Source organism: Phodopus roborovskii, unplaced genomic scaffold, assembly GCF_943737965.1.
Source record: "Phodopus roborovskii unplaced genomic scaffold, PHOROB, whole genome shotgun sequence".
Lineage (NCBI taxonomy): Eukaryota > Metazoa > Chordata > Mammalia > Rodentia > Cricetidae > Phodopus > Phodopus roborovskii.
In genome coordinates, this window is record NW_026126588.1 from 21,567,362 (window position 1) to 21,639,302 (window position 71,941).

The following is a 71,941-nucleotide window of genomic DNA, read 5'->3' on the forward strand; positions in this document are numbered from 1 at the left end:
CACAGCCAAGTATTAGGCAGGGAACTCCTAGATACCTATGAATAATAGTTGCCTACGTGCGTGCCTTCCCTCTCCCTGCCCAGGATGGCAAAGGTTGTCTCTTTCTCATCGGGGATGGGAGGGGTGGGTAACTGAGGGATCTCAAATGTTAGAGAATAAACTGCAGAAAAGGGAAAATAGGAAGTGCGTTCACGCTATCATGTACTTATACAGAAACACAGGGTGAGTCTGGTAGCACCACCCATTCCCAGTGCTCTGTCCAGCTTTCCGTCTTTATATTCTGTATTGTGTGATGCATGCAGCCCTGCCCCTCCCCCACCCCACGGTGATCCACACACGTCATCTCCCGTGCTAACTTGTGTTTACTGCACCGGGGCTCAAATTCCAGGTTTTGTGCATGTTAGACAAGCATTCTCTTATTGAGCTACATACACCCCCCACCATCACCAAACTTTTTTGACTGAAATTCTCACTATGTAGTCCAGGCTGGGCTTCCTCCTACCTCTGCTGCTAAGATTACAGGGTGGGTGCTGTCATGACCACAGGCTTTCTTAAAACTCTTGGCGTCCCTCGAGAGCATCTTGTATAGGTGAATTTCTGCCAGGTGGCATTTGAGAAACATTGGGAAGGTCATAAAATCTAGATTTTTAGTTTGGATGCAACTGAAATTCTACTATGGGAAATTTTTGCCACTTATTTGTATACTTAGGGCTACCCAAGTCTTCCTAAAGATTGTCCAATACTTAGAAAAATAACGTTCCCCCAAGAGGCAAAGTCACTGACGTTCTGGGTCTAGGTATGGGATTAGATAAGGAGGGACCAGCTACCCCAAAGCAAAATGGAGCAAAGAAAGGGAGAAGCTATGGTTGCCTCAAAAGCGAAGGATCAGGGGGCCCACAAGGACTAGAAGAGGGTACAGGCCCTTGCCGGGAGTGTGCCGGCGGTGAAGCCAAATATTGTGGGGTCTGACACTACTACCCTGGTACCTCCTTTCCAGAACCCTACATCTGAAGGGAGAGGAAGCTGCTCTGCGGCTAAGACAGAGTGCTTAGGGTAAATGTCAGGAAGCTACCGTTTTCTCCTGTGGGGAGATTTCTAAGCGGTGTGTGTGTGTGTGTGTGTGTGTGTGTGTGTGTGTGTGTGTGTGTGTGTTGGAATTCAAACCTGCATCAAGGCAAGGAAGCTCTTTATTGAAAACATAAATGTTTTGAGCTTAGGCTCCGGAATTGATTTTACTCTGAAAATTAAACCCATTTGTAAGAGAGGCGAGTCAAGAATGGCCCGGGGCATCTCAAACGTTCGGCGGGAGTCAACAAGGTTACACAGCTCAGCTCTGAGACTCTGGGGCTTCACTCACGCGCGTCTCTCTGTTGCAGTTTGCGCCCGTGCACCCCCTGATGCGCCTGGCTGCCAAGCTCGCCGGCCGAAGGATGAAAAGATTGCCAGTACGTGCTTTCTTCCCACCCTAGTAGTATGGCTTATTGTAAACATGACGGTAAACGTGTGCTGTCATTCTGTGTGTGTTCTCTCTTTGTATCCCAGTCTTCACTTCGATGCGGAGAGCCAGCCGTGGGCAAAAACACTGGTCCCTTAAGCTTGACCTTCCAGTCCGCAACTCCATGCTGTTGGGATGGGAAGGGCCAAGGGAGGGACCCTGTGGCCCAGACCCATCTTATTCCATCCCTCTTTTCCTTTGCTTGGTTCATCCTAAGTTTTGTTTTTGTTTTGTGTTACTTTTCAATTCAGTCCTTAAGTCCCATTGTGAAATTTGCCCTGGTGATATTTCTGCTTCCTGTGGCCTTATGGGCTGGCTTTAATGTATCCCCCCCCCCCCCCCCCGCAGTTTAGTAAGGACAGGTTCAGTAATAGCTGATCCTGTTCAAACTGTTAAAACAACAACTATTAATCAAAGTTTTGTGTGTGGCAGCAAAAACCATTACTAAAGAAACATTTCTTTTGGCTATCTTGAGTTCAGGTACATGGCCAGCATGTCCTGTTTTGCCCAGAAACTTCCTAGATTTTGACCCAGAAGTCCTAAGACTTCAGGAAATGGCTCCGCTGCCACTAGGAGCACTGTCTGAAATCCTTGCTGCCTGAAAGATGGCATCTAGGCCCACGCTAACGCCATTCCTACACCAAGTTATAACCAAAAAACGAGCTGAAGAGACTAACATAGCTTGACAATGAACATTTGCTAAAATCAGGCGTATTTTCACTATCCGGTGTTCTCCCCAACTGCTTTTTCTGCACCTGTCTTCTGATGACCTTAGAATAGAACCAGGAAGGGACCCCGTCATACTAGGGCAGCCATGAGGTTATGGGTGCAGTTCCTGATGAATCAATTTATGCTTTGTTCCTTTGCAGGCTCCCAGGACTGCTACCGTGGGCTTCCCTAAGAAGGCACGTGAACCTTGTGAGAACACTGATTTCCGGAAAGCTCTAGAAAGAAGGGCAGGAAGTGCCTGGAACCCACAGCCCTCCCCCTCCCATTTGGATGGAACAGATCCCCCTAAAGCACCCTGCGTACCTTCTCTAAGCATTGAAGTTGGGGATCCTTGGCCTAGTCCCGGGGTAGAAAGTGATCATGGAAAGATAGGGCTAATGTTTCGCATGGTTAATGTTTAATTTCTGGTCTCACAGAGAAGTTACTTGGGTCATCTGTTACTAGGGACTCATCCTTTCTAGTTCGGGGACCCACGTGCCATTGTGCAAATTTAGAGAAAGGAGAAATACTTCTGCCAGTGCCAACCCTATAGACCAGTGAATCCCAGACTTGAGCATGCCTTAGAATCTGGCTAAAATTGGGATAGCTAGGCTCTACCCTGAGATTTAATAGGTCTGAGGTAGACTTTGAGAATTTTTGTTAACAGGTTCTCCAGATAGCTTTATGCTTCCTGTCTGGGACCATCCATTTTGAAACCTTCTCCAAGGATGTTTCTTTGGCTTAGAATGTGACTGCGTAACAGTTTGTGTTTCTGTGTTTCAGGATTCCACTTCTACCTTGAGGCAGCCATTTTTCCTTTTCAGGGTATAACTGATTTCTTTGTTTCTGTTTCTAATCGTATTCACTGTTGTTATCCCAACTTCCAGGACTTAGGGTGTGGCTCAGTTAAAAAGTCTTACAAACTCGAAAGGGAAACAGCAATACGGCGTAGACTGAGCATGTCTGAGCACATGTCCGTATTCTAGGAGCTTGGCGGGTAAGGGGGAGGGACTTCTGTTGATGGGCAGATACTAGGTAAACAAGAGTCCACAACTGCAAGCACTACATTCCAGGATGTGTGACTTGAAACCGCATTGGCATGAGGAATCCAGGTGCCATCTGCCTTCCCAGGTGACAGAAAGGTCCTTGCTGAGGTCATGGACTTTTCAATCTTGCACTATTCACTAATATTTGCATAAAGTGAGTGGGTCCAACTTAATCCATGACTGCCCCAAGTTGTATTCTGTGGGCCACTGGTGCTAGCATCCTGCAAAAAGTAAGACAAGATCAGAAGACGCAGCACTAGTCTTCCTGACAACCCACCGTACACGGCAGCCCACAGAGGGCTCTGGGAAATGCTAGGGAAAATATCACCATGGGAGTCCCGATCACCTGTCCCCAGTTTCTACCTTTTTCATTCTCCTGACCTACAAAGGTGGTGTTTTCTGGGAAGAACTCTGAAAAGCAGTAGATCACTGTTGGGCCTCCAGGTGGGGAAGTATGGGAAGTAGAAGATCTCACTATAAGATGAGCTAAGTCTAAGGGGGACGGTGGGATAAAAAAAAAAAAAAAATAGGTATCATGTTTCTGGGAGCAGGGAGGGCTGAGATTATTGTCCAAAAGGACGGATGCAAACTTGCCATGTGCGTCTCCAAGGATGGGAGTGAGAGCTCAGTTAGGAAAGCAAAGCCTTTGTGTTCAGTAGAAAATCCAAGCAGTTGTGTCTCAATATTTGTAAGACTTTCTCCTTTGCTTTTTTCTTCTTTCAGCCCAGGAATGGACGATACATACATTGACAACAAAATCAAATAGACAGGCCAAGGTTAGTGTCATTACGGGTTTTCTCTTACAAGCAAATATTCTATTTCTGACCTGGAGGTATTAGAGGCAGAAGGTGGGGATGCTATTGTTCAAACAAAGGACTTTGCCCCCTCCACAGAGCTGTAGACCCCACCATCCAATCAGCCCCCCCCCCATCCCAGCCATGTTACAGCCTTTTCTTTCACATATGATTTTGAGACGTTTATCATTTCCTGACAGAGTTGTGATAGATATTAAGCCTCATATGGCCTAAGGTGCCCTCCCCAGCCAGCCATTTGACCCTTCCAGTGAAGAAAGGACTACCCTGGTATGTTGAGGCGGTACTCCAAGGACAAGGAAGTCCATGCATAGGGGCAACTCTAGCCTTCTCTGTCTCTCCCGAAGATCTGGTCTCGTGAAAGTGTGAACATTATTTATTGTCCGCATCAGCTCTCTATCAGTCCAAGGTGTCCGAGGTTTATGCTAATCCAATAACCTAAGAAGATACCAAAAATAAATACCTGTACTACCTGTTTGTTTGTCCCACCAGCCAGCTCCCAAATAATGACACATAGACTGCTTATTAATTATGAAAGCTTGGCCTTAGTTTAGACTTGTTTCTAACTAGCACTAACTACTTAAATTAAGCCTTTTCTGACAATCTTCATGCTGCCACGCGACTCCTGGCTTTTACCTCTCCTCCTCCATGTCCTCCTTCCTCGCCCTCTGGCTGGTGACTCCCCTTTCTTCTCCCCAGAGCTTTCTCTGTCCAGAAGTCCAACCTATACCTCCTGCCTAGCTATTGGCCATTGAGCTTTTTATTAATCACAGTGACATATTTTTACACAGTGTAATCAAATATCTTTCAACAAATATCATAAGGACTAATTGCAAGGAAGACAGCGTAGGTATTTGTGACACGTCACATCACCGTGTAACTGTGAAATGTGCCTGTCACAACTTGCATTTGACCCTGCACTCGATCCTGAGGATGGTTGCACTTACACTGAACATAACTTTTGTTTTGCAGGATCCAACGGAACAAGACAGTTTGGATCTTTGGAGGAAATGCCAAGTTGCTTTATGTGTATATTTTTCAATGTCTCTGTCATTCCACACTATCCAAAAACGCTTAGCTTTACAAAAAGAAATAAAGCAGCACCGATGTAACGTTTATTTTTGTTGGAATGCTGTGGGAATAGGCACATTACCTGAATAATAGATTTCTAAGAAAGTACTGGCTTAGGGTGAAGCAAGCTAACTAAAGTGATAACGGAGCACATAGATTTAGGATAAGCTAAGATCCCGGCCTTAGATCCTCTGTTTGCTTTCTAGCTGGCTGACTTTGACTCCTTAGTCAGATTTCCATTCCTGTAGCAAATACCTTATGCACATTACTTAAGAGGAGTGAAGATTTGTTTAGAGTCATGGTTTCCTTCCATATGGCCTTCTTGGCCTGTTGCTTTGGCTCTGTGACTTCAAGGTAAGTCACGGTGAGAACACGTGACAGAGAAGGGCCTCACGGAAGACGGGAATCAAGAAGACAGGAGGTCTGGGGTCCCAGTAACTCCTTAGAGGGCAGGGCTTTGATAACCTAAGTCCCCCCCCCCAGGCTTCATGTTTTATGGTTCTACTTCCTTCTTGTAGCACCACAGACTAGTGATCAAGAATCTTGGGATGGGGGACGTTCCAGAGCCAAACTGTAGCACCTGGGTCACTTGCGTCCATTCCTGTGACTCAGTTTCCTGCGGTTAGAGTTCTGTAACCATGAAAGCCATCTCTCAGTCCCAGTAAAGAGAGTAACACAAGACAGATGGGAGGGTGGGGTTATACAGGGAGAGTTCCGGTAACAGTAAGTTTAGAGTGGCCGTAGGGTAGAGGGTAGGGCATTGGCTCTCTCTGTCCTCTCTCCCTCTGTCTCTCTCACACACTGCGTCATAGAAGAAAGTGACCTGCATCCAGATTCCACACAACATCTCCTGCTGTGTCGTGTTGGAAAGCACACCATTTTGTGCTTCAGCCTCCTTACCATTTCTGTGAGCCCGATGGCAGAAACTACCTGATCGGGTAGTTCTTTGAATTACATGCTTTATTGTTCACGTGTGCCTATTGTCTGCACGTGCGTGCGTGCGTGCGTGCGTGCGTGCCTGCGTGCGAGTGCCTGTGCCCACATCCTAGGTTCTGGAGACCCCACTCAGGTCCTCAAGCTTACACAGAAAGGAATCTACTCTCTTCTCACCATTCAGCGCATTGATTCTCATGAAGATGTTGAACCCTGACGATACCTCAAGTGCACTCAAGTGTTTGTTGGCCGTCTTCACTTGTTACATTCTGAGTTCAATGGGTCCACGTCCGAGGGCATGATGAGGGAGCCCCATGACTAAGCTTTGAGATATCTTCTTCTCCTACATCGAATTAGTAATCATCCTGTGGGCACACTGTAGCTTCCTCCATTGTGGACTTTTTTAATACAGTGGTTAAGAGTCAGGCTCGACTCAGTCATCGGCGATTGCCTGTGAGACTTTTACAAATTTACCTAACTCCTCAAGCCTCTTTTCTTCGTGTGTGAGCCTAGAAGATAACAGTCATATAAACGCTGCTATGATTAAACACAAGAATTCACAGAAGCTGTTGGTAAGTGTGTTGCACACACAATTACAAATACACATCCACACAGGCTGATGTCCCAGCATAGGAATGTGCTGTGAGTTTCCATATCTGGAGGTCTATAGTTCTATTTTCTAAGCACACCCTCTCCCAGGCACCGTAGTAAGTGCATTGCAATGAACCCTGCAGTTCTAGAAGCAGCATGCTAGAATCATGCTAATTTCGGTAGCAGGTAAATCATAGACTACCAAGGACTTAATTAGGAGAATTTTCAGCTCCCATGACAATGGCTCCGCTTTCTTCCACCCCACAGATGGTTCCCAAGATATGCTAAATAGCCTTCCATGTTCTCACGGATGGGAACCGACAAAAGGAAGACGGGAGGGAGAGTTGTAGGAATCAGGTCATTTCACGTGGTGAAAACTCAATCGCATTGCCAAGCCTGCTGCAGAGAAGCCTAGAAATGTAAGCCAGCTGTGTGACCTAGAGGAAGACTTTGTGAGCAGATGGCTGCTATCTGCTGTGTTGGCAATATTATCCCCCAGGGGATGAGGAAACAGACACTGAAGTTAAACCCTTTCCCCGACATCTTTAACTATATGGCAGAGTTAAAATGCAAATCCAGGTCCCCCTGACTCCAATATCTTTAGTCCTCACCACTGAGACTGTTGGTCAGAGACATAGTGTTGTCCCTGGACTGAGTATAGTGTGATATAAAAGCACAGGGTTGATTTGGATATGACTTCATACAATTACAATCCATATCATTATATCTAATGACTCATTACGTGTATAGAATGTGTCCTGTGTGAGCATGAGGCAGCAGTTACTTATGTCAAGTAGTAGTTCCAGGACTATGTCTGCTGTGGGACTGAGGAGGAATCTGGGCGGGCGGGAGAATGGGTCCAGCTAAGCTAGCGTTTCCCATTCCTCCTTTTCTGCCCGACATGTTAAGTGACTCTGGCTTCCTTAGTCTTTATACAGGCATTTATCTTGAGTAAGATACAAGAAGCATGTGTGTGTGTGTGTGTGTGTGTGTGTGTGTGTGTGTGTGTGTGGTACAAACAAAACACCGCTGGAGGGTTGAAATTTTTCATTTCTGGACAATTTTATTTTTATTCAATTCTATGATCTCTTTACCAACTCTTGGTATTTCAGCTTAATATTAAACCCATCCTTTTGCTTCAAGAAATGAAGTCATGATCAATAGAACCCTTGAAGGAGGACACAGTGCGGCTTCTTGATATTGTTAGCATTGGTCCTCTGGTAGCTGGTAAAAGGAAATGCTCTAACAAAACAAAGTCTAGGAGAAGAAACAACCTCTGGGACATGTCAGCTGTAAGAACTTTGGAGGTGCTGAGCGGTGCTGTGATAGGCCATGAGGCTGTAGAACTGGAGGGGGAGATGTCCATGGTATATTTTGCCTTCTGTAACCTTGACCTCAGACAGGTGGCAAAGGACAAGGCACGTGTGGATTCAGGAAGATCTCGAGAGAGTGATCTTATGCATTATTGACACCTGAATGATAGGATTGTAAATTATGGCTTTTATAAAAACAGAATGTAGTGCCCCCACTCAGCTAGAAGATGAGGATATTTTGATGTGAGGTTCATATTACATAGATTGAAAAACACACCACAATCATGTAGCTCACAGTGTGCGTGTGGAAGCCCCAGGTCAGTGGAGCGACCCTGTTCTTTGCTCCATTCTTTGCCCTGTACTGTCGAATCCAGCTGACAATAACTTGCTCTACCTAGGTGGCATGCATACTCTAGACCCACGGCTTAGAAATGGCAAACCTCACTTCCCTACTGTGGAGAAGAATAGTGAATAGATTGACCAATGGTAAAGATACAGTCTACATATGCGTGTCCATGTTCAACAAAAATCTCAACTTAGCAGGGAGAGGATCTTGGTGAGCAGTCGTCTGATTTAGTGGACTTCAGTTTGGGAAGGGGGAAAGGATTCTTTTATTCCCCAATAATGCTGCTGTGGCATGAGAGGGGGGGGCTAGAGGGAGATGGGGATAGTGCAAACCTCCGTAGAGAATTTAACAGACGATCTACCAGCAAAAGCCAGAATCCCTTCTCATTGTACCCAAGAAGAATATGGTGACTGTCCATTGAAACCTGTGGGCATTGAGAAGAGGCTCTGCCCTGTGAACCACACATTCAGCAGAGGAAGGAAGGAAGGGCTCATGGGAAGAACCCACTGTCCAGAGACTGAAAGAATGGTTGGAAAATTGGAGCTGCCTTGGGAAGCTGGGGATGAAGGACCTGTGCCTATTTAAGAGAGGGCCAGTGCAACAGTCAAGAGCCTTCTGGATCTCTCTGTGACTATTCTCTGAAGGAACGGGAAGGGGTGGCTAGAAGCCCAAACAACGAACTGTTTTGAAATGATTTAGGATCTTCAGTGTACGGGCAACTTGTTTAAGAATGGACTGGTCTGTCTCCTTCCATTGTGGTAAGGGGCATGGAAAAGGGTTAGATCTTGGCTTCGGCTTAATAAGGAGGAGATTGTTTAGGGGGGTCGCTGTGGACCTAGGAAAGGTAGATTTCTCTTGGCATGTTCCCTCTAGCCACCTTCACCCTCTTGACTCTGTCACTGTGCTTTTAATTCCTGATCTATTCTCTATCTCACATATACTATCAGGAGGACAGGAATCCCTGATCCCTGTACGCCAGTGCTATACACAAAATGCTAAACACACACTCCGCCCATGTGGTCAGTGTAATCTAAATTCATTAAATTGAATTCTATAAGGCCCTTTGGTCGCTGCCAAACAGGACAGTTTGGGGTGACTCTCAAGAAGAGGCTGGAGTCTAATGAGGCCACTACCCTGGCCGGAGCAGCCAGAATGCTCCAATCAAGAAGGGACTCTGCTTGCAGGAACCTAGGGGTTTTCGGCAATGGCTGGTCTACCAAGATTTTGCATATCCAGCTACCTGGTTACCCAGATCAATCATGTCCCAGTGTTCAGACTGACAACCTAACTCAGTGCCCTAGCCATTGGGACTCCTCAAAACAAACCAACTTTGTAGACTGCAGACCTAGTCACACCTTACATCCACGGTAAGCACACGTCTAACTAGCAGCTCTAGCTAGAGAGGAACAACACCTTCTTATTCCATTCTTATTCTTGTGCTTTCTCTCCTCCAATGTTGTTTCTTCCTTGGCTTCCTGGTCCTTTAGATCAGGATAAAATTCCTCCCTATCTACTTATCCCTTTCGCTTTCCTCCGGAAGGGCTGGTAATGTGGGAGGATGGTGAGCGTCTAGTGTACCAGGAATCTGGAGATACCTGGAAGAGAAGCCATCTACCTCAAGCATTCCCATCCAGCCACCTCTGGGACACCACATTCCTTGGAATCTTATTTCATCTGCTGAGCCACCCTTTAACTCCTGGATTCCATTATCTACACACATCCGGGCTGCTCCAGGCCCTCCCTGGGAAATGTGGCAATGCACTCAATCTTCTTGCGTGTCAGTATCGGCCTCAGTGTGCCTGAGTCCATCTACCTCGCTCCTCAGCCTTGGAGATCTTGATCTCATTGACAGGGTTTCTCCCATCACTTTATTCCATCTGCCTGCACATTTTCTCCCCGAAGACTCATGTGAACTTTGCTTGAATGTATCTAACAGTTCTCTAAGTACTGAGTCCCTAGGACAGAATTTGCCTTACACGAGGCTCCCAACAAATGCTTGAGTGGATAACTGAACGAGTGAACCTGAACACATGGTTAGAGTAAGGTTGGGTGGGGTTGGAGGACCATGAATGAGCAAAACAAAACAAAACAAAAGAAAAAGCAACCTGGCTGGCTCCAGATGTGTGGGGAACTCAAAAGTAAACGGTGATAAAATCTGCTATATGACTGTTCCTGGGGAAATGCCACATGGACCTGAGACTTCGCCAGCTTGATTGAATGTATTCTTGCCTGTAGACCCGTGTACCTACTTCCATGCAGCCTGTGTACCAGTGTGTGTGTGTGTGCGCGTGCATGTGTGTGTGAGTGTGTGCCTGTACCAGCCTGTATTTGTCCCTTGCGTGATGGTGTGTGCCTTAGTGCCTGCCAGAGGCTTCCTGCCTAGTTGGCTGTATTCTAGTAAGTAAAGTTGTCTTATCTGACCTCAACTGCTCATATTCTTTCCAACTGCACAGCCCCCTGAGACGCTCTGCTGTTCCTGATGCCCTCTTCTATCACTTTCCACGCTATTGTTTCGAGGCAGAGTCTCTTCTTCAAGTTGGAGCTCATGCTTTTGTCTGAGTTTTCTGAGTTGGCATCACTGAATCCCCTTCCTGTCTTTGCTGCCCCTTTACAGGAACGTGTGAGACCATGCCAGGCTTGTTATGTGGGTGTTGTGATCCAAACTCAGGATCTTATGGTCCTACAGGCCAGTGCCATTACCCATCAAGCCGTCTTTCCAGCCCCAACCTTTGGTTTCTTAAGACAAGATTGTGACTCACGGTGACTTCGCACTCAGGATAAACTCAAGTAATTGAGAAGTGCTAATTCAACAAAGTCTATAGAAACCCAGTTCAACAGGCGCAGTGGAAAGCAAAGTCAATGCCACGATTGTGTCTCTTCATCCATAGCTGTCTCCTAGAAGAACTTTTAGTGACCTTGGCAATCAACAAGTAACTCGCATCTGGTCCAGGCCTCTGACTCGGAAGAGCTATGTGCGGTTTTGACTGACAGTCACCCTTGGCAGACCTTACAGCCTATGTCACCATGTTGCAGTGACACTCATTTCCTTACACCCAACTCCCACCCTGCGGGAATGGTCCTAACAGAACGGTTGGTGAGGGGTGGAGCCTTCACAGATCAGTGGAAGTTGCTCCAGAAGCTCGGGAGATGAAGGGCAGGCAACCGTTAACCTCAGCTCCCTAGACCTGAAGGCGACGCTGGGTAGGTCTGTCAATTGATGTCAGATGGCTCAGAAAGCCCGCCCTAAGGAGCAGTCATACCATGAACCCCAGTTCTCAGCATCTTCTCCCCATCGCCGACACACATCTCTTGCTTTAGAGAGGGGATCCAGAGGAGACATGTAGTTCTTCAGCTTTCTCCTTGGCTCCAGATCGGCAGCTTCCATGGCACAAAGGGAGGTCAGAGAGAGCCATGCCTTCCCCCGGGGGGTCCTATGACAGAGCAGCTTATGTTCTAAGGCATTGGCAAGAACAATAGAGAAGTCTGACACTAATAGAAACATTCGACGGAAGCTCAATGGGGGAGAGTCAAGGAAGGAGAGCATAAAAGACGTTCTATTAACCAGTCATATCCCAGGGGTCACACAGATTGTGCGTGTACCCCAGGTTCACTGGCAGCTGAGGAATGGCATCAGAAGCTACGCACGGTGGAGAAACAGATTTCAATGGGGGTGGCCCAGACAAGTCACGCACAAACAGACACACCACTGCAGACATCAGTATCTGGATTTGCTATAATATCTCTCTACAGTTACAGAAAAAAGTACAGAAACAAGAAAGCGTGGTTCATACACACACCAAAAGAAATTAGGCAACAGAAACTGCCTTTGCAGGACGGAGATGATGAAACATGCAAGCAAAGTTTCCAAAATAACTATTATAAATGTTTCCATACATATACAGTGGGCTGCAGAGACGGCTTAACAGATTTGAGGACTTGCTACATGAGTAGGAGGACACGGTGGCTGGAGCTGGAAGCTGAGGGTTGAGGGCTCACATCTCAAACCACACGCAGGATGCTTTTGAAAGTCAGTGCCCACTCTCCCTGACATTGTGCACCCAAACTCTCTAGGACCATAAACTCAGGATAAAGTTTGTCTTCTATAAGTTGCTTTAGTCATGATGCTTTATCACAGCAATAGAAACCCTAAGAAAGGGCTTTAGGGTTGTTTAAAAAATGTTGCAAATTTTGTTCTGTACTGTATATTTGATCACAACATATTTTTTTAACAGAGAAATAGAAGAATAATGAAAGGAAAGGAAAAACAACACAAGCAATTGTGGTAATGCTATATGGTGAAATATCTCGTACATGCTAAGAGACTGGAACTTTCTCTGGACCCCATAACCAGAGTTCATAACACACCTCGAGGTTACTTAAGACTGTGGCCCCGCTGTGCACTCTGCCTGTTTGCTTGACCTGCCTTTAAGAGAAAAATCTAACCATCAACTTACTTGCTTTAGATTTTTCCATGTAATCGACTTTACACCCTAAGCTAATCCACAGCTGTAATCTTAAATCGTGTACTCTGCTATGCCCTTGGCCTAGAGTGAAGTACGTGTACCACATACTTAAAGTGGCAAAAAATAAAAGTTAAAAGCCATCTTATAAAGGGAATATCCACCACAAAATAATGGAGGGACATGTGGACGTTGTTTGATAAACCATGATGTTTGCAATGTTGTTTGTTTTTGCGATGAGTTATAGTCATTTGTGACTTAATCCCTTGTGACAACCTAATAGCTTCACCATGATAGGCATTCCCAGCTGCAGCTGCAGGAAGGTTGCTAAGTGTTTATACTGCCCCCCCACTCCATTCTGCTGCTCTGAGCTTGTGGTCGGCACGGCATATCGCCATGGGAACACATGGCAGAGCGAAGAACCCCTCACTGCTTGTGAAGCAGAGAGAGGAGTACTTCAAGTCCCAGTATGCCCTTGAAGAGCACGCCTCCTGTGACTAACTTCATCCCGCTAGGCCTTCCTCTCACGAGCTCCAGGGACGGAGGAGAAAACCCTTCCCATGTGGTCCATTGGGGGGTAAAAACACAGCAGTGGAAAACCTAGATCCTTGAATGTTCTTATGTTTGAAATGTGGTGCTTGCAACCAACAACCCAAACCTTAGCTTGAGAAAATGAGGAAAGTAAGAATGGTATAAGTCTTAAGCGAGGAGAGGAGGAGGAGAAATTTCAAAGGTGAAAACCAGACTAGAAATCAATGGCATTGGAGAGGGCATTAGAAAGAACCAACAAACTCCCCAAACCAGCGCTTTTGGGAGACTGATAGCGTGTTAAACTTCTAGTCAAGATATCCACGCAAAGAGAGAGAGAGAAGATAGATTGCCAGTATGCGATCGATGTGGGCAGTAAGCCATCATTATTTTCTCCCTTTGGCCCCTGAAAGGTAACAGGGGGGTATTACGGGGAACTCTACTCTTACAAAGTTGCTAATTCTGATGAAATGGGTCACTTTCTTGAATGATAAGGCCAGAATTCACAAAAGGCACAGGCAGACTGGCAGATTTTTAATCTATTAACAAAGCTTGAACCAACAGCTACTAATGTTTCTAAAAGGAGAACACACATATGGTCTCATTGATGAGTTAGGCCAAACATTTGAAGGTCAATGAAATATGCTGATTCTCCACAATATCACCCAGCTATCAAAGCCTACGGAACTCTGCTTCATGTCTCCTCTGACACCACCTGACATCACACCCAGCTGAAAGAACAGATATATTTGTGTGTGTGCACACACGCGCACACACACACACACACACCACATTCGTGGGTTAACAAAAACCAATCCTCATTCTTGAAAAAGACTCCACAAAGGAAGAATAGAGGCTGACATCTTCAATGTAATAAATCGTATCCCCAGTTAATGTCATGTTTAATGGCGAGAAGCTGAGTGGATTCCGTGGTGTTTGACTGAAAATGTCCCCCATAGACTCGTCTCTTTGAATACTTGGTCTAAGTTGGTTCAGGCTGTTGGGTCAGAAATAAGAGCTGTGGCGTTGTTGGAGGAGGTGTGTCACTAGAGTGGGCCTTGAGGTCAGCAGCCCATGACATTCCCAGTTCTCTCTCTCTCTCTCTCTCTCTCTCTCTCTCTCTCTCTCCCTCTGTGTGTGTGTGTGTGTGTGTGTGTGTGTGTGTGTGTGTGCCTGGTACTCGTGGATCACACCCAAGCTCTCAGGTATTGCTCCAATGTCATGCCTGTCTACCACCACCATGCTCCCAGCCATGATGAAACATGAGCCCCAAAATTAAACATTTTCCTTAATAAGTTACCTTGGTCATGGTGTCTTGTGACAGTGACAGAAAAGTAAGGCACATTGCATTCCTGAAAAATAGCAAGGTTGAGCGACACCCTTTTCTTTTGCTTCTATCAGATGGCACACTGGAGATTATTGCAGTTGTTGCAATCAGAAAGAACAAAATAGGGAAGAGACAAAGCCATCTGCAGCTGTAGGTAGTATGTCTATGTAAAAACCATATTGACACAAATATAACTCTTCGTGAGCATACAGGGTTGCAGGATAAACAGTTATGGTATTGAAGATAGTTTGTTTTCTGATTATTGTCAGTAAATAATCAGATTTTTTTTTCAGTTGTTAAAGTAACTCACTTCAAATACAGAAACAAAAACCAGTACGGATCTAATAAAATGTGTAGAATCTATATTTCAAAACAAAAAAAAAAACAAAACAAACAAAAAAAAAAAACCAGAAAACACAAATGAATCACTATGGAAACAAAGGCCTGGGCATGTTTGTGAGGGATTATCTAGATTAGGTTAACTGCCCTAAATGTGGATGGCACCACTCCATAGCTAGGTCCTGGACGGAATAAAAAGGATAAAGTAGCTGGGTTTGGGTATTTTTGGCTCTCTGCTTCCTGACCATGGACTTTAATTTCACCTCTGACTTAGACTTTGCGAACAAAACCCTAGGCAACAGGAAAAGGTTGAGTCCTTCCCATTATCCACAAATAATCACAGCCCTGGAGAGCTGTGCTGCTCGCTCTTAATGTAAGAACGGGGTCTCTTGGAAGCATGGGCAGTTGAATGTTGTCAGATCCTCACTGGACCTCAAAACCAGAGCATAAGGCTGATTTACAATAGCAGTTCCTGATCCCGCCCCCTTTCCCTTTTATCATTCACTGACCCATCTGGATACTTCAAAGAATCTCGCAGCCTCCTTGCTCACCTCCCAGGACGCAGTAACAGATTCCGTGGCATTCCGGTGGCTTTTAGAATCATTTGATATGACAAAGGTGTCTGTGCTCATTTCTATAAAAATAGATTGTAGATTTTCATGGAGTTGTGCTTCTGAAGCCTGATTTCAGATGGCCTGTGATGGCAGCATCCTCCAGAGGGCTGCATGAGTGAGCAGCTTGAGTAATCAACGTGAATCATCATGACTCAATAGGTCAGGTGTGTATATATTCTTGGTCTTCCTGTATATCATGAATGGCCTTTATACTTTGAATGGAACACATATTTGTAAGAGAATAACCTATTTGGTGCCTCATAGGCACCTTCTAAGCTATGTGTGTTTGTGTGTGGTGTGTGTGTGGTGTGTGTGTGTTTGGGACAGGTTTTGTCTAATAGTCCTGGCTGTCCTAGAACTCACTATGTAGATTGAGCCAGCCTCAAACCCACAAAAATCTTCCTACCTCTCCCTCTTGAGTGTTGGGATTAAAGGCATGAGTCACCACACTCAACAGATTTTTTTTTTTAAATTTTCAATATTGAAGACATAAATTCAGCATGCTGTTAAGACTTTAAAATATTGTATTTATATTTATTTTATGTATATGAGTTTTTTTGTGTGTATTTGTGTTTGTGAGCATCATGTGTGTGCCTGGTACCTGTGGAAGTCAGAAGAGGGCATTGGCTTCCCAGATGTCTAGTGAAGATTTTCTATTTGCTTAAACCCATGAGTGAGTAGTCTTCTCTGGTATATTTCCCAGCATGTGGGTTCTTGGTCCTGAGCTCAGGTTCTCCGGAAGAGCAGCAAGCCACTGAGCCATCTCTTCAGCCCCTCCTGCTGAGTAGCCACAGTAGGTCTGCCCACACCAGAATAACCACAAACACATGAGCCATGTGTGACGCTGTGATATAACGATGGCTATGACGTTACTAGGCAGGAAGCCCAGGGTGACATCTCAGAATTGAAGAAATGGCTTTTGGCTGCCATAGCCCCTGGAGGGGGAAGGGGATTTCTGCTGGCATTCGTGGGAAGGAGTCAGGGAGGCAATATAGTCTAAAACAGCACAGGACTTTTATATAAAAGAGCTATAAAATCTGCTCACACTGTAACATGGATTTTTGTGCAGGTTCCACTACCTTTTCTAGGAAACTACAGTTTCTAGGAAAACACTTTTTTTTTTTCCTTCACATTGAGGGAAAATTATACTTTGGAACTGTAACATTTTCCCTTACTGGCTGAGACAAAAAGTTGCCATGCCTGGGATGTTACTAAGGCAGATTACAGTGTTAGTCTCTGTTAGTGCCAATCATATTCACAGTGATTCTACTTGTGTATGGTTAGATCTACAACTTAACTCATCTGTCAGAGGGACATAGATGGAGAAAATGAACACTTTTAAAATTAGGATCGCTGGATTATGTTTTCTAGAATAGCTATGTTCATGTTGAAGATGTTATATTCTCTTACGTAGATAATACTTTTGTAACCATCCCAAGAAAAGCAAACATCTTAAAGTGAGGCTCTTGGGTCTGTCCCACTGGACTATTAAAACAATGGATGCTGGGAAACTGAAATCTCCCAAAGAACCATGTACCTACGGAAGGGAAAGGCTGCGGGGCCCCCAGTGCCAGCCAGGGAAGTCTGCCTCCTGGGGAGAGATGTCACATGGTTCTGACAACATGTCAGACCATTTTGTAAGTAGAAGACTAAAGCTAAGACAAGGAAAGGTCAATGATGGGTGGGACCACGCCCTGGCCAGAACTGCTTTTTATGAGGCCCTTGGCCTCTTTTTAAACTTAAGCCTCAAGGCAGGACCCCCAAAGATGGGCATGGGGATGGATCTCTGGACCTCTTTATTTGTTTCTGTTCCCAACGTGGCCACATAGAATAAATCTTTCTCTGCTTTTCCCTATTGCTGCCAACAGCCTTGGCTGAGAAAAACACCTTCTGTTTCTAAGAGCATTGTGACCCTGGGCACAGGAAAGCTGTCAGGAAATGATGTGTACCACAAGCTTTCCAGCCGAGAAGGCTGGAATGTGTTTCTCTGGAGATGTATGTTCTGTCCACCTATATATTTTGGGCCTTATTATTGTTTTCCCCGGCAATCCATTGACCAGAACCTTCCATTCCTTGTAACCAGTTTAATGAGTGTATAATATCTTTGCATATATTGCTCCTAATAAAAGCTCAGCGCAGGAGGTGCTCTGGATCCTTGGAGCTTCTCCCATGCTCATACGCTCCCAGCCTCCTCTGCTGAAGATTCGCATTGCAGGCTCCAAGTCTTGTCTCACGATCTGAGTTCCCATATCCACAGCAACTACTTACCTCTTTAACTGGTGTATTAAGGGCAGGTGGCCGAGCTTAGGTTTTTGGGCTGCCAAGGACCAGGCTTTGACCCTGAAAACTCCAGTGAGAAGTCTAACTTGCTGAACCAGAAGACAATATACATTTTGGGTGTCAGCCACTTGCAGCACGTTGACCCCAGGTGCTGAGCTGGTGGGATCCTCTTATTCCAGGGCCTTTTATATCTTTACTCTGGACAGCACACACTGCTTTCACCTCTACTCTGGGGCGCAGAACCCAAAGCTGGGACTTACGTTTGGCTTTGAACTCTCCCCAGCTGGAGCACCCTGGGCTTTGCTTTCCTGCCGGTTTGGAGGCGCCTTTGAGCCATGCCGATGTGTGATAGTTGATACTGTCAACATCACAGGGTCGAGAATCTCCTAGAAGGAAAGCCTCATGCTTGTGGGGATTGTCTACATTAGATTAACTGAGGTGGGGAGACCTACCTAGCCATGGCGGCGCCATCGGCACTCGCTTTGGGAGCTCTTACTGTGGGATTAGTAACCTTTGAAGAAACATGTATTCTTTTTCATGTTGCCTGTGTTGTTCCATTAGGGTTTGCGCGTCTGGAGTTAGGTTGCTGGTTGAATCTTTTTATTTAAGTCATTTTCAGTCTTTCGGTGAAGAGTCTGCAATATTTAGGCGGGTCTAGGTTGTAGTAGGGCTGTGGCACATTTTCGCCTAGTAGTTTAGGCCTTTGGGCTCTACTCTCAGTAGAATACTGTCTGCAGCAACAGGCACTATCCATATTCCGCCATAAAAATAGAGTGCCAGAGCCAGTGAGATGACTCATGGGTAAAGACACTTGCTCACAGGTTGACCTCCTCATAGGTTGACCTTGCTCACAGGTTGACCATGGCTTGTGTGTCCCTCCCACTCTCCTCCCTCCCTCCCTCCCTTCCTATCCTCCTTCCTTCCTCCCTTCCTTCCTCCTCCCTTCCTCCCTCCCTTCCTCTCTCCCTCCTTCCTCCCTCCCTCCTTCCTTCTTCCCTCCCTCCTTCTCTTCCTTCCTCCCTCCCTCCCTTCCTTCCTTTCTTCCTTCCCTCTCTCCTTCCTTCCTTCCTTCCTTCCCTCCTTTCTTCTTTTCTTTCTTCCTACTTACCTACCCACCTACCTACCTACATAAGTACAGACGCAGATCAACAGTCCACTAAAGTACAATTACCATTTAAGAGCCAGTCATCACAGGGAGTGCCCGGACACTGATAGTAAGTACTTACTGCGTGGAGTAACACGTCACTGTGAGGTATGAGTGTGAAGGGAGAGAAAAGGGAAAAGGCCAGCCAAACCTTGTGGTTAGTGTTGTGTTACTAGAGAGGAAGTACAGGAATGGGATTCACATAAAGGGGGGACTATAGAGGCCAAACAAAGTGGGCAGGGGGCGAAGGAGTTTGGAAGGAAGGTGGACTGAAGATATAAATTATCAGATGACAAAGAGGCCGAGCCATAGGAACTTTCTAAACCAGACCATTCTGTGCTCTTCGGGAGAGGAAACTCTTTAAAAAGAAAGAAGAATAGTAAGAGTTGGGAAGCATAACACTGGGTAATTACTGAGAAGGACCAACTCTGCCTGCTGAGTTAATATTGGACATTAAATAAAAGAGTAATAGATGGGGGGGGGGCTGTTCAGGGACACAGGATATGGAAACTCATTGGTCTGATGGCTGGATTCAGCGTCTCTTGACATTCCTTCCCAGGTTCTATTTCTGCAATGTTAAAAATCACTGCTATTCAGATGAAGCAGGGCAGGGAGCAGCAAAGCTCTGCTGTGTGGGCGGGCAGTCCTGCCGTCTGAAACCCTGGCTGGCATCTGCCCGCCTCCACTGAGCAGGTGCTCTGTGACTGTATTATGAGATGCACTTGTACATCTGAAGCAAGCCTGGCTGTGGTCATTAGCACCATTCCCTGAGTTCTACCGGGCCTGAAGTCTTCATTTTCGACAGTACTGTAAACCCGTTACAGTTCAGCCCAGGATGCTGAACTATGCTCCAAAATACCGAGTGGGTTAATATATAAAGAGTTCCCGTGTAACGTCTCGTGGTTTCATCATAGACCTGCCTCAAAGTCATCGGCGTACACGGAGTCACTTATGCCAACCTTTCTGAATGCAACTGAAGCCGAGAGGCTATGGGGTGATGGTTTTTGTGGATGGCTGCCTTGTACATGGCTTACGCATGGCTGCCTGGAGACATCCACTAATCGAATGTCTTCCAACCTTGGCTCCCACTTGTATTGTGTTTATGATCTTCTTTTGGGGGGGGGCACAGACATATTTTAGGAATTGTAACATTGAAATTATCCAAGATCCAGGTTAAAGAGCAGAGAGAAGGAAACTGCTTTGTTGTTAAGGCTCTGTAGTGTAGTTTGACTTCAGGAGGTGTGACAACCCCCATCGACTTCTCTGCCCAGGGTTGCTTTGGCTATTTGAGGTCTTCTGAGCTTCTGAGCTTTAAAGCTTTTAGGAGCTTTAAAAAAGTCTATTTCTGTGAAGAATGTCATTGGAAGTTCAACAGAGACTGTACTGAATCTGTAGATCACTCCTGGCAATATAATATCCACTCTCACAATATTAATTTTGCTAATGCACAGGCATGATGACCCTTCCCACCGTCTAGTGTCCTCCTCGATTTCTTTTCTTAGTGTCTGGAAATTTTCATTGTTTATTTTTCACATCCTAGGTTAGGTTTATTCCTAATTATAGTTTTGAGACTGTTGGGAATGGGTTTCTCCTTTTCTCCTCCCATTCTTCGTGTGTAAGTTCATCAATTGCCACACAGATAAGCGATGGTTTCCTGTGTGTGGATTGCATAGCCTGTCACTTTGCTGATAGCATTTTTTCAGATCTAGGCGTTTTCTAGTGAAATCCTTAGGGTTGCTTACTTATATCAGCACACCATTTACGAACAGAGATATTTGATTTTTCCCCCTTTTTCTATTTACATTACTTTTATTTCTTTCTCCTATCTTATTGCTTTGACTAAGAACTTCAAGTGTTAGAGTGACTAGGAGAAGAGAAAGTGGGTACACTTGTCACATTTGAGAAGAAATGCTCCCGGCTTTCTCCCATTTAGTGTAACATTAGCTGTAGATTCGAAATGTATACCTTTTTAAACAATATTCAGACATCATATGGAAGTCTGTTCCTTCTCCTGATTTTTAAATGAGAGCATTTATGACTAAGACTTCTCAAAGGGATAATTTTGCCACACTGTATTTGTATTTTCAATTAATTCTAGAAAAAAAATTTTAATTTCCTCTCCAATTTTACCAGAGACCCGCTAGTCATTCGAGAGTGTATTGATCAGTCTCCATTTTCTGGTATTACTTCATATTTTTCTCCTTGCTATCAATTTTTAATGTCTTGTTACATTATGATCTGGTGAGATACAGTAAAGTTTTTTAATTCTTTGTTTGTTAGGTGTTTCTTAACAGCCCCTCTGCTCTACTTCCAACATTCCTACCGCACAGGCGCCACTTAGCTCCCAACACTAAATGTCTTTTTCTAGCCGGAAGTTCTAAAGTCCTTCCACAATCCTCCCAAAAACAGGGCCAGGTCTATCACAGCAACTCCACAACGCTGTTACCAACTTCTGGGCTATTTAAAACCCCTAACGCAAAGTAAATAATTACTATAATAGGTTTAGGGACTAATACAAGATGTTTATGCATGCTCAGTGCCAACATAGTTCACTTTTGAATATTTTCCATTTATGGTTAACAAAAACCCCACACCACCTAATTGTACTTAAGTTTATTTTTCCCATTTGACATTTATAGAATGCTTCAAAAATGCTTAGGACGGTTTTCATGACTATTTTCTTCCCAGTTAAACCAAGTGGTAGCCAAAGGCCACCAATATTGTAAATGACTGACACAGTTTTCCAAAGAGCACAATGCTGAGCTTTATCCGTACCTGTAGAACCAGATGTCCCAGAACTAGCAATTTCGGCATACAAAACGAAGCTTTACGGAACTGCAAAAGCTATTTTTAAAATCAAAAGCTGTATGATCTTTGCATTTTGTTCCTTACCCTGGGAAATTACTGCTCAATTCTAACAGCCAGTCAAATTTCTGAGGAAAATAGCTCTTTCCAGGATTGAGGGCTGCAGAAACTTTCCCCTAGATATTTCTTTCACAGCATTTGCCTTTTTCTTTTTTGTATTCAGTCGTCCCCACGGTTCCTAAACTCCCAAACATTTTCACCGCAGGCAGCCTCTTAGCAACTAGTCATCACCCACTGCCACCATGAACGGTTCTGGATTCTTCTAGACTCCAAACGGACAGAGACAGGCATCGCGCAGCCATCTACCTATAGCAACACAGCATTTTTTTTTTCCCCCCTTGTTGCTCTTTAAAGAGAAATAATCAGAGATGAAACACTTTGAGAAGTAAGAAGAAGAGTTGGTTTCTCATTGGCTGGGAAACCACACACAGAGCAGTCTTGAGATGATGGTTGCCTAACTAGCAAATGTAAATCATGTCTGGCCGTGGAGTTCCAGGTTATCTGGAAGCAGCCACAGAACCCCACCTATAAGGATAGTTCATTACAAGAGCTTGCATTTTAAATGCTCTCATAACTGCTGCTGCTCAGGTGGACCTTTACATACAGACCCACCTTATGTCAGTCTTGGATCGGACTGGCATTTTGTGTCCAGCATGCTGTGTGAGTCGCCTCGTTGTCTGCTTTTCTCAGAAGGAGGAGGAGCCGTGAGTGAGCAGAATCATTCTATGCTTGGACTCCGGAAAGCTAAAGACTCGAAATCACTGGACCCCCGATCCAGCTGTAGCATCTTTTCAAGCAGGTTTTAAAGGGGGGCATAATTACCAAGTATTTTACCCAGAGAATTGCTATTGTAAACTAAAAGTAATACCCTGCGTAATCACAGATCACGGGATAACCAAGTTCCATTCCTATGGGTCCCTAAGCTAAACGGAGAATTTCCCTGCTAATAAGTCAACACACTATGCATCACTTCAGGATCTCTCTCCCCTCCCTCTGTTTTTATTAAACCTACGTATTGTTAGGGTCCACGAGAAACCCCATAAAAGACCACCAGACACTTATGCAATCAACAAGAGAGCAAAAATTCCAGCATGCCAGGGTCAAACCACTTGACAAAGTGGCAAGACAGCTACCTGCAAGAAGCCGGAAGGCTCCTTTTAAGCAAGATTAGGAGAACTCCAGCTGTGGTTAGTTGTACTTTGAAGTAATTGCTTATCGACCCTTACTGGTACAGAAATCATTTCGTAATTGGTGCGTGACATCTGGTCACAGCTGTGGTTGCAGTGTCAGGGGTCTGTTGACTGAAAATAACATAACAGTTCCTGTTTGTGGCCCGGTAGGTCCCTGATTGGCTACCAGACTGGACGTACTTGCTGAGGGTCTGATTGAAGCCATACATGACTCAGCATAGGATGGTGGGTAATACAGGGCAGAGGTCTTAGCAGACTGGCCCCTGGAAACAAACACAAACACCTGGCCCTGTTAGGGCCAGTCCTGTTATAAGAGGGGACTTATGAATAGCCACCCCAGAAATAAGGGGCACTGCTTGGAAGGGCAGGCGGGCCAACCCCAAGCCTTCCACCTCTACCATGAAGATATGTGTGCAAAACATCAAGAAAGAGCTGGGTGGGTGTGTCAGTAGATAAACCTCTTGCTGTGCAAGCCTGTGCATCAGAGTTTAGATCCCCAGAACCCACACAAAAGCTGGACAGACTAAGGACCCATGGCATCCCAGCAGGGAAGAAGAGACAGGGGATTGCCAGGGCGAGCCAGCACTGGGGATCTCTGGGTCCAGTGAAAGACCTTCTTTAAATCAATAAAGCAGAGAGCTATCAAGAAAAACAACACTTTAATCACATATTTACTCACACGTATGTGAATAGATGCACATACACATGCATGCCACAATACATGCCTTAAAATGGTTTTTGTTTTTTTAATGAGAACTTGGCCTTCTTATACACACTTGCAGAAACAAGGAGGGCGAAGGGAAGCCTAGTAAAAGCCATCCCAAAGCTTTACTCAAAAGAAAGAAAATGTGAATTATGGAAATACATTCTGAATAGTGAATCAGTCTATCTTTGGTGTGGGGGTGTTGCTAAGGGAAAGATGAATCCGGGGCTATTGTTGCTATTGGACATATGTGTGGTTGTCCATTGTCTTTATGTGTCGTAGTTGAGGTTTCTGTTGCTGTGATAAAACACCATGATGTGAAGCAGACTGTGCAGGATATACAGGATGCAGAGAAGCATAAGGTCCAATTCACCACCAGGGTAAACAATCCAAAACTGACTTTGGAGTGAAAACGAGGAAAATTCATGCGCAACAATTTTCAGCTAGATACATTAATAAAACACTTGAGCAGGTCCATAACCCGGTTGGAAGGAGTCGGGTGAAATTTTGGGCTTCTCCAAATTTTTAAACCAAAGCACCTTGTTCTTAGGGAACTCTACATCATTTCTGAAAATATTAGAGATGATCAGTTCCGATTCCCCTGGTTTAAGTTGTCTGGAAATAATGTCCCAGGGTAGGCAGCTGCAGGTCTGTTTGTTTGTAGATCACTCTGTAGCCCTGGCTGGCCTCGAATTCAGTGATCGTCTGGTCTTCTCCTGGTCGTTGGGGATTACAGTGAGTTGCAGTTTTAAAGTTGGGTAATTACAAGCTAAAAGCACGGAGCTCCGCTGTGTACTGGGGCCTTCTTGAAGCTTGCGGCTGCGCAGGATGCATCTTTTCACAGCAGGGCTAGACCAGCGTCCTCAACTGCAGTTTGGGACGATGGAGACGGGCCTGTGTTCTCGTTCGCTGACACCCAGCGCGGGATCACAGAAAGGCCAGTCTAGACCAGCTCGGGCTGGCTGCCTGGAAGCTGCAGGGCCTACGGCGGCCTCGCCAGGCACTTTCTTTCCCTAACAAGGCAGCGCCCGGGATCAGGACGCCGCGGGTGACGTCAACGCCGCGGGCCCAGCCGCCCGAGCTGTCACTCACTCGCTCACACGGTCGCAGCGCCGGCTCCCTGGAGCCCAGGCGCAGACTCGGAGCCCTCACTTCCTCTTGGCTTCACCCAGATCGCTCGCTTCCGGGGGCGGGGCGAAGGACGGAGGGGACGGTGCTGCGCCTGCGCCTGCGTGGAGAGGATTCGGGAGGCGGGGCCGGGCCCCGGGGGCGGGGCTGCGCCTGCGCGCAGAGGATTCGGGGGGGGGGGCGGGGCCGGAGCTGGGGGGCGGTGCTGCGCCTGCGTGGAGAGGAGTCGGGGGGGGCGGGGCCGGGGCTGGGGGGGGGCGGGGCTGTGCCTGCGCCTGCGTGGAGAGGATTCGGGGGGCGGGGCCGGGGCCCGGGGGCGGGGCTGCGCCTGCGCCTGCGCGCAGAGGATTCGGGGGCGGGGCCGGGGCCCGGGACGCCGATCGCTGGTCTGGGTGGCAGCAGGCAGGATGCAGGTGAGTGTGGCGTGGTCGGGACCCACAAGGCGGCCGCTTCGGGGGTTCGCGCCCGGCCTGGCAGCGGGTCTGCACGAGTTGAGCTGCCCCGCCCGCCCGGCAGGCTGCGGCCAGGCCGCGTGAGAAGCCTGCGCAGGCGCACCGCGCCAGGCTGGGCGCTCCTGCCGGGGTGTGTCCTGCCCCGCAAATCTCTGTCCTCTGGGGGCCCCGACCCTGGCCCCTCCTCCTCCTCCGGGCCTGACCGATGAAGGCCTCGACTCTGCAGCTGGCCTTACCCAACGCTTCCCGGTTTCCAGAGCCCAGCCCTAGGGCCAGCCGGCTGCTACTCCGGTTAATTTCTAAAGCGAAGAAAACCAGAACCGAGGGTTATTTTGTTTTGTTTTTGTGTATATATGTGTGTGTGTGTGTGTATGTGTATATATATATATATATGTGTGTGTGTGTGTGTGTGAGAGTGTGTGTGTGTGTGTGTATACACTGCGATTTGCTGGTAGTATTTGACAAAAGTCCAAAGAAAGTGCTAGAAACTCCACAGGAATAGTCTCAAAGAGCGAAGCATCTGTGACAGCCACATTTGCCACTGACCAAGGGCCCCGGCCTTCTGTGTGTTTGTGTTTAAGGAGTCTGAAGGGCCTGGGTGGATGGCAGGTGGGTATACAGTTGCGGGCTCCGGCATTCTGGAGGGAGCCGCCATCCATACAAGCCCGCCACAAGCCGGATCGCCTTCCCTGACCACCTTGCTGAAAGGAAACGTCTCCTTTCTTGTGCTCCGTCTCAGCTGGGTTTGACACAGACGTGACCGGATCCACGGTCCTTCCCTTGAGTTCTTATAACGAACCAAGTCCCGGGCCCCCGTGTCAGTGCTCTGCCAACCCGTGCCACCCCAGAATAATTGGGCATCCGGGTCCCGGGTGTGAGACCATTTTTGATCCTAGTCAGTTTGGCTAACTTCCTCGGGGTGGTACCGACTCCCATCCAAGTTCTGATCAGGCCCGACCCTGCTTAGCTTCTGGAAGCAGAGAAGATCAGGTAGGTTCAGAGTGGTATCAGCAGAGATGGCAGGATCTTTCTGAGAGCCACATCTCACCTGGGAGGTCAGTGTTGGCTCTGCTAAAGGGAAGTGCCTATCATTTAGTGTTTTTAATAAACATTAGCCATCATGAGTGGGGGACGGTCTGCTCTCCTGATTTATTCTTTGGAGAAATCTGTCAACCTAGCCTTCTCCTCCCCAAGCCTACTGCAGCCTCTCAAGACTGGAGCTCAGAATGTCTGTGTCTTTGTTTTGGGGACTTTTTTTTTGCATTTTCTGGTCCCTCTGGCTAAAATGTTATTTTGTCTCCATTTCCTCTTGTTGGGGGAGGGGAGCTCAGGTTCCTTTAGAGAGAATTCCAGCACTCAGAGATAAAGGTAAAACTTCCTTAACTAGTGTGTATCTGTAGCCTGTTGTTTAGAGAGGCCCAGATTCAAGCAGAATTCTTTTGTGGTTTATATAGGGTTGGGCATTGTCGTAGTCTTGTGGTCTCTTTGCTGACGCTGAAAATTTCAGGTTTCTGGATAACACAAGCAGATGCAGGAGATGGTCACTTCTCAAGGAAGCTTGTCCTGATAGCAGTGTCTAGTTTGTATAGGAGCTTGTTTACCTCACCTTGACTGTGGTGGCTCCTGTACCCGTCATGCCCACCGACAGCCACACCCTTCTTAGTTACTGCTCAATGCAGTAGGGTCTTTGTTAGGTCTCTGTCGCTGTGGTACAACACCATGACGAAAAGCAACTTAGGGAGGGGAGGGCCCTTTGCATTGTACAACTCTCGTGTTGACTGAGAAGTCAGGGCGGGGGCTCAGACAGCAGGCTTGAGGCAGGCGTGAGGAGCCTCTGGAGGAATGCTGCCCTCCGGCTTGTCCCCCGGCCTTGCTTAGTTTGCTCTCCCGGCCTGGGGCTGGCACTGCCCACAGTGGACTGACTTGCCCCTCCCCCAGGCTTGTCTATAGGCCAGTCTGATGAGGCGGTCTCTCAGTTGAGTGACTAACTTGTGTCAAAGTGACAAACAAAACAACACAATAACCCCAACCAGTACAAGAGGCCACTTAAAATCTATTGCCGGAATGATGCCACTGTGAGAGCTCAGAAAAGTCAGGGGGCATCTGCAGGCGTCTCCTTCCTGGCCTCAGAGCTAGGAGACTTCAGAGACACCCTACAACCCCACCGTCCATGTCTTCGCCAAATGATCATAAGGCTTTGTGGTCAGATTCACTTTGGATGATGATGTAGACATTCATCAAAGTTTCAAATGAAATGTGTTTACATTATGGATGAAGATACTAAACAGAAGATAGGTCGGAGCTTTGGTGCAGCCTTGATGCCAATCTGCCCATCGTTTTCCTGAGTCTTACTCCAAAGCTTACTATGGGGAGGCCACAGCGGAGCCAGTAGACCTTCCGAGGCCCCAGAGCGATTGAGCTTGAATTCCTCCCCGTCTGCCGCCTTTCCCCACGCTGTGCCTTCTCTTCTGGACTTTACCCCACCACGCCCTTGTCCTTTCCGTCCCAGGACCCCAACGCAGACACCGAGTGGAATGACATCTTACGCAAAAAGGGCATCCTGCCCCCGAAGGAAAGCCTGAAGGAACTGGAGAGGGAGGAGACAGAAAAGGAGGCGCAGCAGCTCCTCCAGCAGTCAGTGGGTGAGCATGCTCGATGTCTTCCTCTGTGCTACTTTGGACAATGCCAGGGACCCCGCTGTCTTGGCTGTCGTGGTGGAGGAGAGGGCGAGTGGTCAGAGCTGGGCGTGCTTTGAAGGAGAGGCCAGAAGAATTTGCTGATGGATCGCAGTGTTGTGTGAGAGAGAGAAGGCAAGGAAGCCTGCCAGGCTTGGGTAGTCTGAGGGGTAGAGGTGCTACTGGCACAGGAGTGGAAGGCTTACAGAGCCAGGCAGTGGTGGTACACGGCTTTAATCCCAGCACTTGGGTAGTAGCGGCAGGTAGATCTCTGAGTTTGAGGGCAGCCTGGTCTACAGAGTGGGTTTCAGGGCGAGCAGTTTTGAGCACCTTGGCATGGGCACTGGGAGTTGAACTTGGGTCCTTTGGAAGAGTAGTAAGTACTCTAACCACCGAGCCGCATCTTTCCAGCCCAACTTAATGATTCTTAACAAACAAATGGAGATGTTGAGCAGAGAATTGCATTTGTTGGTGTTGAGTTAGAGAAGTCAGGGCCGGAGGCGTTAACTTCTGGAGTTGTCAGCATATTCCCAGTATTTAAAATGGTGGGATCACATTCACTTACAGTGGAGATACGTGGGTAAAGGAGAGCTGGGTCCTGAATTTAAATCAGCGAAGTGTTCCAGGGACCACGGGCATAGGGCAGTCCGTAGAGTAGGCAGCAGTGGCTTGCATGAGATGATGTTCATCGTCATTTAAGTGTAGCCAGATTTGATACCCAGAAGCAAGAATAATCATCACAGTGAAATAAGAGGCAGATTTCCCTGCACTTGGCTATATAAGAAAAGATAGTGCTGCCCTCCACTTAGAAGAAAGGGCCAATGGGAACATCCAAACTCGAGCTGGAGAGGTGGCTCGGTGATGGGGAACACTGGCTGCTCTTGCAGAAGACCCAGGTTTGGTTCCTACCACCCGTTAATAAGTAACACATGAACATCTGTAACTCCAGTTCTGGGGAGCCCAGCACCATACGTATGCGCATTGCAGGCACAACACTCATACATGAATAGAAATAAACCTTTCTTTGTTCAGAGACAGGATTTTACCGTGTATCCCTGGATGGCTTAGAATTCCTGGTGTAGACCAGCTGCCTGGCCTCAGATTCAGAGTTCCAGCTGCCTGTCTGTCTCCACAGTGCTAGGATTAAAGTCACTTGTAGGAAGGATGGTTTATGCAGGACCCCGTCTATGCTGTCTGTCACCAGGGATGAGGAATGGACAGCCATATTTTTGCTTTTGGTTGAGTGAGTTTATTAAGTATACAGCAAGCCAAAGTTGAAGAATAAACAGCAGACACTAGGCAGGTAACAGAGTATCCAGTAGACATCAGCTGGGGAACAGAGCTTCCTGAGCAGCGCCGAGTGAGGCTTAGGTGAGGCTTCAAGTAAGGGGACAAACACTAAAGGTAAAGATGACACCATCAAAGTGGGCGCCCACGGCATCTTCCAGAAAGCAGCTGAGGGAGTTGAGGCTGACAGCTGAGGTCCCAGGGGAGCTTGCGGATTCTCTCCCCTGCAGGGCACTTGGGTATCGTGGGATAGTCGGTACTGTGGGGAACAGTCCACCTCCTGGCTGCTCTCAAGGACATAGGCTTAAGGGGACCAACCCATCCCAGACAAAGGCCATGGAGGGCGAGTAGAGAAAAACACGGCGACTCGCACAGCACAGGACAGTTTGCCGGTGTCACGTACGATACGGGTGACATGAGACATGTTAGGACACCCTGCCCATGAGTGTGTCCCCGGAGACCAGAGCAGGCAGCGTCAGGCACACGCGACTCGCGTTTCACCGATCTGAGAAACTTGCCATTTGTGTCCTTGTAGTGTGACCGTGAGTCTTTTTAAGCGGTGCCTTGGATTTTGTCCCGGTGGACCGGGCCTTACGCGGGAGGAAAGCAAAGGCACTAACGTGTGTGTTTGTTCATGTTCTCTGCTTCTGTCAATGAAACTAAATTCAGTGAAAACATATGAAGCCATGACGTTGGAGGAGCTGGAAGAGAACGAGGATGAGTTCAGCGAGGAGGATGAGCGTGCTATCGAGCTGTACCGGTGAGTGCCACCCGTAGGGACCACAGGGAAGGGACTTTAAGTGTATTACACATTTCAACAGACTGCTCTTAGACTTCTACCGTGAGGCAAATCAGTCAGCCCCGTCCGTCACTGGGTTTTTTTTTTTTTCTTCTGAAGGTGCTTGTGCGTGCACAAGTGTTCATCTGTGTGACTTCAGTGTGTTCTTCCTGTTTTGCAGGCAGCAAAGGCTGGCTGAGTGGAAAGCAACTCAGCTGAAGAACAAATTCGGAGAAGTTTTAGAGATCTCAGGGAAGGATTATGTTCAAGAAGTTACCAAAGCCGGCGAGGGCTTATGGGTGATCTTACACCTGTACAAACAAGGGTGAGCCGTCTCCACATGGTCTGTAAAGTGTTCTCTTCAGTCTGTATGGGTTTAACCTATAAGGAAGGTTTTGGTTTTATGGGTTTTTTTGTTTGTTTGTTTTTGGTTTTGTTTTTGTTTTTTTGTTTTTGTTTTTTTGTTTTTTTGTTTTTTGTTTTTTTTAACCTGCACTTGTGTTCTGTGTTTTTTTGTGGTATTTGGCCCAAACCTTAGTGCTCAGTTTTCATTTTAAGGTTTTAAATTACTATTTGTGAGTAATGTGTCTATTAAAAGCATAGGGCAGTGACTTAAAAAAGAATTCTGCCAGGTGTGTTAGTACACTAGCACTGCTAGCATGAGGGGCTGAGGCCCGAGACTGACAGGGTTTAACACTAGCCTGTCTGAGGCCGGAGACTGACAGGGTTTAACACTAGCCTGTCTGAGGCCAGAGACTGGGACAGTTTTAACACTAGCCTGTCTGAGGCCGGAGACTGACAGGGTTTGACACTAGCCTGTCTGAGGCTGGAGGAGATTTAGGAAGACCTAAATCTTAAAAAAACAGAAAAGCAAGATAAACCGGATGGGGTCGCCCTCCCTGCAGAGCATCTGGCATCTGAGGGCTCTGAGAAACTGATGGCTTGCGGGTGGCCCGGGTGGCCTTGAGGGAACTGCGGGGAGGAGGGCCATGCTTCTTTACCACACAGGCTTGTCCTTTGCCTGTACACGGGGTGCCTCTGGCCCATTTCACACGCAGCATGTGTCCTCTTCAGGGTGACCCTGACAGGAAGGCGCGGCAGCTGTCAACACCGTCAAAGCTGTTTTCTCAGACTTACCGTTAAGTTAGATTGGATTTGGACTTTGGAGTTATTCACTCTCCCTGGACGGATTTGTTTGTTTGTTTGGAAACGTGGATTCCTCCTGCTGTAGCAAACCCTTCTGAGGTTCCCATGTCAGAGGGAGGACCACAGGGCTCTGTTCCTGTCTACTCATAGCTCACAGCCCTGCTGTGTTCCCTTCCTGTGTTCCAGGATTCCCCTCTGTTCCTTGATAAACCAGCACTTGAGTGGACTCGCCAGGAAGTTTCCCGATGTGAAGTTTGTCAAAGCCATCTCCACCACCTGCATACCCAATTACCCCGACAGGAACCTGCCCACAGTATTCGTGTATGTAGACGGTGACATCAAGGCACAGTTCATTGGTCCTCTGGTGTTCGGTGGCATGAACCTGACAAGAGATGGTGAGGGGCTCTTGACGTCTTGAGGGTGTTGTGAGAGGTGGGCAGGGACTCTCCCTTCCAGGCAGGGAGTGCCAGTTTCCTAGATGGGCGTCACGGTTTGTTCAGTTTACCTCTGCCTCTGTGTGGCAGAGTCCCCAGGAGCAGTGAGCTAGACTCCGCTGTTCTCGGGAAGAGGGGCCACACTGGACTCACCTTTACTTTCTGTCAGCATCAAATATATTCCACTCGTCTGCTTGAGTATTTTGTTTACCGGTGTAGCTTAAAATCACGGGTTTTGCTTTTAACTTAGCTTACATGTTAATGGCACTCGCTTATATGTATGCTTGCATTCCTCTGTAGTCTTGATTTTTAAATTTCATTTAATGCTATCTCTTAACTTTGGAAGGGTTTTTTTGTTTTTTATTCCTTTATACCTGTTATCCATGGGGGTGTTAACATATATGAGTCGTGACAGAATCTGAGGCTAGTGGCTTCTCTGTCAGGTGAAATTGGTTATTTCTTCATTGAAATATAATCTACCCAACTGCTTTGCTTCTCTTTAAAAATATACTTTCTTGTATACTTGGTTTATATACATGGTTTTTTATATACATGTTCTTGTACACTTTTACACCCAGTTATTCAGCCTGGTACAGACATGATTGGGAGCGTCTGAGAAGAGGCGCCAGGTTTACCGTGTGGTAACATCCTGTTTGTTTCGCTGTATAGCCCTGACTGCCTGGCCGTGCTGGAACTCTCTGTAGACCAGGCTGGCCTTGAATTCACAGAGATCCGCCTGCCTCTGTCTCCCAGCTCCTAGGAGTAAAGGCGTGAGTGAGCGACCACGGCCAGTTGCGACCCACTTTCTTAAGAACCAGGGTAGTCTTGTGAGAAAGACATTAGTCTCTATTAAATACCCAGACTCTGCTGTAGGGACCATCAAAGCCAACATCGGTTCTGATGAGACCATCATGTGTAACTAGCAGATCTGGCGCGGCCTTCCAGGTCTAACTAGCAGTTTTGGTGAGGTACACTAGGTCTGCTACCAATGTACTCTGTTTATTTCCAGAAAAGTTCTTATTTGAGGGTTAGTACATCTGTATATATAATGATTGTAAGTGAATAGTGATGTTAAATGCACATGTGCACATGTGTACATATAAAGAAATACATTCTTGAGTCAAGAGTCAGAAACCTTATTTTTTCCTTTTAAAGAGCATTCAGCCGTAATTCCTGGAGCTAACAATGCTCAGGCACATGATCACCTTGGTGGTGCACACTGCCCCTGGCATTACTGAGGCATGGCTCATTAAAAAGAAAAAAAAAAAGAGCTAGGTATTAGGTGTGTAAATGCTCAATGTAGGGATCACAGGTAGTTGAGCGAAGCTGTCGCCTGACTCACACTCTCGTTGGTGACAGTATTATCTACGTTCTAAGCATGTCTCGTGTGTGTAGTTCATTATTAGCTGTGGTCGCCGTGCTCCCCTTAGGCCCCCGAATGTTTTCCTTCTTACATTGGAGGGGTTTTGTTTTTGTTTTGTTTTTTTTTTTTCCCATTTGACTGTCTCATTTTGTCTCCAGCCCCTGGCAACCACCATGCAAACCCCGTTTCATAGAGGACTTTAAAGCAGTTTGATAAGCTAAAGCTGGCTGTCGTAGCGGGAGGACCTGGTTAAGGGAGGCAGTCTACCTGGCGTCTTTGATGTCACTTAGTTTTGCTCCGCTGTGTGGCGTTTTCACCGAGTGTAAGAGTGGAGTTTAAAATACAGGAACTTGTTCTTGGGCTCCTACTCTTTACTTTGTATTATTTATTTACTTACTATTTGGATTGCGTAAATGCTTTGAGTTGAATGGACAGGCTATCAGACATGAAGCTGGAATTTCCCTTTTATTAATTAAAATTCGATTTCACACCGTGGAGGCGTTTCCTCTAAATGCTTCATGGGAATGTCTAAGCTGAGACTCGGTAGCACAGCAGCATGTTGCTCATGTCTTACCGTAATTTTCACGCAGGTTCCAGTTCATACAGTATTTCATTCGGTCAGCTTTTAGTTTTCCTTCCTAAGAGTTTAATTTGTTTTCCTCCTTTCTCTTTGCTACTTTAAAACTTTGGCAGTAAAGTGGTCACCAGATTTTGACCTTTTGTTTTGAACCCCCTCAGGAAAAGTTTAAGTCGTCGGTGGGCTTTGGGTAGGGACCCCTTTGAGGGGTTCTGGTACCTTATACAGTTTGCCTTTTGTTTGCCACGCAGAGTTGGAGTGGAAACTGTCTGAGTCAGGAGCAATCAAGACCGATCTGGAGGAGAACCCCAAGAAGCCCATCGAAGACAGGCTGCTGTCCTCAGTGCGAGGCTCGGTCCCCATGAGAATGGACAGCGATTCTGAGGGTGACTGAGACAGCAGCCACTGTAACTCTTGGAACTGTCTTGATATGACATATTGTCTGGATTTTTAATAAGGAGGAAGCAAAGCTTTATCACATTTTGGTTTTTAACCTTTTAATAATTATTTACATTTTATACATTTCAGAAATAATTATCGCCGAAAATTTGATTAAATTACTTGGAACTCTTTAAATTAATAATGTTTCTTTAAGAAAGATTTAAACAAGCTTCATGTCATATATCTGTTTTCCTACCTGTATCTCAGCAAACCATGAAACTGTTTAGTGTTTTTTGACCTGCAACTATGTAAAAGAGGAATATGGAGTTTTTTTTTAAATAATATGAATAAAATAAACTATTTTAAAAATAATTGCAAGAAAATGAGAAGCTTTATCGTTAGATTGCTTATTTTCATTTTGTAAAGCTAGCAAAAGATTTATCAGCTAAAATATGTATATAGGAATAATCTCGAAGTAGGAAAAAATCCTTAATGTGTATTATTTAAAGAAGTGGCTGTTAATAGTTTTGAGACAAATACTGTTTTAACAATTTAGCTGACAGATTACAACTTACTGTCTCCTCTGTTTTCCGTTAAGTCTCTTCTAGTGAAACTAATGTATTTCTCAGGGTGTTATAATGGCTATTCTGTGGTGGTGGCACTCAGCTTAATCCCAGCACTGGGAGGCAGGGGCAGGCAGGTCTCTGTGAGTTCAAGGTCAGCTTGGTTTACAAAGTTATAAGGTAGCCAGGGCCACACCACCAAGATCCTGTCTCAAACCAAAACACCTAAAAAGATATCAACTGGTTTTGGCTATGAGGTCCTGTTAGATTAGTTTCTGGGGATAAGGTTTATGAATACATAAATACATACATACATGAGTGTGTGTGTGTGTGTGTGTGTGTGTGTGTATCTCATTTGATCCATAAACAGTTTCAGGATGTTTTATGAGCCCAAATCCTGTCAAATTAACATGGACAACAGAAAAAGTAGTTGTAATAGTTTTGCTGGATGATGTAGCATGCATAGCTGATTACAGTCTTGGAGACAAGAGTCTAAGAACACAGGGTTTGTTCAGACTATATTGTACATTTTGTTTTTTGTTTACTTCAAAGACTGACAGTGAACAGAGACCCACTGCTTATGGGAGAAAGCCTTGTTTTCTGTTATGTGAGAGCCCTGCCCGAGCTGCTGAATTACATCACACCTTTTGAGGCGTTTCTCTTCAGAGCTGCTTGTGAGGTTTCAGTGGCAGGAATAGTCAGTCTCAGGAGTTTGTCACTTATAAAGACCCAGTGCAGCTTGTAGGAACGCTGCTGCCTTAGAGCCTCCCCAGTGGCTGACAACTACAAAGCTAGATGCTGTGTCTGCCACGGAGCAATGGTTCTCAACCTGTGGGTCATGACTCCTTTGGGGGACATAGTCTGCACACTAGATATTTATACTATGATCCATAACAGAGAAAATTAATTAAGTAGCAATGAAATGATTTCCTGGTTGGGGGTCACTGCAGCATGAGGAACTGAATCAAAGGGTCGCAGCGTTAGGAAGGTTAAGAAAGAAGTGAAAAGAATTCGGTACAGCATTCAAGTATCCTTTGATTGGGTGGCTCTGTCTTAGAAAGCTTTGTCGCTGTGAAGAGACACCATGGCCACCGCAACTCTTATAAAGAACACATTAATTGAGGTGGCTCGCTTAGAGTGTCAGAGGTTCCGTCCATCGGCAGGCAGGCAGGCCGGGTACTGTGCAGGAAGCTGAGAGTCCCACGCCATGCAGGCAACAGGAAGTCAACTGAGACACTGGGTGGAAACCTCGAAGCCCTTCCCCCCAGCGACACTTCCTCCAGCAAGGCCACACCCTTTCAAAAAAAGGCTCACCTCCTAATAGAGCCGCGCCCTATGGGATTATGGGAACCAATTACATTCAAGTCATCACATTCCGCTCCCTGTCCCCCATAAGCTTGTAAGAATATCATAACGCAAAATTGAGTCCAACTTCAAAAGTTCCCGTAGTCTGTCACAGTCTCAAAGTTTTAAAGTTCCAAGTCTCTTCTGAGGTTCATGCACTCCCTTTAACTGTAATCACGGATAAGAATAGAAACCAAAAGGTAGATCACAAGCTTCCAACACACAGTGGCACAGGGTATACATCACCACTCCAAAATGTAAGTGAGGAAGTACAGCCTGGATCCAAGCAAGCCCAAAACCCCGCTAGGCAAACTCCAAGCTCTGCATCTCCAAGCTCTGCATCTCCACGACCGATGTGAAAACGCTCTTCAGATCTCCAGCTCCTTTCGGCTTTGCTGACTACACACACTTCTCTCTCAGGCTGGTTACACACACACACACACACACACACACACACCGTTAGCGGCCCTCCTAGGAGGTAACCCATGATTGCAGCATTTCTAAATATCCTGGGTTCTCCAAGGCGATCCAGACTTCAACCTCACCGCTTCACGCCATGGCCTCTCTCCTAGGCCTCCATTCAGGGACACCCCTGTCCCATGCCTGGCCTCAACAGCTTTAGGCACGGAGGCAAATTCCATAACCCCTTTCTTTAATCCTTAACTCTAAAGCCAGACCCATGTGGCTGAAGTTGCCAAGACCTGCTGCTTCCACTGCCAACGGAATCAATCCAAAACTCTCCACTTCAGACTCTTTGGACAAAGGTAAAGACCACCACCTCCTTTACCAAATGTCACAAGACCAGTTTCTAGGCCACATAGTAACATCCATCTCCCCTGAAACCTCTCATTAATCAGCAATTAGAGCATTCCACTGCCTTAATAACCCAAAATACCAAAGTCCAAATTCTTTCAGACAAACACATGGTATCAGGCCTATCACAGCCTGCCAGTCAAGTTGCTGGTGCTTTCTAGCTCACACCAGCAGGTGGCGCTCACCGACAACTTAATAACTATTCCTACTGCCAGGGACTTCACAGGTGTTAAAAATGAGCAGCGAACGTGTTTTCAATGAATGATGATGTAGATTGAGCCCGAGGTGGTAAAGATGCATCAGGCTATTTTAACTTGACCACGCCAGCTTTTAAACTTCAACAACCCCCCCGCCCCCACCCCACCCCACCCCTGCCCCGTGTCTGTTTTTTGTTTGTTTATTAAACTTTAACAAGCTGAGAATGCCACCAGCTTCCTAATTGTTGCAGTCCCTTGAGTACTTGTTAAAGTGAGCTCAGTCTCCTAAAGAAAGAGCAAAACTTTAGCTAAGTAACTTTCAGAGACAGCCCCTCCCAGTTATGAAGATCTGTCACCGTGGCAACGGGGGTATGCATCAAAGAGACAGAAACCAATGATCAGATCTCTTGATGGCTGAGGCTGGAATGATTTGAGCCACCTGAGGCATAAAATAATCACACGGTATCTGTTATGCGACTATGCATGCACAGGGAAGAGCTGACTCACAGAAACGAATGTGTCGTCTCAGCACAACTTTCTGGTCCTGGTGGAATTTGAGATGTCTGCAGGGTAAGTTATCCTCACATACAGCATACTGAATGTCCCTATTGAGGACACCTCCTCAGGGTCACCTCCAGCCCCTCTCCTTTACTGACTGATTTGATGTCCCAGTCCTCTTGGGGATGAACCCAAAGGTGAGAAATGAATGGCTTGGTCCCAACCCGCTGAGCTCTGGGAGCACTCTGGGAGCAAGAGACACTCCAGGTTTTAAGGGCAACAATGTTACATGTTTCCAGTCCAGCTCAAGGTGGGTAACAGTTTTAACACAAGTTTGTGCCAGTGTAGATTATGCCATCTTTCCAACGCAGGCTCCTTAGCAGTTTCTTTCATAAGTAATGTGGATCAGAGTTCCTAAAAAGAAGCTATGCCTGCAAAGCCCGGCTGATTGAAATCACAGTAAAGCGGTTGGGTTACTGCCTGTCCAGAGGCTAATTACATTATCTTGGACTAGTTTTAGCCCCCGAATAAGCCATCCCCTGCCTATTTCTGTGTCAGGGTTAATGTCCTGTGACTAATAGATACAAATTCTTGGAATCTATTAGCTTAAGACTATCAGCTTCCACCAACCCAAACACTGAGCATCTTCTTAGGCTATAGAATAGCTTCGTCCATCTTGCTGTACAGACCTCTCTGATGTACCCAGCAATGTATTTTAAACTGACCTTGACTTATAACCTTGTTCCCTTTAAGGTGACAGCTACAGTTTTTGTGTCAACAGCCGGTGCAGCTGTGGGCTGTGTGGGACAGGAAGTGAGGTGACGGTAGCTCCAAGCTGGAGGCATTGTGAGGTGTCCGTCATTCTCTTCCCCTGTGTCAATTAGAAGCTGAACAAGTACACTCATTTTCTTCCAGTTTTCATCCTTTTTTTTTTATTTTCAAATAGCATGTTTAGGCATAAAGACTTATTAAGTTGCTTGGCTCTTATAACTACTTAATGAAAGGAACTGATGCTACTCTGACCCCCCAACCCCCAGTGTGATACTGAACTCAGGGCCCTGTGCACACTAGGACATCATTGCTCTTCTGCTGACTCTACCCCAGCCCAAGACACTGCTCTGTGTTTCTTTCTTTGAGTTTAATTGCACAGTGGGGGGGGGGGAGACCCAAAAACTGAACCACCAGCTGGCCTGATGGAAATCTCAGACCTCCTGAAATAGTGCTTTGGCTTTCAGGTTTGTACATGGGTCTGAAGCTCTTCTGGTTGGATCCAGATCCTCCCCTGAGAATTGATTACCTCTGGGTCAACTGAGAATCTTGTAGAATATGTCAGGCTGAGACCTGAGGGAACTGTAAAGGTACCGACCTTCCGGAAACCCGTATCCCTTTGCTATCTGTGCTCTCGTGATGTTCTTAGAGAGGCAGTGGCCTTCCTGGGCCTCGGATTCCTTGTCTACTCAGAGGAGCCAGGCCGCGTCCTTGTGGGAATTAAGCGAAAATATGCAGGGTTCCTTGGTGTCTGTGTCTTGCTATTGTCCTCACCGTCAACAGCCTATTTTATTTTGAAATGTTAGCCAGGAAATATTTGCAGCGTGGGTTGAGCTTCTTGGTTTTACCCCTTGTGATTCTCAGCTGGGCCCCATCTGACCTGGGAACTTGTATGTACATCAGTAAGACTTCAGGGGGAAAATTCTTAACAGTGTCTTTTAACATTCTCATTTAGGAAACTTAATGCCACTTTCCTTATGTCTTACGTGGCTGCCATGGCACAGTGCTTCTTATATAAGGAATTTATTCCCGTGTCCTTCCATATTTTTCTTCGCGTGTTAAGAAATATTCATCTCTCTAGGTCATTTTTCCCCGTGTGAGTGGATATGTTTATGATGCAATCAGTGCCAATGTGTTGGAAAAGAATACCTTGGGAATGAATTCTGAGTCGGGTAGGGATGTCCTTCCAATGACATCCATAGCCAACTAGCTATGCTGGCTGGTTTTGTGTTAGCTTGACACAAGCTAGTGTTGTCTGAAAGGAGGGAACCTCAGCTGAAAAATGCCTCCATAAGATCTGGCTATGACTGATGTGGGAGGGCCTAGCCCATCCTGGGGATGGCGGTCCTGGGTTCTATAAGATAGCAGACTGAGCAAGCCACGAGGAGTAAGCCAGTAGACAGCATCCCTCCATGGCATCAGCTCCTGTCCTGTGACTTCCTTCCAGGATCAACAGTGATATGGAAGTGTAAGCCAGATAAACCGTTTCCTCCCCAACTTGCTTTTTGGTCATGGTGTTTCGTCACAGCAATAGAAATCCTAAGACAATATCTTACTCCAAATAGATGCTCTGCCTATGCCTGTGTGGCCCGCTAACCTAACCCTAGATGTATAGGAACATGACTGGGGGTGGGGTGGGGCGGGAAAGTAATCGGAGGGAGCATAACAGACTGAGTACAAACAGTTCGAGAGATGGGTAGAGCGGCTGTTCGCTCATTTGGTAAGGATCAGCCAGATGGGAGGCGGCATTGGTTTCTGACTGATACCTAGAGAGGAGGTGATTTTAACTTGACCTAATGGCAGCCCTGTCAGGGTTGGACCTACTATGGGGGAAACTTGAGGCAGCAGAGCAGCTTAAGGAGAAATGGTTTCTACGGGAGATCACACGCTTTATTTATCAGTGTGCCAGTGGGCGTGTAGGCGCGTAAGAAAGCAATGAAATTCAGCTCCTAAGAGCTCCTGGAGGTCCTTGACGGCTACTCTCTTGGAGTGCCCTCTTTTGAAGACAGCAGGCGTGCCGAGTAAGCACACAAGAATGTGTGCATGGGGGTGGGGGTGGGGTGGCTCAAATGTGTACCCAAATAAAATGACTGCCAAGGGGAGCTCACAGCTGAAGGCTGCGTCACTGGCTGCATGGTGTGAATGAGTGCCCGCTTGCCCTGGGCCTGCAAGAAATCAGGTCAGAGTCAGGAGTCTTTCCGAGGCTGGTCTGAGAAACACTTAATGAGGCTGGCCTTTCCTAGGGAGACAATACTCAGGCATGAGGGAGATTTGTGTTAAGTTATGCAAAATAGGCAGATTTCCCCAGTGCCTCAGATCATATTCCGCTAAGGCAAGGCAAAGAACAAAGGGTACTGAGTGAGTCCCTGAGGCCACGAATAGCTTTGGGCAGCAAAATTTGAGCAAATTAGCTGTCCAGGGGTTTAAGGCCTGCGTTCAGGAGCTCTGTGCCCTCGATTTAAAGGCTCTCTTCTGCTTAGCTCAGTCACAAGCTTCCATCTCCTCTGTGACTTGCTTAGCCCCAACAGCCCATGAACGGGGCTCTATAATCCACACAGCTGCCAAGTCTCAAGTTTCACGGACCAAGACCCTGTGGGTGTGGCTTGTCCATGCCCTACTGTGTATATGACTCAATAGGGGAAGACCTACAAGGCTGGCAGGACTCTAGGCCTGAACTATCCTTCCAGGGCTTGAGCCTGGCCGAGGCTGGATGCATGGAGATTCTTGGACAGCTTTGCACATCATGGACTGCAAGAGGCAACATCCCAACTAGAAGTGTGACATCCTAGGGCCTAAAACTCTCAAGATAGTCAAGGTCCAAGGAGGTAAGGGAAACCCACTTCTCCACTGCACTTGGAACAACGGAGAACTCAGCTACCCCTTCAGCCCCGTGGCAGATCTGTCACCAGGGCTTGTCCTGAGGAGGAATAGCCCGGGCTGACTCCCTGTCACAGCTGGGCAGCCTGGCTAAGGGCTCTGAGCATCAGAGCCTGCTCTACACTTCAGCCCAGCGGCAGAGTCTGGTTGCCTGCACTGCACTCGCACTGAGCTACCCTTGTTCCCCGGATGAGGTTGCCCATGCTCCATTGTCTTCATTACAAGGATCCACACAAGATTAAGGGCACTGTCATCTTAAAAGCCAAACGGTGGCCCAAAAACTCATCGGTGAAGGGAAGGACAAGTGTTCCCCTTGTGCCGGTTAAAAATAGGAGCTGTGGAAAAAGTGTCGGCAAGAGATGGATGCTGTTGAAATGTAGTCACATTTACTGTAAATGGGAGCCCAGGGAAGATCTATGCTAGGCTGGAAAACCCGTGACACAGAAACCCCGCAAGGCCGTTTGCCCGATGGCTCTGTGCTTTCTGACTCAGCATTGCCTATGGAGTGTGCAATGTCTGTCGCCATTTTGCGGGGTCCTGGGCCTGACAGGAGGTGCATGTAAAGACCAAGCTCCCCATGGAGTTCACCCTGAGTCCCAGAATACAACTTCTCCGTGGTTCCTCAGCTGTGAAGCCTTGAAACGGATTTGGACCAGGTAAGGCTTATTATTTCCTTATGAAGCTAATTTGCATTTTTTTCAAATGTTGAAACAATGCACTCTTGTCTAGACTTAAAAAATGTCTATTAAAAAAAAGTAAACATCCTATATCAGCCATAGATAAAACCGGACACACACCTTTCCTTTTAAACTTAAAAAGCATTTTATTAGAGTTTGATAAAAAAGCAAAACCAAGGCAAGCAAATTACGCCTTTTGAGTTAGGGTCTAAGAAAGCAGGCAGGTTAGCAGCTGTGTGGAGACAGGGTGGGGGTGGTAATATTCAGGCATCCGTTCCAGCCTGTGCTGGGGGTCTGGCAGCATTCACCCTCAGCTGCAGCCACTAAGAGCACCACCTGTGCACATTCACCGTGTTCCCTTTTGAAAGGGCCCTGCCCACCTCCCATCCGTCTATTTCTTTCTCTTCCTGTCTCCTTCCTCCCCTTCTTACGATCCCTTTCCCTAATAAAAAAACCCTCTGCGTGAACCCTGTAATACAGCGTCTTTCTGTCCAGCCCTGCTTTTCTTAAATTACAACGGGGGTCTGCGAGCAGCTGTGTGGAGACGGGTTGGTGCCTTCAGTAAGAGTAAGAATGCCCAGGGCATCCGGACCAGCAGGCTCGGGATTCTGGCAAGGACTTAAATAAAGACACAATACAGGGGGAAGGATAAACTGAATGAGCTGGCAACTGCGTAGTCTGTATGTGGGTTTACAGGCAGCTCTCACATTCTCCCAGCCGATAAGGCTCATCGGCGTCTTCTGGACCAGGGTTTACGTTAATGAACATATTTACATTATCACATCTGAAAGTGAGATAGGATCGTACAGGATCAGCCATGTGCTGTATCAGTATAGTCAAGTTATTGGCTTCATAAATGAAAATTGTTGCTCTATGGGAAGCAAATTACTGTAGGTATGCACACAACTTTGCTATGATGGTGTGTTGCACGTTTGTGTTCCTAGCCAATTGCCTTGTTGTTTTTCCTTGGGCATTGTACATAAGGCCGTTTTCTTTCGTACAGGAGTATGTATTGTGCATTGAGTGCACCCACGCATACTTCCTACCGTTCCTTTCCCTAACTCTACCCACTCTTGTTGGTCCCTGTTGATTCATCTCTAGACAGCTATGCGTCTATTAATGCATAAAATCTCGGAATCACCGAGACTGACTTCCTCTACTTAACACAATGAACTCCAACAGTGTCTATTTTCCTACAAACAATAAAAGTTGTCTATTTTTTCTAGCTAAAAAAAATCTTATTACAACGTATCACATTTTTTTAATCCATTCCCCTATGGTTGGTCACCTAGGCTGGTTTCATAAATGGCTACTGTGGACACACGTGCTGGTGTCGCTGGGATATGCCGCCTTGGAGGCCTTTGGCTAAGTGTTTGGGAGTGGTCAGCACGGCTACGTCATCTCTTGGGCCTGTGTACCTTTCTGAAAAGCCTGCCTACTAGCTTCCATGGTGACAGGGTGTGTTTACATCCTCACCAGAAGTGCGTCAGGGTTCCTTTATCTTCACCGACATTTCTGGTTACTTGTTTCTTAATGACTGCCATTCTGTCTGGGATGAAATGGAGTCTCAGACATAATTCTGTTTTGCATTTTTCAGATGGCAAGTGAGCCTCCAGTTTTTTTTAAATATGTTAATTGATGATTTGTATTTCTACTTTTTGGGAACTACTTACAGATTTTCTTAGTCTATCAACTGAGTTATTTGACTGTTCGTTTAGGTTTTGAGTTCTTTATATAGTCTAAATATTATTCCTGTTATGTTCATCTAGCTAGATATTCTCCTAGTCTAAAGGCTATCTCTTTTTTCAATAACTGTTTTCTTATAATTTATTCCTAGGGTAAGAGATAAACGCATGTACTGTTTTTACATCTTATAATGAACATTTTCTCTGACAACATACCACTTCTACACTTCCACAGATACTTTAGTAGGCATTCAACATTGCAGCTCTTCAATGTCTTGCCTTTACACCAATTTTATTTTAATTGACATATAATTGGTGATTTATGTCTCTCTCTATATATATATAAAAACTCTACCATTTAGCTATACCTCCAACCCTAATTTGCATGTCATTTGAAGAACTATTTCTTTTCAAATCATTGTTATTGTGTTCCTTCACTTTTATTGATTTATAACCGTTATTTACACATTAAGGGTACTAGCCCTTTGGCATATGGAATGATAGGAAGCCCCAGAATCTGGTAGCTACTTAGTTCATAATTCTGGATCCCTTTGCAATGCTAGTCTGGCAGCATAAGCCTACGCCGTTTCCTGGAGAACCTCTGGTTTCCACTCCACATTGGAAGGCGAAAGAAACTGGTTTTGTGGTCTGTGAAGGAGGACACCAGCTCTCAGAGCTGGATGCTCTCAGAGCAAGGAGCAAAGGTGGGCAGAGAAACAGCACAGACTCCCTCCAGACCTCTCCTATCTGGACCAGAAGGGGCCACCTGCTTTGGGGATGCTGTCCCCCTTCAGGATCCTTCTAGAAATACATGCCCCCTAAAACCTGGCCGGATCTAGGCCTTAGCCACTCTCAGATCCAATCAAGTCTCAAGTTGTCAACCAGGATTAGTAGTCAGCACAGGTTGTTTATCTTTTTTTTTTTAACCATATGGAAATGATACAAAGTTAAAGGTTTCTCCATTTTCTCTTAAGATGGTAAGATCAGACCTGCCATGCTCGATTCCCAGTTTTCACACTTTGCAATTGTACAAAAATTATTCCTTTATTTTCCCATGCCATTCTGGTTATCAGGTTCAGTGCGGCATTCGTTCCGTCACAGGAAATACTCCTCCACACGCTGTTAAAAACGGGCTTTGGGTTAGAAGGCTGCCCGCTGGAGCCGATGCAAGTGCCCTAGCAAGCATGTTTAAGGTGGGCTGGGCCAAGCTGTGACGTAAGTGAGATGTAGCAAACGCATTTTCAGACAACAGTGAGTTTTGGGGATGTAGCTCCATCGTAAGCTGGGGCCCCCTCTGCGCAGCGTTTACGCAGGCGCAGGTGGAAACGTCCCGTGGTTTTCTCTGCCATTGGAACGCTTGTATTTGCTTGGTTGTGCTTGTGCTGTGAGGACCCCAGGTCTGTTTTGCTCCCCAAATGTTATCTCATTGGGATTTGATTTTCAACATTTGCTTAAAGGAGAAGAGGAAGCAAACACGGGAGGAAAGGGAGATTGAGGGGGCGAGACAAGGTCTCCCTTGCGCATCTCCCTCCCTGACCTTCCTCCCTTGCCGGTGGGGAGGAATACAAGGATGCAAAACAACATGGCTTTGCTCATGGCCTTCCTGGCAATAGTTGCTGCAGATAGACGAGTGAACTAGGGACCAAGTCATCTTCGAAGGGGATGGGAAGGAGGGTAACTCCATGCGTGGAGACCGTTTCCATGGCTCAGCTAACTTTCTCCATGCCTCGGGTCCCTGTGCTGCAGGAGAATGTCAGTGCTGGACTGGCACTGAGGAGAAGCCAGCGCCGCTGGCCTGTAAGCCCACAGAGGGCAGGCGCCGGCCGGCCGGCCATCCAAGTTATCCCATGCTCCTGGCTCGCAGCTGGTTCCCGGAAGGCTTTCCCTACAGTAAAGCAGGAGCCACGCTTTCCGGCCGATCTTGTTGGAGAGAAGTCACCACTAGGTGTCATGATGAGTCAAGTTAAAATCTTAGCGCTGAAAAGTTAAGAGGCTTTTAGCGCATTCAGCCCCACCTTTTAGTAGCACCTGTTGAACTACTAGCCTCTTCTGGCTGAGCCTCCAGGCTTGATAGGAAAACTCAGCCCCGGCAGTGAGGCAAGACCGTGAAGAGACTCAGGATGGTGGAGGAGGCAAAAGCTTCCTGGGGGAGATGCCTTCTGCAGTGTACATCAGGGTGGACAGGGCGTTCAGTCCCCCCACGCCCAATGAGGTGGCAACCTGAAATGCTGTCCAGTGATTGCTCTGCCCCCCGGCTGAGTTTTTCCAACACGGCAGGAAACGGTAGGAGTGGGTGAGGAGTGTGGGTCAGAGGGGTCAGGAGACCAGATTTATGTTTTGAAGAATGGCTTGTTGTTAGCCTAGCCTGGTGGGACAGGCCTGTAGTCTTAGACATTTCCAAAGCTGAGGCAGGAGGGTCTCAAATTCAAGGACAGCCTGGATACAGATATGTTCAAGGCCTGTTTGGACAACATAATGAGACTCTATCTCAAGATAAAACAAGGAAGGACAGGCTTGGAGTTTAAATCATGTTAGAACTCTTGCTGTGTGTGTGTGTGTGTGTGTGTGTGTGTGTGTGTGTGTGTAGCTTTAGGCTCAGTCCCCTGCACTTGAAAGAATCGACTAGACTTTGCCTATTTTATTGAAATATTGCTTTTTTTTGTTTCTTCAATTTTTGTGAATATCTGTAAATTGACCCTAGTACTTCATACATGTTAGACAACTAATCTATCATCATATACATCCTCCTGAAAACTACTTATTTTTAACAAGTAAAGAGATTTGGCCCAGATCTCATGAGCTCCCAGTGTCATCAATTCCTCATGAGGTAACTCAGGGTGCTTGAATGGACCTTCTCAGTCCTGAAGATCTTGCTAGACAGTCAAGTAGGCCCAGTTTGTTTGCTCTTAAATTGTATATATAAATACATACATATGTCATATATAAATATATGGCGTAGAACTCAACACAGGGCCTTTGAGTGTCTACACCCCTAGAATTATGGACCCTCTAAAGCGTACAGGTATGGAGCCTTCACGGTCTGGTGCAGTGTCATCATCATCCATGTTCAAGCAGAAACGCCATCCTCCTTAAACACCCCCAACCCCTCCTTCCTCCCGGCGGTGACAACCACCACCGTACTGGCCATCTCTTTGAATCTGAGGACTCCTAAGTTTAGTCGTGTTGTGTTGAAGACTGGAGATAAGTTCTGAGAAGCACGTAGGAATTTCATCTCCATGTGACTGTCACGGGCTCTACTTGCACACATTAAAGTGGCCACAGTGTCGCCGGGTGATATAATCTTGTGGGACCTCTATCATCTCTGCCGCCCGATGCTGACTGTACATCTCTGTGTTGGTGCGGCTCTCCTTGCTAAGCAGACTTGGACAGGATCTGTCCTTCTGTGGCATATTATCGGGAATCTTACTCAAGCTTCAGCATGCGGTTGATATTCCTCCTTCGTATAGCAATGAGTGCCTATCCATTCATCCATTGGAAGACACTTGGGTAGGTTTCGATTCTTTGCTATTGTGGCTATGAATGGCATGCAGGAGTATCTGTCAGAGGAGCCAGGAAAAGCCTGGGCAGGTAAATGTGCTTGCCACACAAGCCTGGCCACCTGGCTGCATCCCCAGACCCCACAGTGGGAGAAGGAGACAAACGACTCCCGAAAGTTGTCCTCTGACCTCCCTGGGGCATGATGACGGGCACACACCTACACTCACGCATGCACATTGCACCCACACTCAAACATGCATAACGCATACACACAGCTAAATTTTTTCTTTTTTTAGTGTTTTACAAGAGAAATGCCTATTAGAATCCCCATTTTCAACTCTTTTGGGTGGGATCATATGTTCGTTTGGTGGTCCATTTTTGAGTGATTTCCCAGCAGCTTATATACAGAGGGAGCAAATTCAAAAGCACACTGCAGCTTCGGTAAACTTCAGGGCATTACGCTAACAGGGCAGCCACTCACCTCTCAGCGTGGCACCCTGCAACCCGTATTTGATAACTTGACTCCTCCTATTTCAGTCCGAGTTATGCACGACACAGATCCATGAACTGCCATCCACATGGAAACCAGAACCATCCCACCCAGCCCCATCCCACCCAGCCCCATCCCACCCAGAAGAAGCTGTCCCTTGATGTGTTTTCATCAGCTTCATCATTTAAGAATGGTTTATTAAGGCTGGAAAGATGACTCAGTGGTTATTACTCTTGCAGACAATCCAGGGATCCACGTTTGGCTTCTAGCACCTACCGGGTGGCTCATAACCACTCATAACTCTGGTTCCAGGGGTGCCCAGGCCATCTTCTGACATCTGAAGACACCAGGAATGCACATGGGACACATGTATGCATGCAGACAAAACACTCGTGCACATGAAATAAAAGAAAAATAAAAAAGAATGGCCTATTAAAATGTATCCACTTAAGTTGTCTACTATATTAGATACTACATACTACACATTACATTTTATATATTACATATTAATCATGTATTATATATACATATATATTCGTCACTAAACAGTCTCTCATGTCCGTTTGCTTGTTTGAGCTCTATAAATATGAATTCACATCGAAGCCATTCGCAACTCGTTTCTCCCAGGACCCACGTGGTCATGTGTGTCTGGAAGCCTTTCATTTTTCACTGCCCTTCCGAGGCGCAGACCAAATTACTGAGTTTTAGAAGGGGCCATTTGCGTTGTCTCCCATTTGGAAAGCCTTCGCGTAGAGCTGTGATTTGCTACTCAGTTCTGAATCCATGCTTCTCTGTTCTGCTTTGCAGTATTTGGGTGGGACCCCGGAAACTTTTTTAGTCAGATTTGTCACTAGAAGGCTCTGGAGGAACAAGTTCAAAGGAATGAGCTTTGGTTCCTGTGTCTGAGTGTTCCCACAGCCATTTATGGCTTCTACGGAACACATACTGGAGGCGTGTGTGCACTCAAGGACTCTTGGCTGGAGATGCCCCCTGCTTGCTAGTTGTGGCCCTGACTGAGGCCTGGATGCTATCCCAGAGCAGTGAGTACTTTTTCTAGCTGTGTGTCAGCCCTAGCCATGATCGGTCCTTCCTCAGAGGCCTCGGCTGCTCTTCGGAGTTCCCCTCTCCTCAGTAAAGAGCCTTTTGGGAATAGTTACACTTCCTTATGCTGTGTTTATCCCCATTCATATGATTATACCATGTGGTTTTCATGTCCTGTCTGCACCAGGTGAAAGCAATCCCTCCCTGGATCCAGCTGATGAAGCCAAACTTGACAAAGGGGCTGACCTAGGGTGTCAGCCCAGCTCAGGCTGTAGCCTCTGTGCCAATGTCTGGGAAGTGGAGCAGGCCTTTAGGATGGTTTAGCTCCTGAAACTGCCTTGAGGTCTAAGAGCTCAAGAGATACATACTTCTCACTGCCCCGACCTCAGTTGACAGTATAAAAATGATTATCTCCGTATCATTGTTGATGTTTTAGTTATTAAAAATGCTCCCATTTGTCAGGTGTGGTGGCACACACCTTTAATGCCAGCACAGGTAGGGAGAATCTCTGTGAATCCCACTCTTCTCTGGTCCTCACAGAGAGCTCCGAAGTGAGACCTTGTCTCAAAAACAAATCACAACGAAAACAGTAACAAAAATGCTCTCCTTTGTGGCTAGTACTTGCAAATTCATTCATGCAGCGATTCTCATTTGTGGTTACGATTCACACCCCATTGGGCTTGCTCAAATTGTGTGGCACAATTCACTGTGAGGGGCTGGGGTTGAATTAAGAGACACCAGCAAGTGGACCACCAGCTTCAGGCTCCAAACACTTTTGCTAAGGAACATTTCCCAATCAGGAAGAAAGAATCTCCCCTCATTTTGCGTGGGATGATGGGATGTCTCTGTTGGCCTTGGAACATTCCCTAGCCATTTTATTCTCTTTGTTCCTTTTTTGAGACAGGATCTTACGATGTATCCTAAGCTGGCTTTGATTTGTGGCAATCCTCCTGCCTCAGCTGTCCAATGGCTGGGGTTACAGACATATGCCACCATGCTGGGCCCCACAGCATTTTAGAAATGATCTTCCCTGCCCAGGTCCTGATAACCAGCACATCTGCCTCTGTAGAAGCTCTGCCACTGAATTTCTTTCCGCCCAGGGTTAGAATGATGATAACACAAACCTCTTGGGTACCCAATAATAGAAGAGGATGAGGGTCTAGGGGTAGCATAAGAATCTAGCCCGTTGGGAAGTTTTGCCTACAAATATTCTTGAATTAATCCCCTGCACATGAAAATCCCCATCTCAAAGCAGAAACAAAAAGCATCTTCACCAACATGCAAGTTCACATTTGTTGACAGAGGATAGTAGAAAAATATAAGGTCTTATCGACATAATAAGACCTTATAGCTTACCCATTCACTCTCTGTGCTCATTTTGTTCCTGTTTCTGTGATTAAAATATCCGGACAGAAAGCATTTTAGGGGAGGAAGGACCTATGTATGTGCACAGCCTAGGTTACAGTCTACCGTCGTGGAGACGTCAAAGCAGGGTGTTGGATCAGCTAGCCATACATCCACAGTCAAGGGCAGACAAGGATGCAGGATGCATGCATGCTTACTGTTCAGCTCACCTTTGCCACCGAATCCCCTGCCTGTGAGCAGGGTTTCCCACACCAGTTAGTACAATCAGGACAGTTTCCCACAGACCACCCACAGGGAAGTTCACGTAGCCCACCCCTTCTTAGGGGATCCTCTGTTGTCTCTGGTTGGCTAACCACCATACCCCTCTTTGTGTGTGTGTGTGTGTGTTTTAAATATTTTGTAATATCAGAATAGATCCAAAGCTATTGGCTTAAAACAAAAGAAAAAAAAATCAAGCAGACCTTGTTCATTCTTTTGATTTCTTTTCTTTATATTGGAGTTCCATAAAACATTGAATTGACTATCTTGAGTGTTTGCCAAATTATTACTATTTCCCTAAGTCTATTCTTATGCTGGTAGGTTTTGGGAACCTTTTGAATGGGATTGAATAGAATTCTCTTAAATATTATTTTTAAAAAAGAATTTCTAGTTGCTGGTCTATTGGGCAATTTAATATTGACTTTCCCCCCTCCCACCTTTGGGATCTCTCAATATGTAGGCAAGGATGACCTTGAGTTTCTATTCCCACCTTCCTCATGCTTTGATTACAGGAATGTAGGAACGCTATTATTTTAATAGTTTTTATATGAATAACATTCGATTCTGGGAACATGATAGTTGAAAGAAAAGTCTTCCCACATGCAGCATCAGCGGGCTACAAGGACAGTCTGGAGCCCTGTGATGCTTAGGGATGTCCTGGGGGCAGGGAGATGGGAGGTCTCTAGGGATGTGGATGCTGAGAGAGATAAGACCACAAAGGTCAGGGATAATAGGCATGGGTTCCTCAAACTGCTATTTTCCTCCAGCCTTGGCATCTCCTACCATGTGTCCCTTGGACCAGAGCAGACAACATCTACTAATGGCTGGTATCTGTGTGCTGAGCTGTCAGGCAAACACACACACACACACACACACACACACACACACACACACACATGCACGCACACACATAGGCATATGCACACGCACACACACGCACGCAGAGGCACACGCACAGGCACACGCACACACACACACAATTATGGTCCACATCAGGCCATTACTCTCGTCTCTATGTGTCTCTGCAGCCAGAAGAGACCTGTTTGGTAATGAGGTTGGCACAAGCTGGGGGTGGAGAACAGCATCACTCAAGGCTTTTAATGCATCCTCTTTCTCCCAGCTCTGGGTACATCCATCATCTCCCACACATATTGCTCATAACTCATTACTCATCGTAATCTTAATCTACTGAACAATGGTATTATGTGTTCCTTACAGGTCCCCTGAAAGTGATTTGGTGGCTGTTATGACACTTAACAAAATGCCGCGATGGAGTCACCAGGCCACATTTTGAAAAGGAGAGAGTCAACTTCAGAGACATTAAGCTATCTGTGGAATTTTTAGAAGCAGAGATTTTAGAGCACAAAAATCCTTGAATTACAAACAGTTTCTCACAATGAATTTAAGTCTTGCTGATTCTTCTTTGTTTTCTTTCCACTGCTTGGAATATTTGCCTCCCATTCGATCATTAAATTATGCCTAACTTGAAATTACCTGCCTTGTTCCCATCTCACTCTTACAGACTTAGGAACATGAGGAGGGCATTTGAGCTCTACCGTTAACTGTATATCTGTCTTTGATGAAATATGGAAATGGCATGCATATATATATATAGGCAGCATGATGGTTTGAGATTGTTAACAACAGGCCAACTATTCCAATTCTCCCACTGATCAAAGTCTACTCTCTTCAGGAATTCACCAATAGAAACCTGCAACTAGGCAGGCCCCTGCCAATCAGAAGCTGGACTATCTGTTTGCATCAATCAGAGCCTCAACACACAGGTTTCCGCCAATGAGGATGTGTGAGGAGAAGCAGGGTCTGCACTGGTTTATCTTCAGGCGGGAGTTGCAGGTGGAAAAAAAAAAAACAGCCACTCAGGCCTTCTCCACTCAAAACCTCTGCCTGCCATGTCTCTTGGCCATAAAACTCTCCACTGTCCTCTCTCGATGACAGGTCCTAGGGGTGAGAAATCTCTTCCCATCACTGATGCTGTTTTGCATCCTGGTAAACCAGTTTTATGTTTTGAGCTCTAAACTTGCTGGTTTCTTCAAAAGCTGCTTGAGTTCACAAGTGAACAACAAGCTTCAGAATTATCCCAGCCAAACTTGGATTCTTGGTACATGGGTAGCTCAGTGTGCATGCTTGAGGCCCTGTGTTCTTATACACACACACACACACACACACACACACACACACACACACACAGACCCCTTTGGCAGAGAAGCCTTTGCTGCTTGGATGGAATGAAGCTGGGTGGGTCTGTGTGCACCACCAGTAGCCCCTGTTAACGACAGTGGTTCCTGGAGCACCAGCTGCTCTACCATATTCCTTTCCCATGGCAACATCCCTACCATCCTCCTTTCCCATGGCAACGTCTCTAGGGAATCGCTGCTGTGGGAGGACTTTGCTCTTCTGGTTGTCATGGCTGATTCCGAGCACCCCAAGCCCCAGAGACTAACTACTTTTCATTCCTCCACCTCAGTGCAGGGACCTAAACTTGGGGCTCAGGCTGGTAAAGGCCGGGGTCTTGCTTAAACAGTAGAACCAAGTCTGTGAGTGAGGGTGAGCGCCGAGGGATGCTCGGCCCAGCCCCGCAGCAGCTTTTGGAAGAGGGCGGTATGTGTGGCACTTGGCAGAATGGGGGATGCTCATCATTTCACTGGTGTTTGGAACCTGAGATGTTGTCTGGACCCTCATCCACCACACGGGCTACACCAGGAAAGGACACTGGGTAGGCTCCAGGGAGGCCTTAGCTGAAGCCACGACTGGTTGTAACTTCTTTCCTCTTTGGACCTCTTTGGTCCAAAAGTCTGTAGAAAGGGTGAAGGAGGCGGTCTTCTCCATACCCAGGAGAGCCGGTGCATGCTGGGAGCATAGACTTCCCTGAGCTATGGGTCCCCAGTACATCGATAGTGGGGTCACTGTGGAGTCGGGATCTCATTCACTTGGAGGTTAGCTCAGACATGTCAGTGACTTTCCCAAGGTCTCAAAGGTTGAGCCAGAGGCAGAAATCAAGACCTTCCCTTCCATCCACCTTGCAACCTTACCTCTGTGTGATGGTCAACCCTGACCATTGTTGGCTCGAGAGACATCTCGAGGAGTAAAGCCCTGTGCTGGGTGCCTGTGAGGTCTTTCACGAGGTGATTGATTAACTAAGGAGGGGAACCCCTACTCTGAACGCTCAAGGCGAAGGCCCGCATTGGACAAGGCAGGGAGGAGGAGGAGTCCCATTCCTGCAGGCACCCTCTCCCCGTTTGCAGCCTCCTATGACATGCGTTTCCATCACTGTGATTTTCTGCCCCCCACCCCCCGTAGGCCACCCTAATGGAGCCAGCTGATCATGGGCTGAAACCTCTGAAACCGTAGCCAAAATAAGCCTTCCTCCTCCTCCCCTCCCTCCTCCTCCTTCACAAAGTTTATGTTGTGTATTCTGTCGTAGCGATGAAAGTGGTTGATGTCCTGGATGCCTGACTTGCCACCCTGCACCTTCATGGACATCCTTTATAAGTGCCCATCTGGGGACAGTTGGATGGGGAGAGGGGTTTTGGAGGTGGGGACTAAGGCCTTTGGTACAAGGGTGTTGGAAACAGCAAGTAAGCCAATAAACACAGCCTGTTGCTGTCACTCCATGGTTTTTGTAATTATAGTCTCTCTGCTGAGGGGCCTAGGAAGCCATTCTGTGACAAACCTGTGTCAATACACCGTAGAAAGTGATACATGAGCAGAATTGGGCATTTGTGTTCTGGTGCCTTTAGTAATGTGGGGAATGGGTAAGAGCCTTGTCTTGTAGCCCCTGTGCCCACCCCGTTGAAATGCCCCCCACTCTCTCAAGCATCCTCTGGTACCCTAAAGCAGCACACACCCAGCGAGCCTACCTTGTCCTCCCTACCCCTTCCCCCTTCTCTGGCCTTCTCTGTCGTCCTCTGTTCTAGGGCGTCGGTACCCAGCTCCAGGTTCCGTGATCTTACTTCACCATTGATCATGTGACTTGCTGCCCGTCAATCATCACACCTCCAAATGCACTCAGATCCTCGCGCCCACTGCCCCTTCCGCTTCCACTCGGTTCCTGTTACAGTGCGTCCTCTGCAGGCCCCAGAGCCGCGCTTCTGAAACGCAGACTCAATTACGTCACTCACCTGCACATTCAGACCCTTACTACCTTTGTACACTGGACTCTGGAGTTCATCTCTCTCCTGCTCCCATCCTGGGGCAGTGGCATTTAGTATGTGTGTGTGTGTGTGTGTGTGTGTGTGTGTGTGTGTGTGTGTGTGCGCGTGTATGTGCATGTGTGAGTGTGTGCACGTGTGTGTCTGTATGTGTATGTGTGAGTGTGTCTGTGTGTGCGTGTGTCTGTGTGTGTGAGTGTATGTGAGTGTGTGTGTGCGTGCGTGAGTCTCTGTGTGTGTGAGTGTGTGTGTGCACGTGTGCGTGTATGTGTGAGTGTGTGTTTGTGTGTGTGTGAATGTGTGAGCACAAGTGTGAGTGTGTGTGTGCGCGTGTGTCTGTGTGTATATGTGTGACTGTGTGTGCGTGTCTGTGTGTGTCTGTGTGAGTGTGTCTGTGTGTCTGTGTGTGAGTGTATGTGAGTGTGCGCGTGTGTGTGAGTGTGTGTCTGTGTGTATGAGTGTGTGTGTGTGTGTGTGTGTGTACACTCATGTGTGTTCATGTGTGTTGAGGCCAGAGGACAACCCTAGTGTCCTCCTTCAGATGCCTTCTACACTGACTGACTAATTGAGATGTAGTCTCTTACCAGGCTAGAACTTGCCACCAACACTAATCTGGCTGACCAGTGAAGCCTACCCAGGAACCTGCCTTTCTTTCTTCCCTCTGGGGATTAGGAGCACACTACAAAGCCCAGCTTTTTGGAGTAGGTTTTCGGGATCAAACCCAGGCATCTCTCCAGCATCACCTAGAGCATTAGGGAGGCACACCGTGATGTGTGTGAGAAACACTGCTCTCCAGAGAGATCTGAGTGAACACCTTTCTGAGTGCAGTACAGAAGGCAGGGGGGGGGGGACCGACTAAGAACAGGCATTCCCCTGTCTCCGCTTCCTGGGTGGTACCCTACAGTGCTGCACTGCGAGCCGAGCCGACATAAACCCATCCTCCTTAGGTTGCATTTGATCATAACAACCAGGAAAGGAGCTAACACAGGGAGGCAGGGAGAGAGGTGGGGAGGGGCCGATAGATATGACTAGGCTTGGTTTTCCATCTCTCTAGCATTTTCCATAATTGGGTTTCAGGGTCTCAGATAGCTTTCTGTGCCTGGGCATTTTTTTTTTTTTTTAATCAGCGTGGCTCCCTCATTCCACAGAAATGCATTAAAAATTCAATTTCCTGACTGGGTTGCTATGAAGATGGATATGTCCCAAGTTCAGCGCATAGTATTATTCTCGGTTTTCTCTCTCATTTGAAATAAATTGGAACTCCGTGGGCCCTGATGTCTTGCCACTGGATAGTCAGTGTACTGGCATGTTCAGAGCAGCCTCCTCCTCTTTATCTTCCATAGAGCCTTTCCCTGGAAAGGGCCTGGCCAGGCAGGAGCCCCTGGGGTGTTCTGAGCACACTCAAGAGAAAGCCAGAGGCTGTGTAACAGCATCCAAAAGCATGGAAACCAGGAGCCATTTGTGAAACCCTCCAGGGCCTTTTCCACAGATGGGCTCCTGTTCCTACTAGAACAGTGTTCACACGAGCCTCTCCCCAACCCCATCCAAACTGCAGCACCTGACAAGCCATGGGTCACGGAAGAGCCTAGTGAAGTAGACACAATCACAGCTTAGACCCAATGGTGGAAGCTGCTTTCATAGAGCAAGATGCGAGGAGAGAATGCGAGACATGCTAACAACAAAGCATCCACAGGGGCGGGAACTGACTGGATCCTAGAATTCAACTAAGTCTTAAAAAAAATCTCCCAGGAGGAGGAAGAGCAATGTCCCGTTGGGAAGAGGCATTCTGTAGAAAAGCAAAGAGGATGGAAACATCAGTACTGGAAGTTACAAGCCCAAGCAGTCATGGTTGCATCTTCCTCCTGCGGAAGGGGTGGGTCTTGCCGCCATCATCTGATGTATACATGCTGGACAAGGGGCCGCGCTCCTGGTGGAGCTGGTGCTCGCTCCCTGCATCTTGCTTTAGCAATAATTAAGGTGATGATATTTGCGCTCGCACTCTCCCTTTCAGACGCAGGGAAATAAAAGAATAAAAAAAGAATCCCTGGGGCAGAGCTTGCTGCGTCATCCCTGAGTCTGGAAAATCAAAGGGTCCAGCTCTCTACGGGGGGGGGGGGCAGATCCCCTCTGCCTCCGGATTAAACGTTCTTGAGGAGTGACAGTGGTTTCCACGATGTCTTCTACTGCTTGTTTCCAGCTTAGGACGGAGTTCTCTCTATGGAGGCCTCACACAGAGGCGACAGCTGGGAGGGAGACCGTCTGAAGACACTCTTCTTTTACCCAGTCCAGGGCCCAACACAAGGGGTACGGAGCAGCTCAGTGAACATCTCAGTCCTGGCGTAGGTCTCCTTCTTGAGCCCTTCTCTTGGATCACCACAGAAGGTGCAGAAGGTACCCCTGCCTTGCGGGCATTTGTCAGCATCTTCCAAACCAAACAGAGCCTAGTTGAGAGAAAACTGAAGTTGACTTCAGTGTTAGTCGCTGTTCCATTGCTATAGGGAGACATCGTGACCGAGGCAATTCTTTTATAGAAGAGTATTTAATCGAGGGCTCACTTACAGTTTCAGAGGGTCAGTCTGTCATCATCATGGTGGAGAGCATGGCAGGCTCTGTGCTGGAGAAGGAATCAAGAGCTACACCCCGATCTGCAGGCGGTGGGGGGGGGGAGTGGGAACGGGTCTAGCCTGGGCTTTTGAAACCTCAAAGCCCACTCCCCAGCAACACACATCCCCTTCATCAAGGACATACCTCCTAATCCTTCCCAACATCTCATCAACTGGGGACTAAGCATGCAGATACATGGGTGGGGCGTTCTCATTCAAACCATCACAACTACAGAAGTCTGAACCTGACCACGGATTAAGGGATTTTGTAGGCAGAGATGTCCCATTCCAAAGTCGACATGCTGGCCAAGCTGTGGGCATGCTTTTCTTTCTGCGGTTTGTATTAATGTGGGTGTTTGTAGCTTGAGACATCAGGGTGCATTATGACTTCCATCCTGTTTCTTTACAAGCTTTGAAATGTATCTTCCTGCAGCAGGGCTGGGTCCAGGTGTCAAATCAAAGGGGTACTTGTTCCCTTGGAAGCGGTACCAACATAAGATGAAATCTAATTTGTTCTCAATTAGTCATCTGCAAAAATGTTCCTCAGTGTCTGAGGACAAGCTAACCTGTGCTATAGTCATCTGTCATCCTTTTCGAGGAGAGACCGGGGCCACTGAAGGCAGTTTATTATGAATATCACCATCTGGGAGCATTTGGATAAAATCATTTTCTAACGGAGGTGTCCTTTGCCTCCAGAATACAAAAACATGATAAGTCATTCACTCGATTCTGTGCACTAGATTTTTCCCATGTTTGGCCATGTGCCCACTGGAGTCATTCAAGTTCACCCAAAGCAGATGGGTTGAGAAGGGGAAGGAGATGGCCTGTCAACGCAAAAGATGCTGATGCTGATGCCTAGAGCCAGTGGAGATGCGGGTGGACAAGACAATTAACATCACTGAGGTAGTGAAGGAGCAGGATGGGATTCATCTCTCAACCCATGCCCCAAAGCCTCTCGGGTATGAAGGAAGTTGTTCATTTATCCAGAAGCCATTCAGCAGGCTCTGACTGTGGACAAGGTCCCGAGCCATCAAAGATACAGAGTAAGATGCCACGTGACCCTGGTTCTTAAAACTCTCCTAGAACGTTGCAACTGTGACATCTTACCCCTCCTGGAGTTCCTTCTCCTGTTAAGGGAGCTTGTGGAGAATACAGGTGCTTACAATGTTCACTGAGAAATTAGATTGTCCTGTGACCAATGCAGAAAGGCAGATTCAGTGACAAGAGTTTGTCACAGTTGGGGCCAGGTGCAAAGTGCCCCACAGAGGGTCAGGTGGCTCATCTGATCATATGGTCTTAGTGATCAAGGCCATACATACCCTGCCTTACCACAGCCAGAGAACTATCCCTGAGCAAGATGTGGGACCTCACAATGGATGTTTGTTGGGCTACAAGGTTTCCCCGAATTCTGTCAGCTTTCAGTTTCCATTGTGCCAAGAGTATTATAGATTTATTTTTTTAAATCAATGACTTTTTTCTCCTTCCAACAAACTTACTCATGTTCTTTGAACTTAAAGATGGAAAAAGAAATCAAAAGCAGAGTCTGCAAGTTTCTCTGGAGCTTCTGACCTACTTTTGGAGAAAGGAATTCTTGATGGAAGTATGAGCCTCCTTCTGAAGGCTTCTGAGATGCGCTATCAGGGGTGCAGAGGAGCTGTGCTCCCTCCAGAAATCTATGCATGAGCAGCGATGTCTCAGCCAATGCTTTGCGGTGTGTTTCCCTCATCCACACCGACACCAGTTCTCCTGGGGCAGGATGCCAAGCGGCTCTCCTACTGGCCTGAGTCTTCAGCACAGACTTAAACCACCTCCTGGGGGAGCACGATCCTTCTACACCGAGTCCCTGCTTGCTGCCAGTGGTAACTGGGTGTAGCGCTCTGGCCCATGCCTGTTCCATCTGCTCCCCCCCCCCCCCGAGGTTCTCCCTGACCTGCTCTTATCTTTCACGTCTTCCAAAATGTCAAGGTTCACATAGTGATGCCCTGCAGAAATGGGTTTGGAGAGGTGGTTGGGCTTAGGTTAGGTAATGACATCTACAATGGCATTGATGGCTTCCCAGGAAAAGGAAGAGAGACCAGAGCCAGACCCCGCTCTGTCTCACTGTGCCTTGCTTCTTCCCAGGGCTTTCTTCCTGCAGGGAGAAATGGACTCCCAAATTTTGTGATTTCCTGAAAGCTCACATCATGCACGTACATCTGTGTATACACACACACACACACACACACACACACACACACACACACCGTGTTGAAGCCAGGTAACACTTTGCCCAGGGTGTTTTGTTTTTCTTAGTACCCAAAGTCCTGGATGCTGTGACAACTGACCCACCCGGGGAAAAGGGAGATTGTCTAACTTTGTTACTGGAGCAGGTGGAATTGCTGCCCTGAGCTAGGGCACATCTGCTGATATCACAGCATTATGCTGACCCTGCCCCCTGATAACTAGCAAGGTAGCACACTGGCATTCATGCAGGCAGATACTTAGGCAGCTCAAAGGGCCCTGCATTGCATGGCTACATCATGTGTCTTGTGTCTGCTAAGGACTCTGCACACATGTGCAAGCTTTCCCTTTGAAGCCAGCGCCTCCCGTCTGTTCTCTCTACCCCCATTTCCGCTCCTGCTCAGCAAGGGTTGGGCACATCATGCCACATGATGCCCACTCACAAGTGATGGTGCCTTGTCACCATGACTACTAAGGAAGCCACACTCTGGCTCACAATCAGTGGCAGAGTACGTGCAGGCTGAACTTTGGGAGTCTCAAGATTGACACTCTACAAAGCTGTCACTTCTAAGTGTCCTGAATCCTGCGATATGGTTTGATCTAGAATGCTCTCCCAAGGCCTACATGCTGAAGATTTGGCCCTTGGAATTATTGGGAGTCTGCAAAACCCTTGGCGGTGGGAACCCTGTAGGTTACTGGGCATGTACCCTTAAAGGTAACACTGCCATCTTCATCCCTTGTTTCTTACTTTGCCTCCTGGCCACTGTGAGATGAGTAGCTTTGGCCCACTCCTGTCCCCTGGCATGATTTTATGCCTTGCTATATAGTCTCCAAACCCTGAAACCTTAAACCCCAATCAATATGTCTTTATTTTGTAACATTTTTCTCAGGCAGGTGTGGTAACAATGGAAACCAGATCGGCATAGAGGGAGCTGATGGGACTCTCATTCTATTTATTGAACGTGCTCGGCGGGAGACTCTGTGCTAAGCACTTAGCCTATCGTACCTCTCTATTTGCTCAGAGTTCTACTGCATAGGAGAAAGAGAAGGAGCTGGGGCAAGGTTGTGTTTCCTGTGAACTGAACGGAAGAATGAGGATATCTGGCCTCGGGGCCTGGGCCGGGGCCTGGGACTCCCTCTGCTGGCCTGCTGTCTACACACTTAGTCCTTTACCAAGCACGTAGGACATCAATGTTATATGGACGACACTAGATTTGGTACAGGGGTGACAGGGTGGTATAGACTTCTGGGGTCCATTGTTAGCCCGGGAGTCAAGCAATTCCAGAGACCTGTATCCGGCCCAGCATTTAGAGATGAGTCACACTTGCTTCTCCAGCCTCAGGCTAGCACAGGTGATCTTGGCACAGCAGGACCCTTTCTGTTTTGGTTAGAACCAGGAGGCCTCTGGTTTGTCTTCAGTCAGAATGGGAGCTCACTACTTCAGCCAGGGGAGCTGGAAATAAATAGTTCCAGCTTTGCTCACTCTTGTCCAGGGATCAGGGCAAATGAATGTAGTGATCTTCTGTGTGCAGTGTATGTTCACCAAAGTTGACAGCCAAGAACAAGACCCCCCCCCCACCATACATGCGCGCACATGCACGCATGCACACACACACACACGCACGCACGCACGCACACACACACAGGCCATCATGCTGTAAAGCTAGGGAAATGAGAGGCTTGTGGTAGCTGTTCTAAAGGGCGCCTGATACAACTCTTGGGCTGCCTCCCCACTGCCCACTTGCTCCCGTAACCAGGCAACCAGGGAAGCTCATGGATCCCTGAGTGACAGCTGTAAGGGTGGGCCATGTGTGCTCAGAAGTGGTCACAGACACCTAGAACATTATTCTGAAGACACATTTAACCAAAGTGCCATTGTCACAGTGGAAAAGCAGAAAACACAAATACACGCCATAATGAAGTTTAGGAAAGGGCTTCCGCCCACATCTATCTTCTTCACATTTACATTTCTAGGTAACTGAAAAGTCACCTGCCAATTTACCCTTCTTGTTGGCATAAGATGCTAATTACTCTTTGGGAAATTGCGACGCAGGGCGCACTATTTTAGTCAGCACGAAAGCCTCCATAACTAAGGACACAATCCAAACTGCGTGTGCTTTTATATTGTGTATTTCCATTCTCTAAGTGGCCATCTGAGAGTCAGTATGGAAACCCACATGGTCAGGCTGGTAGCAATCTTGCTGTTTGCACATGGCTTCCAACTCTCGCTGGCCACTTCTGCTCAAACCATCAGAAATAGAGAGCATGAGTGGGGAGATGGTTTAAAGAACTCTCTGGAGGGCCTGGAGAGACTCTTGGTGGTTAGGAGCACAGACTCCCCCCCCCCCCTCCCGCAGGACCTGCGTTAGGACCAGCACCCGTGATGGTTCACAACTGTTACTCCAGTGCCAGTAGATCCGAGTGAGAGCCTCTTTCACCACCCCCCACACACAGGTATTAACACACGTGTGACATATATACATACATGCAGGCAAACACTCGGACAGGACAAACAACATAAGTAAATCTCCAAAAAGTTTTTTTTTTTTTTTTTTTAAATTAAGTGTAGCCCGGGAATAACACAAGTGATTTGTGCTTGTGTTCAGGGCTAATTACATCTCCACTGCAGGAGAGTCTGGGGAGTGCAGTAGAGACAGATGGCACCCGGCAGGCCATAATTCTACTTACGGAGAAGGAAAGAGAGCGGGTCACTTCCTCCCCTGAGAGGTGCTATCCGCATTAGTCAGCCCAGGACGCCAGAAGAATATCCTCTTCATCTGCGCTTTAGAAACTTAGTTCTAGAAACTGGGGATCGCATATCAGATATTTATATTTCAATCCGTAACAGTAGCAAAATTACAGTTATGAAGCAGCAATGAAAATAATGTTAAGTCTGGGGGCCGCCACAGCCCGAGGAACGGTATTAAAGGGCTGCGGCGTTAGGAAGGTTGAGAACCGCTGCTCTATATGGAGCCCAGCCTGGTTCTCTCTAAACAGTACAGCTCCTTCATGCTGCCTCAACAGGTTCAGTCGCTATGGCGTCTACGCTATGGCGTAGAAAACAACCTGAGAACAGCCCTAAGCCACACAGCTGCCATTTCCGTCAGCTGTGTCCGGGATCTGGGAGGCATGGCTCTGCTTGACGGAGTTTTCAGAGATGGCATTCTGCATCTTAGAGACTCAGGTACTCTTAATGACCTTATCATCAAGGTAATCCCATCTTTAAAAGCAAAGCAAGTGCTATTTCAAGGCTCTTTGGAGTCAAAAGGGTACTTCTACTGCTTGGAGGGAGTCGGAATTCCTTAGGCCCACAGTTGGAAGCAGATAAAGAGGGAACAAGTTAGGAGGCTCCCGGGGACCATCAGGACATGGTGGTGGGTTCGAAGCTGGTTTCTTCTACGTTTGGGAGTAGCATATCTGTTTCTTTGCCTTGCCGGGGGTTGGAGGGTCAGTGTAGCTGATGGCCTGAGTTAGCTTAAACCCTGGTCCGTTGAATGATAAGAGGATAGGGAATCTGTATTGTTTTTCTAGTCCAAGGTCTTGGGTGTTTGGGTGCTTTCTTGACATTGAGTGGTTTTGATACATAAGCATGGAAAGAGAGAGTGGGCAGTTTGAAGAACTGTACTGATTATCTGTGAGAGATAGCAATGTTGTGTTGTGGATCTAACACAGCGAGGGATAGACTTAGGGGCTTATTTGACTTACTGTTCCAGAGGAAGAGATGGAGTCCATCATGCTAGAAGCCAGCCAATCACATTCATCTGTACCTATGACACAGAGAGAAAGGACAGGAAGTGAGGTGACACAATAAACCCTCAGAGCCCACCCCCAGTATCACACTTCCTCCAACAAACCTCCTTAACATTCCCTTCTGTCTTTTAGCCCCACTAATAAGAATAGGCCAACTCAGTTTTTTTTAATCAGTAAGAAATTATGGATAACCCATGTTGTGCAATAACTAACCACAAAGAAAGAGATGGATATTGTATGTGTGTACACGTGTGTGCCTTTGCATGTATGTATACTGTGACTTGTCTCAAGAATCCATGACGAAGTTTAGTTTCCAATGTAGGGTTAGTAGGCCAGGGAAATAGTTCAGGTGACGTGTAATTGCGAATATTTTAGGAAGGCAGACATTCAATCCAAGGGGGGGAAGGCCATAGGAGATGCGTATACATTCTGTACCACGCTGAGATCTCACCAACAAGAAGGTTATCACCGGATGAAGTCCTTGGACCCCACCTGTGAGCCCGAACTTACCTAATCTGTGTCAGTAATGATAAAAAGCGGCCAAGGCCAAGCTACACAGCTGTAACATGTATGCAGAGGGCCTGGGTCCATCTCATGCAGGCTCCCTAGCTGTCAGCTCAGTCTCTGTGAGCCCATCTTATTGACTGTGTGAGCCTTCCCATGGTGCCCTTGACCCCTCTGGCTCCAAGGATTGCTTTTGTCCTGCCTGACTTCCTTTGCTTCTTGTGTAGGGATGAAACATGATCAGCCAGCCTTTAGCAATGATGGGTCTGTCTGTCCCTTGGGAACTGTGGCCCCTTTCTCCTCTAACTTGCTTTTGTCAGAGTATTTTATCACAGCGACCCTTGCCTCGCTTTCTGTCAGCCCCTCAGAGGTGCCTCCCTTCTGTCAGCGGGGCCTTCCTTCCCTCCCTCCTCCCTGACGGTGTCTTAGTGCATTCCAACACGCATCACAAGCCTATCAGCTCTGTGTCAACCTCCTTCCTCCAGACCCATTCACACAGCTGGAGAAAGCAATTCCACAGTCGCAGCCCTCTGTGAAGATATAAAGAGTGTTCGCTGCTAGGACTTCGCCATGGACGGCCGCATTGATTTGGTTTTGTCTGTATTGTTGTTTTGTCAACTGGCATTTTTTCCCCCTCCTGGGCAATTTCAGGCTGTGTTTTGTGCAGATGATTGAAGACATTCTGGAAATTTCATTCAATTTGAATGACCCATTCAATCCACATATCCTAACCCTGTGAATGAAACAAATAACACACACACACACACACACACACACACACTTTCAATCTCTGCCAAGTTGAAAGTCTCAGGGTCAATGAACCAGTTTGTTTTCCTTTAATTATAAAAACAAGGGAACCTCATGGGCCTGTGTGGAAGAAGGAAGAGCTGCAAGCTGGGAGAAATGAAGATAAATCCATGATGCCTCTCACAGTGAATGATGCTGGTGCGATTAAACAGAGCCAGTCTGACTGCTGTCAATACCCTCGTGTGTTCTGATGTTCTGGGCCATCGCCCTCCTGTTTCCTGTCACCCAATCTAAAGATCACAGATTCGAGGAGGAGTTCACTTCCCTTGCAGAGATGCTGAGTTATGCCGGGCAGCATTGAAAAGTAGGTCAGTGGGTCACCTGTGCAAACCTGTGCACAGAGGGGGTCGGTCTGATGCCAGCAAGGGCCAGCCCTTCCAGAGCTAAGACAGTGCTGCTAGGGTCCCTGGAAGACGAGTCAGATATGAAGAACCCACATCCTGGGGAGTAAGAGAGCTCCACAGAGATGTGTATAGTAAGCTAACTATCGGTGAAGATTCAGGCAGAGGGTGAGACAGGCCAGGAGAGTGTGGACATCTGCGCACTGCACACTGCAGCTGTGAACATCTGCGTGCTGCAACTGTGGACATCTGCGCACTGCAACTGTGGACATCTGCACACTGCACACTGCAACAACTGTGGACATCTGCGCACTGCACACCGCAGCTGTGGACATCTGCGCACTGCAGCTGTGGACATCTGCACACTGCAACTGTGGACATCTGTGCACCGCACACTGCAACAACTGTGGACATCTGCGCACTGCACACTGCAGCTGTGGAATCTGTGACTTAGATGCAGCACAGAGTCAATGCATCCAGGAGTGAGGAGCTCAAGTGAAAGACAGCTTTCCCTTCGTGGCTGTAGGCTACATGCACATGCCTTGGGAACTTAGCAAAGAACAAGAGGGATCATGGGAAACGTAGCTGTGCATGGTAGTGAAGAAGCTTGAAGGCTCAGGGAAGGAGTTTCCCCCACTTGGGTTCCAGGCAGGGTCCCAAACACCCAGCCTCCAGCTCCCTTAGGTGGAGGGCTCTGTCCATTGTTGTCTGTCACGCTGAAGCTTCAGGGTAGGGTGGAGCTTGCATGATCTGATCCCTTCACAGATGACCCAACCTTTCTCCCCATGCTTTCTGGAGTGAGGCTTCCCAACTTGTGGCCTTGTACAGTTTTCCTGTATAGAGGCTGGACACAGGGACCTGCTGGGGATAGGCCCTGGAGCCACTTGGGTGACGTTAACATTTATTCCCAGGCCCCAAGGACACCTGCTGTCTTCCCTTCTGCCCTTGCAGACTCACAGGCAGAGGCTTCCATGCTCCCTCAGGTAGGTCCCTTGGTCTTGCTACTCAGCTGCACTGTAGTCTGTCCTGCAGGGCCCATCACCATCCTGGTCACTGTGGAGCCCTTCAGTCCAAACACAGCCTTTGCCTGGGCAATGAGAGGATCTTCATCCAGCTAATATTTGTACAATGCCAGGAGGTTGGATTTCTTTATTTCTTTATTTATTAACAGAAAATTCATGTGAAGGATCCAGAATGGGGTTTGGACTAGAATCATGTAAACAGTTTGGAGGATTTTTTTTTCCAGGACAGGGTGAGGAAGATTGGCAGTGTCCCCAGACGCTAGAGAGCTCATCGTTCAGAAGACGATGGTCTCTTGGTTGGTGTCACCAACAGAAAGCCAAGGAAGGCTGGAGATCTTCTGGCTCCAGGCTTTCTTAGGCAACGGGATTCTCTCTCCCATGCTAAGGTTGCTAGAAATTTCTACCCTTGTGTTCCGGTCAGCATTCTTTTTGGTCAGCATTCAAGATGGTAGGTCTGGGGTCTTTGACTAAGTGGGAAGGTAGCTACTGCCTATAAACTAGGACCATGCTTTCAAATTACTGGCTCCAGATCTCAATCCTGGTGCTGTGGGAAACTCTCCCAGAACAGTGGGAGAGTATCTCAGGGGTAGGATGGAATCTGGGCTCTCTTCTTATACAGCATTGGCTCGTAAATGAGCGCTCCAAACGTCACAACTGACGTGGCTCTAATTTGCCTGTCCCTAAGGACAGATGCATACTGTAGCCTTCTAGGAGAAACAGAGATGGCCCACCCTGTGCTCAGATCCCACCCTCGGCAGTTCTGGCCCCTTGACTCACTCCCCAGCCTGGGACCTGTGCATCCTTGGGAGGTTTCTTATGGGCCTGTATGGCAAATGACCCTTCCCTTTGCCTGCTACGTACATGGCTGCCATTCTTTCTAGGTTTCAGGCTACAAGAATGAATCTGACTTACTCACAACGGCACCTGCTTTACTTACAGCTACCCCCACCCCAGCAGGGATGGGTGGGCTGTGCAGAGGCCCAGACCCTATACTCTACTGCTATCCAGGTTTCCTGGAAGTTGGCATTAGTCCAAAAAGTCTCAATGGCCCTCCAGGCCCACATCATTATTACTTGTGAGAAGCAAGACATTTCACTACTACTATGTTTAGAAAACTTCCCAGGACTTCAAAATCACGAGTCTAAACGTTTCCCACCACAGTTCCTACTCAAATGTCCACGTAAAGAGCAAGTGATGGATGCTGGAGCCAAACACACCACATTCTACCAGGCTCCAGGATCAAAGCTGGGCCTACTGGGCACAGAGCTGGTTTGTATCTAAGAACCTGTCTGGACCCCAGAACCCCGGAAGGCACATTTCTGCATCACAGAGCTGACTCAAGTCCGTCAAACAGGAAAAGATGCTTTGAGATGTAAGATGCAATCTCTCTGCCTCCTGGAACCCCACAGGAACCTCACAGGAAATGAGGAGAAACTGCAGGAGATAAGAAACAGGCAATAGCAGTAATCAAGGATGGGTGTACAAGGGCTTTCCTGTAGTGCACACAGAGCCTGGCCATGGTCTAGTTACCAGAGATGAACATGGTGCCGTCAGCCATTAGTGTGCTCAGCATACATCACTTGAGTCCTGGGCTAGTGAGGGTGTAAATGGAATCTGCCCTAAGCATCGGTGCAAGGCATTATGAGAGCGTAGAGGTACATACGGTGGCTCCCTGTAGTCTCTTGTATAAGGTCACTCGGGCACGGTTTGTCCTCGGTGATTCCTGTGTGGGCTGCTTGCTCTTCAGAGTGGCAATGTCAAGATCGCAGGACCTTGAGGAGGAAGTGTAGGGTAGAAGGTAATTAGGCCTTGGAGATTAAAGAGGGCATCATGGGACTTGGTTAGTTACTTAGAGGATGACTGGCATCTCTCCTGAGGCTGCTCATTGCCTCCTCCTAATTTCCCATCACGGTGCCCACCTCACTGTAGCCACAACACCTATGCAGTATTCTAGGGCTTTAGCTCCTTCAGTGCTGTGAACCAAACATTCCTTTTACTTTATACAGTGCTCAGTCTCTGGCGCTTTATTATAGCAACAGAAAACGGTCCAAGAAAGATCCCACTCACACCCATGAGATTGAAGACGGCTCAGTAGGAGACCTCATGGTTTATCTGACTTTAAAAACAAAAATGTTATGCCAGCACAAATACCAGTTATTCAACGTCCACAAGGTACTATGTGCCAGGCTTTGCGCAAAGTAGGTCACTTAAAGGTTGACAATATTTTCCTGACTCTTAAGATGAAGAGCTGGCCCGGTATCGCTTGCTGGCAAATGGTGAAGGCAGGATGTAGACTGGATTGCTGGCATGATCTTAGCGATTGTACCCATAGCTCTTTCAATAAACCTCCTGTGTCCCCACTAGGGTGTCTCCTGGCCTGAAAGTCTCCTCCATACTCCTAAAGTAGCATTCCAGTACTGACTAATGGTGCACACCGAAGTCGCCTTTTGCTACGGCACTGGCACAGAGACTCCGAGTGCCGTTGTCATCTGCCAGAGAGCAGCGGCCATGAGCTCTTCATCTTTGTTCCTCTAGGAACTCATTTAAAGCCTGGTACACAGAAAATGCTCGTCATCTGTTGAGTTGACTTGAACGCATTTGCTTCTCGTCTAGACTTTTCGGTGGGCCCCGTGCAGGGACTTCTCAGACACAATAACACTGATCATGGGTCAAACCACAACCACAGCATGTTTGATAACAAGCTCAAAGAAAAACACAAGAGAGAAGGACTCCCCGGTAGGAGTTGGATCAGAATACGAATCACGCCCAGAGATTTTACAAGTACTTCTGAGAAGTGGCTCTGACGGTTGCCATGAGAACTATCATTCGAGACTTCTGTGGTTCCATAGCAATAGTGTAGCAACAGTGCAGGTGTGCATGTGGTGTGTGTGTGTGTGTGTGTGCGCGCACACACACACACACACACACACACACACGCAATGCAGAGCATGTATAAAGAGAATACTCCAATGCTGTCACATGGAAAACTGTCATTGGAAAAGGCAACCACAAAAATAGCAGAAACTTTTGCACGGATTTTACAAATCCTCACAGTGGGCAGAGCTCAGGCTTAGCTTGGAAAGGGTGGGCGCGTATGTCATGGGAGTCTTCACCGTGAGTAAACATTAGCTCTGTGGAACTTTGATTCCTACAGACTCTTCCTAGATTTCCTGCTGATAGTCCGAGGCAAACCCAAGCCATCACATCTAGGATAGTGGCATCATTACAGCCCACTGAAAGTCAAACTGCTTCACTGCTTGAGTATGCATTCTCTCTCCAACTTTCCAGTAGGGTCAAGTCCACCACACTCTAGATTCTGAACAGTTTTGGAAGGTCGGTGTTTGCTCTCATGTTATCCTTTTATAGCCACACTAGCCTCTCTTCTGCTGTGAACATCCCTCCAAAATCTACTCACCTGCCCTCCGTTTCTACTACCGTGCCGTTCCGAGGACGTGCTGTAACCGGCGCCACGGGGTCTGTAACCATCTGCAGTTGCTTCCCCTTGCTTGGTGTATACCATGGAGGTTCATCTCAGTCCTGTGTTCCCGTAGCCTGTTCCCATGTTGACATCATTCCATGGGATGTGGCAGGAACACAGCCGGACCTGTTGAGGGACGCCCTGCTTGGGGCTGTGGCAAGCAAAACTACTCTAAACATACTTGCTCATGTAAACGCGAATGTGCGCCTCTCCAGGCTGAAAGGTGGGCGTGTCCCGGCAGAGTCATGGTAGCTGCATGCTTAGCCTTGTGACCTACTGCTCTGCTGTTCTCCCCGCCCCGCCGGGAGAGAACATCTCACTCTCCCTGCAGAAGCATGCGAGCGAACCTCACGCTCTCCTCACCCTGGCCAGCTTAAATCATTGCTGGAAGTGTTCATTCGAGCTTTGCCAGTGGCTGTTTCCTAGACCATCTTCCTCCTGCTTATTTACCACCTGTCTATCTCTAATTGTTCTTGTTGCTGCTGCTGCTGTCAAGTTTTATGTGCGTGATCGTATATACGTATACGTGTATTCCAGATACTAATCCTTTGTTGAACATGTGATTTGCAAATATTTTCTCCCTGTCTGTGACTTTTTTTTTTAATCCTCTTAGGATAAGCTTTTACAGAGTAAAATTTTTACTTTAGATAAAATCAGACTTATCAATTTTTTTTTCTACTGTAAACAGTGCTTTTGGCATCAACTCTGAAAGCTCTTTACATGGTGTTATGGTTTACACCTAAAACGTCCCCCAGAGGCTTGTGAGGTAAAGACCTGGTCCCGAGCCTGTGACACCATTGGGAAGGAGTGGAACCTTCTGGAAGTGTGGCCTAGTGGGAGGAAATTGGGTCATTGTTGGCATGTCTTAGGGGACAAAAGGATCTCTTACTTTTCTCATCATCGTTATGACAAAATACCCAACAAAAACAACTTGGGGAAGACACTTCTGTTTGGTCTCGGAGTTTATGCCGAGGAAGGTGCCGGCACCAGAAGTAGGGGGCGGCAGGTCACATGGCAGCCGCAGCCAGGAAGCAGAGGGAGGTGAATGATGAGAGGCTCGGCTGCCCCTCCTTTTCCCTTCACCCCTGGACCCCAGCCATGGTGGTGTTGCTCACATTCCTTAGTTAGAGTGTTCCGGAAACATCTTCGTGTTTCTATGGTGACTGGAAAGTCAGTAAAGTTGACGATGAAGCCTAACTCTCCCCCCCCACCCCTGCTCCCCATTTCTCTCTTTCCCCTGCCTCTGTCCCTCTCTGCCTCCCTCTCCCTCCCTAAGTACCATGAGACGGACGGACAGACTTGCTCTGCCGTGTGCTCCCTGCCAAGACTCTCTACTAGGCCTCAGCACAACCGTGAAATCTCCAAAAGCGTGACTCCACACACATCTTTCCTTCTGGTAAGTTGTGTTCCGCGTCAGGCAGAAAGCTGACCACAGGATTACCAATGAGTATTTTATTCTACAATTTTTGTACAAAGGTCTTCTCCTTCTCCTTCTCCTTCTTCTCCTTCTCCTTCTCCTTCTCCTTCTTCTTCTCCTTCTCCTTCTCCTCCTTCTCCTCCTTCTCCTTCTCCTTCTTCTCCTTCTTCCTTCCTTCCTTCCTTCCTTCCTTCCTTCCTCCTCCTCCTTCTCCTCCTTCTCCTCCTCCTCCTTCTTCTTCCTCCTCCTCCTCGAATATGACATTTAAGTCCATGACCCATTTTGAAATAGGGTGTAAAGTGTGAAGGGTAGATTATAGTTTGTGGTGTTTTCCTTTTTCTGACCTGCTAGAGCAGCAGTTCTCAGACTGTGGATCCTGACCCCTTTTCACAGGGGTCACCCAAGACCGATAAGAAAGCACAGGTTTCTGCATTACGATTCGTAACAATAGCGAAATTACAGCTCCGAAGCAGCAATGGAACGATTTTATGGTTGGGGGTCACCACAGCACGAGGAGATGTATTAAAGGGCTGCAGCATCAGGAAGGCTGAGAACCACTGCCGTTAGAGGGTTAGGTGTTTGTGGTGAAACAGCCCTTCCTCTACCGCCTTCTTTTCATACTTTGTCAAAGCCAGGTGTGTGTGTGTGTGTGTGTGTGTGTGTGTGTGTGTGTGTGTGGTGGTCTATCCCAAGTTTATTGTTCTATGATCTATGGCCTAGCTTTCTGTCAGGACAACATTCCCTCAAGCACTGTGGTTATCTACAGGCTTTTATAACGGGTAGAGTCCTCAGACATTATTCCTTGCCATGCTAGGCTCGATGTTTTACTATATACACTTTAAACTGAGGTTGTGTGCCTATAAACAGCCTTGCTGGGATTTTGACAGTGATTGCTTTTGAATTTCCCGTTTAAGTTGTGGGGGGAACTAACATGTTTATTGTATCATGTTTTCCAGCCAAAAAGCACAGCTTGAACGTGATCCCACATTTATGTGGGGGCTTTTGGGAATTTCTTTTCAGGGCAGGAGAGGCGGCTTAGTGGTTAAGGGCATTGGCTGGTCTCGGAGAGGACCCAGGTTCTCAGCTCTCACATGGTGGCTTGTGACTGTCCTTAATTCCAGTTTTAGGGCATCCAACATCTTCTTCTGACCTCCATAGGCAGCGTGTGTGTGTGTGTGTGTGTGTGTGTGTGTGTGTGTATGCACAAAAACATTCATACATAAAATAAATGTAAAAACATTATAAAGATACCTTTCGTCAACATTTTATACTTTTCGGTGTGGATACCCTGCATATGTTTGGGTAAGTGTACATCTAAGTTCTCCACTTTCTTTAGAACGATTAGGAATGGTTTTGCATTTTACTTTCATTTGCACATTTTTGTTGTTGGTATATAGAAATACATTTCTGTTAATTGTGACCCGTGCCATTTCTGAGTTATCCCTAAGTTTTAGAAGTTTTATCAAAAGTGTGGGAATCTTCTGTGGAGACAAGCATACCACTTATAAATGTAGTTTAATTTCTTTACTTGTACCTTAGATGCCCTTAGTTTTCCCTATTTATGTAAGGA

The 71,941-nt window shown here is 47.1% G+C and overlaps 1 protein-coding gene across 1 annotated transcript; it reads left to right on the plus strand.

The window, feature by feature from the left end:
- The first annotated feature begins 25,550 nt into the window (after positions 1 to 25,550).
- Positions 25,551 to 34,155, plus strand: Pdcl3 (phosducin like 3). Its single transcript, XM_051204306.1, has 6 exons — positions 25,551 to 25,636; positions 27,755 to 27,987; positions 29,977 to 30,067; positions 30,267 to 30,410; positions 31,418 to 31,626; positions 33,857 to 34,155. Exons 1-6 carry the CDS (start codon positions 25,551 to 25,553, stop codon positions 33,997 to 33,999), a joined length of 906 nt encoding a protein of 301 aa, XP_051060263.1. The 3' UTR covers positions 34,000 to 34,155.
- The last annotated feature ends 37,786 nt before the right edge of the window (positions 34,156 to 71,941 follow it).

Coding starts and splice junctions, on each gene's coding strand:
- Pdcl3 (XM_051204306.1), top strand. CDS start 25,551: ATGAAGGCCTCGACTCTGCAGCTGGCCTTACCCAACGCTTCCCGGTTT. Junction 25,637..27,754: donor GCCAGCCGGCTGCTACTCCG/GTTAATTTCTAA, acceptor CCGAGGCCCCAG/AGCGATTGAGCTTGAATTCC. Junction 30,068..30,266: donor CGTGCTATCGAGCTGTACCG/GTGAGTGCCACC, acceptor CCTGTTTTGCAG/GCAGCAAAGGCTGGCTGAGT.